The 71,404-nt window shown below is 47.0% G+C and overlaps 2 protein-coding genes, 1 long non-coding RNA gene and 2 pseudogenes across 6 annotated transcripts; 2 read left to right on the top strand and 3 right to left on the bottom strand.

Annotated features, from left to right (window-relative positions):
- LOC117849261 (protein FAR1-RELATED SEQUENCE 5-like) overlaps positions 1–1,064 on the top strand; it is a 4,387-nt pseudogene extending 3,323 nt beyond the window's left edge.
- A 715-nt stretch (positions 1,065–1,779) lies between these two features.
- LOC117848812 (SAGA-associated factor 29 homolog A) lies at positions 1,780–17,040 on the top strand. 3 transcript variants are annotated; one of them, XM_034730362.2, is made up of 9 exons: positions 1,780–2,209; positions 5,383–5,476; positions 6,122–6,198; positions 6,286–6,392; positions 8,219–8,301; positions 14,658–14,717; positions 15,432–15,582; positions 16,014–16,027; positions 16,650–17,040. In XM_034730362.2, the coding sequence occupies exons 1-9, from the start codon at positions 2,062–2,064 to the stop codon at positions 16,750–16,752; spliced, it is 837 nt and encodes a 278-aa protein (XP_034586253.1). In that variant the 5' UTR covers positions 1,780–2,061; the 3' UTR covers positions 16,753–17,040. The 3 variants fall into 3 exon arrangements, with proteins under 3 accessions (XP_034586253.1, XP_034586254.1, XP_034586255.1); XM_034730363.2 differs by having other exon boundaries at positions 1,781–2,209; positions 14,658–14,708; XM_034730364.2 differs by lacking the exon at positions 1,780–2,209 and adding an exon at positions 2,244–4,397.
- Positions 17,041–23,649: 6,609 nt separating this feature from the next.
- On the bottom strand, positions 23,650–24,294 carry LOC117850083 (glu S.griseus protease inhibitor). 2 transcript variants are annotated; one of them, XM_034731869.2, is made up of 2 exons: positions 24,136–24,294; positions 23,650–24,061 (listed from the first exon to the last, which is right to left on the bottom strand). In XM_034731869.2, exons 1-2 carry the CDS (start codon positions 24,250–24,252, stop codon positions 23,828–23,830), a joined length of 351 nt encoding a protein of 116 aa, XP_034587760.1. In that variant the 5' UTR covers positions 24,253–24,294; the 3' UTR covers positions 23,650–23,827. The 2 variants fall into 2 exon arrangements, with proteins under 2 accessions (XP_034587760.1, XP_034587761.1); XM_034731870.2 differs by having other exon boundaries at positions 23,650–24,052; positions 24,136–24,267.
- A 4,368-nt stretch (positions 24,295–28,662) lies between these two features.
- On the bottom strand, positions 28,663–31,382 carry LOC117848026 (methionine aminopeptidase 2B-like; annotated as a pseudogene).
- Positions 31,383–62,070: 30,688 nt separating this feature from the next.
- On the bottom strand, positions 62,071–64,474 carry LOC140222120 (uncharacterized). Its single transcript, XR_011897671.1, has 2 exons — positions 62,562–64,474; positions 62,071–62,446 (listed from the first exon to the last, which is right to left on the bottom strand). It is a non-coding gene; the product is annotated as an uncharacterized lncRNA (long non-coding RNA).
- Between the last annotated feature and the right edge of the window lie 6,930 nt (positions 64,475–71,404).

Raw genomic sequence — 71,404 nt, 5'->3', positions numbered from 1 at the left:
GAATACCAGCTATGAAAACATAAGTTATGCTTTGGATACATTAATGACTGATGTCCTCTAGAGGGATCATTCCATTTCCTGATTTCAATGTAAAGCAGAGGATGTATATGGAAACAGTTCAGAACACAGCAGGAAAAACACAAGTCTTCTGATCCATTAACTGTAAAATCACACCGAAACCGTACGTTTGTCACGATAAAAATGACAACCTGCATTGAGACCACCAGGTGTTTTGCTTTATTTATCCTCAACGTTTGACAGTTCACTGACCAATTTTCAATCACCATTTCAGAATGGAACAATTTGAATCATGTTTACAGAACACCAGGGGTGGAGGAGACCTCACCAGGCAGCAGAGGGCAAGGGGCTGCGGCGCCCTCAGCAAGCCAGCGGAGGGCAAGGGGCGGCGCCGCCCTCAGCAGGCTGGCGGCGGGCAAGGGGCGGCGGAGGTCTCAGGCGGCGGAGCGCAAGGGGCGGCGGAGGTCTCAGGCACCGGAGGGCAAGGGGCGGCGGCGGGCAAGGGGCGGCCGAGCGCAAGGGGTGACGGCGGGCAAGGGGCGGCGGCGGAGCGCAAGGGGCGGCGGAGCGCAAGGCGCGGCGGCGGGCAAGGGGCGGCGGAGGTCTCAGGCGTCGGAGGGCAAGGTGCGGCGGAGGGCTGGGGTGACGGAGGATGCGGCGCAAAATCGCGGAGGGTGGGGGCGACCGGGACGCCGTTAGGGAGTTTTTCTGAAAAAAAATCCGGGAGGTGGGGGGCTTAATCGCAAAATCAGCCCACCTCTCGCCCCATCCGTTGGATTCGCATCGTGTGTCCCTGATTGTTAGTTTCCAAGTTTCCACGGGTTGGTTGGTTTGTACCTGATATGTTGCCTATCTCCAACGCCCATGATATCCAAGATAGGGAAGTAACTTTCAAGGACTATAATACTCTTCAAAAAATAAATACAGAGCTGATGAGGGAAAACATTGCAAAATCGTAATTTCATAAGTCCCTAACTAATATCCTACCCCACTCAGCGACTCCATTGGAAACAAAGGAGAAAGACGAGGAGAAGAAAGGAAAATAAGAAGAAAAAGTAGAAGAATGAATGGAGATGGAAGATGAAGGAAAATTCCTTATGTGTAACTCTGCCTCTACCACTTGCCCACACCTAAAATTACCCTCTTATCCAAGCCTTTCAACCAAACAAAGGAAAAAGCTCTATCACATTTCCCATTTTCCTATATCCAAACACCACCTCAAAGTTTTATGCCCACTTCAACCTTTGCTCTATGTTGCAAGAGATCCTTTTTCTGTCCTACGACACATAGAGTGCGTATAAGCGTGTCCTTTTTATCTCGACGCGTGTTACCACTTATCCTCCATCTCAACACGTGTTACTGTTAGGCACTACGTGGCGTTGTTTGTGTTGTACGTGTCTGATTTGAACTACCTTAAATCCTACAATTTTTTTAGGAATGATTTTAATTGTGCTTTAATATAAATATATAAAACATACCTTATAAAAAATCAACATCACCAGCTAAACATGGTAGAAATGCACATTTACATTTCTCGTGCGCCATCAATTATAATCATTTTCAAATTGTTACCACCTGTTTATACATTGTCGAAAGCAACTTTTCCGAAAATCTACCAAAAAAAAACATAAACTGCGTTTGAAATGGAAGTTCCATCGTTCACCCCCGAGTGTTCATATGGAAGCACCGATTCTTCCCAGCACGTGGCACGAAAACGAATTGCCCAAACGGCTGAAACGCTTCCAACTCCTGCGGACGCTCCCGGACCCATCCCAGAGCAGCTGCGTTTAGACCGTCTGCCGCCCAAGGATGCCGAAACCGGCAACCATCGGCTTCGGCTTCCGCTTCGCGCACCCGCATTAACCACCCCCTGCAGAGACGCACCACCCTCCCCGATTCTCTCCTCCCTCTCCCCTGCGGCCTGCCGCAGCCGGCAGCTGCACGCGTCCGCCGGACCCCCGAGCTGCACGGCGCCCACTCGAATCGATCCCCCACGCTCCCGAGTTGGATCCTTAGCGGGATTGGGCGGAGGCGCGGCCGGGGATGTCGTCGTCGGTCGGGGGAGGCGGGGGCGGCGGCGGGGCGGACATCGCCAGCCTGCTGGAGAAGGCCAAGGAGCTGGACCAGCTGAAGAAGGACCAGGACGAAGTGGTGGCCGAGATCAATAAGATGCACAAGAAGGTCCTCGCAAGTAAGATACTCTCTTCAGCTGCTGCTTCCTACCCACCGCCCCACTTATTGCTTCCTGTTCCACCTCTCGGCGCTGACTTTCTCATTGGTCGATTGGTCCGCTGCTTGGATTCGTAGGCTAATTAGTTGTGAGCGAATGGGTTTGCTCTATTGTCAGTTTAGGGCGGTTGAGAAGGATTTCCGGCTCGTGCTGCATCTGGCTGCTGGAATGTCCACTGGAATGATGGAATGCTTTTTTTTTCCCCGCTGGAATGTATGCATCTATGAGTGCTGGCATGTGTTTAGCTTCTTTACTGCTTGTTGTTTGAAATCGTAGGTTTGTGCATGGCTGTAACGGTGGCTGTCCTCACTGGAGAAAGCTCTAAGTGTGTCTTTTGTCTTTTGGCTTTAGGTGTTAGACATCCAGTTCTTATTTTTGTCCTTTTGTTAATTGAAATGTCATGTGTGATTGGGCTCACGATTCAAGGTGCGAGCCATGTGTCAAAACATAAATGCAAATGGTTCCTATTGCAAAATGAAGGAGATGCTAGTCTTTATCCACGCCTGCCATTGAACTAAATTAATGTGCCATGGAGGTCGGCAGAATGTTTTTTTGGAGGGTGATGAATGGTGGATTAGGAATCATTAGAACATCCCATTTTGTGTTAATTAAATCAGGCAACTATCTTTATTGAGAAAGGAAGGCAGATAAAGACAGAGTTAATAATCCTATGTTGGCAGTTTCTAAGAAATCCCAATATGTAACAGAAGGATTGTTGGTCAATGCATACTATTTTTTTTTTGCGTGTGGGGGTAAGTGGGGGTGTTAATAATTGTTTCCTGTTTTAGCTCAAAATCATTGCTGGTTTGTGAGCTTGAATTCACGCCCATTTTGTGACCTTCAACTTTGGCCTTATCGTAGAAAACACTACAATAACAGGCGATGAACCAAACAAACACTGAGAGATATGCTGCTGAAGCGGGTGTATACTTTCTGTTGTGTGAGAATATAAAATGTGATGCCATATTTTTGAACCTTCCTGTTTTTCTTTATGTTATCTTTTTTCCGTCTACTTTCCTCCAAACCAGGCATTAGGAGCCTGATTATTATGCCACATGACCTGCTAGTTTCACTTCTGAGTACTTGTAGTCGCTCCTTGCAAAAAAGAAAGTGAACTTGTGGTTGCATGTGCGTGGTGACTGAGTAAGGTCAGGTGTTCTATGTGTCGTGATATATGTCAAATGATACTTATGCTGGTTGTGAAGTTATCTTTAAATGTTCAGCATGTCTTCCTGATATGTAGTTCTGTGACTAAATTGATGTAAAATAAGTGCTTTGAACCTTTTCTGAAAACAATAGGTATTCATTTAAGAAAAGAACAAAGTTGTGTGTTTCCAGTTGTTTGTTGGCGCTAGAAGGTCAAGCCTGGGCATAACTTTAATGCTGGCCTCTGATTTACGTTACGTCTTAGGATAGGTTGTGATTGAAGTCTGTAGACTTTTGTGGTGTGGTGTGGTGTGGTGTGGGCGTGTGGCAAAAGCTGCTATGGAAAAGATCTGGGCATTGTTTAGTTTGATCTTACCTGCTTATTAGTGGTGCAGCAGGTGAAGATTTTTAATTGGCAAATACTGATCTATTGTTTTGAGAAAGCTTCTAATTTCATATGATACCTTCGCCTATTGTTAAAAAATTCTAATAATTTTGTTGTAATGGAATATAAATAGTACAGGAAGTCATTGATTCTGTTAGTTTACTTAATCCTCTAGTATCCAAGAACGATTATAATGGTAAGTTGTTAAACTAAAATATTGGTACTGCAAAGCATAATTGATCTTCTATAAATTGATGCGTTGCTCCTATAACCAACAATGGAAACCTGGCCGCACCTGATCCTGCCATCTGGAAACGTACTATTCATTTATTCACATCTAAATAACCTTGTTTAAAGTGTGCACCTAAAAACCACTACCCAGAAAACCAACCACCATCTCCCATAGAGTTCCCAAAGCTGTACCAGTGGATCTGCCCCAGCTTTCCTATTGAGTTCTGGTTAAGTTCTTAGTCAAAGGAGAATAGGAGGAGATGCCGCCGGCAGGGGGAGGGGAACTGGGGGTTCTGCTAGAGAAGTTCAGCGATCTGGATCAGCTGCAGAAAGAGCAGGAGATTGTCATCATGGAGATCAACAACATGCACAGGAAGATTTGTTCCTGTAAGAGAGCTCTGAACCCTACACTTAACCTATCCATGTTTCCGTTCTATTTTGCCAGATGATTAGAATCTGAACTAAATTGGAGCAGAGGGAAAAGCCACCTATTTGGTTTCTTTATTCCTGTAGGTCTGTTTAGCGTATTACGAATTACCTTTTTTACCCGCCAAAAGATTCCCCGAGTTTTTTTGGGTTCACACATGAAGATCATTATCTGTACTAGAGGTTGTTGGATCTTTTTTATTTTGCAGAATCTTGATGAAATGCTTGTATTTGCCTGAGCTTGTTGAGTTCAAAATTTGCTACTTTTATGATGGCTGGATATGTTGATAGTCAGAACACAATGTTGATGTGAAACATTAACCTCATAGTTCAAATGGTCTTTTACTTTGGTTCAATTAATAGTTGTCATGTAAACATTTCGGTTGGGAACACCATTATGTTGGTTGGATTAGTCGTAGAAAGTTCAGAGAAATGACATTTGCATATGGAATAAATTGGAACACCACAGTTCTTGTCTGTCATTAGATCGTTGTATATATTGCATAACAGCAAAGGTAAGTTTTGAAAGAACTTGCATTTGGTTGGAGCTTTGTGTGTGCCGTGCCTTGTGAGGTCTACTCTGTTGGCCTGCAAACCATGATAGAAGTCCTGTTAAACCATACTGATCCAAATACATATGATTCCAGTAAAAGCTGGTATTGTCGGGCCAAAGCTATAACAATGCTTCAAACTGGTTGTCTACAGAACTCGTTTTTAACTGTGCAGCTAAACTAGTGTAATCCAAATATAAGATTTCAGCTGGTTATCAAAACTATAGCAAAGTTATTTGTCATTTGTACAGCAGTGAAACATATTAGTTTCTGTTTTCTTGGCCTATTCCTTTTCATTACTAGTTGATGTGGCTACTGGTTAGTATCACTTACAAGCTGTTATACTATTTGTAAGGACAAACATTAACATTGCTCAACTTTGCTTTGTTTTATAGCTCCAGAGACGGTTGATAAAGCAGTTGATTCATTTTTGCTTAAGCTCCGTGGTTTATATGCACGTGCGAAGGAGCTCTCTGAGAGTGAAATCAGGTAAAATTATGATGGGCTAGCCTCTTGTTGTCTGGATGGACTAATATTATGATAAATCAGCAAGGATTTTTTTGTCTTTCAAACTATTTGGAAGCAAAGGAATAATCAGCAAGGTATTCATAATAGCCACTTGGCACATTTGGAAGCAAAGGAATAATCTCATCTTTGAAGGAAAAAGACAAGCAGTCCAAGACTGGATGTCCAATTTTATAGATGAGGCTAAGCTCACAGAATCAAGGATAACAAAAAACAGACCTTTCTTAACTGGGTCAACAATGTACAGACTTAGCCCTAGCTCTTAGCTTTCTTAGAGGCCTTCCTGATGGCTTTTTCTTTTTGGGCGCTATGGTGCCCTTTGGACTCTTGTCCGTGTACAGTATTTTTCCTTTATTTTTAATATATCTTACCACAGTGGGGGTCTCCCTCGCTGTATAGTTTTATAAAAAAAAAGATTTGACCAAAGTAATTATTTCAACGCAGTAAGTCTAACATTTTGTTTGAATGTCTGGAAGACTCATATAGCTCCACACATTGGACTGTCACTCTCTGTGTTTTTATTTTTGCTATTGCTGCATGCAAATTTTAATTATTCGAAGAATGCGAAGTGCAGCAGTGGAAAAATTTCACAATGATGTCTTCTTGCAGTGCCTCAACTGCTTTGATTGGATTATTAGATGGCTTGTTGCAATCTGGAGCTTCAACTGCACAAAGGAAAAAGATGGGTGAGTATTAGAAGTAAGATTTTGCAAGCTAAGATCATGGTTTTTAGTTCAGAAAATGCAGTACCATATTTTCTTTCTACATTGCAGAAGTTGGTGATCAGAAAAAGAAGAGGATCAAGTCTGATACAGATACTGCACGATTTTCTGCTGTGAGGAACCAACTTGACCAGGCTGCAAACCTGAAAGGAGAGCAGGTCTCAACTTCAGCTGTATTTAGAAACCTCAGTTAGTCCTTGTATTTCATATATTCATCAGTGCATGGTGCATTAATGGCAAAGCTTCTACCTTCCATGTAAGAAAAGACAGGAACTTTCCTGTATCCTGAACTAGTATTATAGGACTTTCTGCACTTTGTTAAAGATACCAATTTTGCAGCTGTCCTCCCTCAAAACATCAGTGATGGCAACCAGGCTGTTCAGGTGTTTGAATTTGGATATTGTTAGAATGGCAGAATTTTGGACTTCTGAAGTGCACAAAACTTATATATTAGCATGGTATTATGTGATTTGTCGTTGGTTTGAAAATGGGAGATCCATCAATCCTTCCAATTGGCTTACACGTAAATGCTTGACTTTCCTTTTCTTTTTAACGAACTGCATAAGTTTTCATTTATTTCTGCTATAACTTGTTTATACTCCCTCCGTCCTAAATTGTAGGTTGTTTTGGCTTTTCTAGATGCATAATGTTTGCTATGCACCTATATATAGTGTATGTCTAGATGCATAATGATATCTATGAACCTAGAAAAGCTAAAACGACCTACAATTTGAAATGAAGGGAGTAGTTCTTATTTGACTCTTATTTTTTTATATGATCCTAAAATTGGACTTGAGTGCTCTTACTTGTTCTGATATCTTTCAAGTATTGTTTCATAAACTTTTTGTTAGTTTTGAAATACAAGGAAAAAGTAACCAGTCTTGCTCCTGGTACCTGGATGGGTTCACTTTTTTTTTAAAAAAAATTCCATTCTTGTAAGTATTTTCTTCTTTTCTAGAAACAGTTTCTTAATCACTGACCTTTACTGGGATCTTCATTGGTAATATAAAACAGATTTTTTATGGCTTTCCTAGAATTATCAAACCCTATGATTCTTAGACTTGGATCAAATTTTAGCAACTCTGTTTGCTAGGCTCAGTTTATCTTACAAAAAAAAGCAATATGTTAAATCTGCTCCGTAAATTTCTGGTTATGAGCAAGTAGTAGATTGATCATACAAATTTGCAAGTGCAATCCATCTTTGCGATCAGATCTTTAATGGATCAAAACCCATGTTTCGATCAATCAAGTTTTGTTGTATTACATCCAATTTTTCAAACAAAAACTTATTATTATTATTATTATTATTATTATTATTATTATATGTTTAGAATGCTGACTTAAATAACTTGGCGGACACAGAATTTGTGTTGTAGGAAACTAAGTCGTTAGTATACTATAAGAAAAATACTTCACTATATAAGGCTTTGTTGTTTTTTTATACAAGTATTCAACTCAACATTAATTCCTTCTAGTGTGGATAATGTTCAGTTCTTATGAATTTTTTTGTGATATTTATGTCATAAAACATGCTAGTGCAAGCATGTTCAGTTTTAGCATGTTTCTTCATGCTTAAAAGCGTGGTAATAGAGTAGATTGATTCTAAAGAAACTAAAAAACTGTCCAATTTCACTTACATAATTATAAATTGTAAACTTGTTAAATAGTAAAGCAAACTTATTGTTAGGTGCATCAATGTCCACAGATATTAAAGTTTGTTATGTATATTATTCTGTTATAAATTCTCCTCATAATTCAATTGACATTTATACAATCAATCAGACTACACATCAGTCATAAAAGTTGAAACTAGTTATAAATACCATAACTTAGGACGATGACCGAGTTTGGTAACTCAGTTTTTGCACTCTATCAATGCCATTGCTTGTGCATAGCTTTGCTCTTCCCCCTTGTTGGGCACATGCATGATTTATGTATGTTCATTTAATTATTTAGTAGTAACATTCATGCTGTGTCATTTCAGGTTGCAGCTAGGGTGAAGTCAGATGATGAAAAAGATGAGTGGTTTGTGGTGAAGGTCATACATTTCGATAAGGAAACAAAAGAGTATGCATCTATTTTATAACTTTCCATTTGTAGTGCAAGCATTTGTTTGTGATATAAAAGTTTAGTCTGGAGGAAAAATTAACCTGTTGAATGGAGGTAGTGTTAATAACAAACTATTGCCTGGACTGTTACTTAAAACTGGAGTTGTGATGTGTTGTGGCCCAGATGGTACTGTGCGCGGGTGCTGGTCACCCGCTTGTACAGTACTATTTATGTAGCGCCAGGTGGGGATGTCGCTGCCGCTTTCCCATCAAGTTAAGTCATTTTTAGGAAGTCCATCTCATGTAAATTAGGAAAGATCATGATTACAATACAAGTACCTTAGCCGTCAAGTTGAGTCTCCTGTATAAATAGACCCTTTGGAAGGCAAGCAGATAGAAGGGATCTCCCTTTACCAACTGGCTGTTGCTCTCTTTGTTAGGAATAGCACTTGTATTCATAACAGGGGCTCTAGGCCCATATATATACAGGTACAAGAAGGGGAAAATATACAGAAAACCCCCTAATAGAAAAGGTAAATCACCAACGGTACATATACATCTAACACCCCCCCTCAAACTCATGGTGGGTCAAGAACACTGAGTTTGGAGAGGAAAAATCTATGCTGAATACGAGTCTGGGCCTTGGTAAAGAAATCAGCCAGCTGCAATTCGGAAGGCACATACTGAAGAGCAATAACCCCATCCTGAACCTGTGAACGTGTATAAGAAACATCCACACCAATATGCTTAGTAAGCTCATGCTTCACTGGATCGCGAGCAATACTGATAGCTCCGGTACTGTCAGACAAAAGAGGAGTCGGCACAGAAACGGAAACACCAAAATCCTCAAGCAACCACCGTAACCAAGTCACCTCTGCCGTCACAAACGCCATAGCACGCAACTCAGCCTCAGCACTCGAACGAGAAACTGCTACCTGCTTCTTAGTCTTCCAAGCAATAAGGGAACCACCAAGAAAAACACAATATGCAGAAAGAGACCGACGATCAGAAGGATCACTAGCCCATGTAGCATCACAATAAGCCGTGAGATGTAAGGAACTAGAGCGTGGAAAGAATAGACGGCGTGAAATGGTCCCACGAAGATAACGTAAGACTCGAAGAAGATGGCTATAATGAAGATGAGAAGGAGCTGAAACAAACTGACTCAGAATATGCACAGCATGAGAGATATCAGGACGAGTAACACCAAGATAAACGAGACTCCCAACAATATGACGATAACGAGTGGGATCCTCAAGGGGCTCACCATCAGTGGCGCGAAGATGAACATTAAGTTCCATGGGAGTCTCAACAGTCCGATGATCAGTAAGAGAAGCCCGATCAAGAAGGTCCTGAATATACTTTTCTTGAGACAGATAGAAGCCTTCGGGCATAGAAGAAACCTCAATCCCAAGAAAGAAACTAAGAGGACGAAGATCAGACATAAGAAACGTCTCACTGAGACGGGCCTTGACAAAGGCAATATACTGAGAATCATCTCCAGTAATGATCATATCAACAACATAAAGAAGGAGAAGAGTCCGACCTCAAGGTGAAGTATGTACAAACAGGGCAGGATCATGCACACTGGCAGAAAACCCAGCAGCAGTGACCACGGAGGCAAAGCGCTGAAACCAAGCACGAGGAGCTTGTTTTAGCCCATAAAGTGAGCGACGAAGACGACAAACCATACCCTCAGGAACAGAATACCCAGGCGGCGGCTGCATATAGACCTCCTCACGCAGCTCACCATTAAGAAAGGCATTCTTGACATCAAGCTGAGAGATGGACCACCCACGAACAGAGGCCACAACAAGAAGGGTGCGAACAGTGGTCATGTGAGCAACTGGAGCAAAAGTCTCATCATAGTCACGACCATGCTCCTGCTGAAAACCACGAGCAACAAGACGAGCTTCATAGCGCTCAAGAGAGCCATCAGAGCGAGTCTTGACCTTATACACCCACTTGCATGTAATAGGGCGCACATTGGCAGGACGAGAAACAAGGTCCCACGTGTGAGTGCGCTCAAGAGCGGCAATCTCCTCAGCCATAGCGTGTTGCCATTCCGGATGAGGAAGAGCATCACGATAAGAGGACGGCTCCGAAAGAATAGTGGTAGCATAAGCAGAGGGAGAATAACAATCAGGACGCCTACGAAGACGATGACTACGACGCAGAAGTGGCTCAGGAGATGAATCCTCTGAAAAAGAAGCCTCAGTAGGAGAAGAAGGCATATCAGACGAAGAGGGCACAATAGAAGATGGCACATCAGAAGAAGATGGCACATCAGAAGTCCGAACTCTACGAGTATAGACATGTGTCACCGGTGGCTTCACAGAAAAATCAGTAGGACATTCCAGAGAAGTAGATTCCGGGGGAAGTACATCAGCACGATGAGTAGGCGAGGAGACTACAGGGGGGACCACCTGAGGACGTGATAAAGGGGTGATAGCAATAGAAGTATCAGGTAATATTACGAAGGAGAGGGGATCGACCAAAGACGCCGGGGAAACATCAGAAGAAGGACGAGGATAGAAAGGACGAGATTCATCAAAAATAACATCCCGAGAAATCCGCATCCTACGCCCAACTGGGTCCCAACAACGATATCCCTTATGCTCAGAACTATAGCCGAGAAAAACACACTCGACAGATTGAGCAGTCAGCTTCGTGCGCTCACGAGGTGCAAGAAGCACATAGCACACACAGCCAAAAAGACGAAGACTAGAGTAGTCAGGCACCTTATTTAGAAGACGCTCAAAAGGAATCTCACCATGAAGCGCAGAAGAAGGTTGAATGTTAGTCAAGTAAGTGGCTGTAGACACAGCCTCAGCCCAAAAGTGAGGCGGAACAGAAGAAGCAAGCAGAAGAGCACGAGCAGTCTCAAGGAGATGACGATGCTTGCGTTCGGCCACACCATTCTGAGCATGGGCGCCAGGACAAGAAAACTGAGCAAGAGTGCCCTGCTCAGAGAGAACCTGACGAAGAGTTACGGAAAGGTACTCGCCAGCAGAGTCAGCACGAAAGACACGGATAGAAGTGTCAAAATGAGTGCGGATCATAGAAGTAAAAGACTTGTAGATGGATAAGGCCTCGGTACGGTGTTTCATAAAATAAATCCATGTATGACGAGAAAAATCATCTATGAATATAATATAGTATCGATGGCCCCCTTTAGAAACAAAGGGAGCAGGACCCCAGACATCCGAATGAACAAGATCAAAAGGACGCTGTGACACAGACTCACTAGAATGATAGGGAAGCTGAATTTGCTTGCCCAACCGACAACCCTGACACTGAGCTAAGGACTCATGACCTGAAACAGAACCTAGAAGACCACGACGAATCAAACTAGATAGACGGGAGCCACATAGATGACCCAAGCGATGATGCCACTGATCAAAAGATGCGGTCGACGAAGCAGCCAAAGCGGAGCCAACTAGACTGACGGGCGCAGTGGAAGGAAGACGAAGCCAGTCAAGCTCCCAAAGATGCTGAGAATCACGACGACGAGGGCCAGTACCAACCAGCTGACCCGTGCGACGATCCTGAACATAACAAAAATCAGGATCAAGAATGACACGACAGTTATGATCAGTGAGCTGGCCAGCGGACATGAGCTGCATGGTCAGATCGGGAACATAAGAAACATTAGGGACATGAAAAGAGTCAGATAGGAGAGTGCCATGTCCGACAACAGGAAGAGAAGAACCATCGGCTGTATGAACAGTAGGAGAACCAGGTGGAGACCGTATGGAAGAAAGGTGCAATCAGGAGTCATATGAAACGAAGCACCAGAATCAAGAATCCATGGACAAATACCTGGAGTAGACGTGGAAGGTGATCCCAAAGCGGAAGACTGCGAAGCAGCAGCAGAACCTATAGGTGCAGAGGGCTGAGTCACAGAACCTGCAGCGCCTGGTGACGTAGAGGTAACAAGGCGACTGAGCAACCTGATGATCTCCTGTGTCTCAGAACCAGCAGAACTCCTCTGAGGACTGCCAGAACCAGAACCACCAGTAGCACTAGCACCCAGCGAAGAACGAGCAGAACCAGCAGGAGCACTAGGACCCTGTGAAGAACGTCCACCACCGCGAGACTGACCCTCACGAGACTGAGCCTTCTTCTTCCTGTAACAAAAGGCCTCCACATGATTATCCTTGCCACACCAATCACATTTAAGACCACCCCCTCGACTCTCGGAAGAAGGCACCGCAGGACGAGTAGAGGAGCTGACAGCCAAAACGGAAGAATATCGCATCAATCCAACAGTAAGAAGGCGAGTCTCCTCATTACGAACAGCAGCAAGAGCCTCCATCAGGGAGACACAGGGATGTCGAGCAAGCAGCTGTGCACGAAGGGGCTCAAACTCATCCCGAAGACGTGTCAAGAAGTCGTAGGTGCGACGAAGCTCAAGAGCCTGCTGCTGACCCAGGCAGGACTGGCAGGTGCTAGGAGACAACGGAGGACTAAGAGTGTCGAGCTGGCGCCAAATAGTAGAAATCTGACCATAGAAATCATCAACGGTACCATCACCCTGTCGAACGAGCTGCTCCTGACGAATGGCTGCAAGAAAAGTAGATTGACCAGTAGGCTCATAACGTGTGCGAAGAAAAGCCCACATCTGATGTGCAAAATCAAGCTCAATAATATCAGCCGAAACCCTGTCATCAATGCTAGCAACGAGAATAGAAGCAGCTCGAGCATCCTCATCAACCCATGTCCGGTATGCAGTAAATTGAGACTCATAGGATGCAAGGCCATCATCATAATCTGCAAGGAGCTTCGCCACATCTGTATCATGAGTAGCAAGCAACCGATCCATCTCTTCAGCCGTAGCCTTCTCTGGAATCACTGGCTTCGCAGGAAGCACCGGGTATGTAGGAGCAGTAGGACGAGGTGGACAAGGCAACTCGCCAGTAAGAAACTCCCAAAGACGAAGACCACGCATATGAATCCGTAGATGAGGAACCCAATCGCGATAGTTGTTGCCATTGAATAGGACCGGGCAACGTAACACTGGGACACCACCAGACGAAGGAGCCGAAGGAGCCATGGCGACGGCGAGAGCGCAAGTAAAACAACGGCGGGCGACGGCGAGAGCGCAGAAGAAAAGCAGCGCAAGTTTTTTTTTTCTTTTTTTTCTCCTAAAACGCACGTGCACAATACAAAGCAGCGGCGCAGAGATTTTTTTTTTTAAGGACCAAACTCCTTCAGGAGTCCTATCCGGTCGCGCACCGCACAGCACAGGCGGCGACGCAAGCAGCGGGACGGCGCGGGCGTCAAATCCGCCGGGCGGCGAGGCCGGCGGGGCGGCGAAAGGCGAGGCCGGCGGGGCGCCGGGGCGGCGCGGGCGGCGGAAACGACGAATCCGCCGGGGCAGCGCAGGCGGCGGGCGGCGGCGGGCGGCGAGGCCGGCGGGGCACCGGGGCGGCGCGGGCGGCAGGCTGCGAGACCGCCGGGGCGGCGCGGGCGGCGAGGCCGGCGGGCGCCGGGGCGGCGCGCGGTGAAGCCGGCGGGGCGCCGGGGCGGCGCGAGCGGAGAAGGCGGGGGAAGAGCAGGCAACGAGGCCGACGAGAACGAGTCCGGCGGGTGGAGAGCCAGACGGGCGGCGGCCGGAGCTGACGAAGAAGAAGAGCACGCAAGTGCAACGTGCGGGGAAAAAAAAAGGAACCCTAAGGCAGATTGGGAAGAAATCTAACCCTAGTTCGGCTCTAATACCATGTTAGAAATAGCACTTGTATTCATAACAGGGGCTCTAGGCCCATATATATACAGGTACAAGAAGGGGAAAATATACAGAAAACCCCCTAATAGAAAAGGTAAATCACCAACAGTACATATACATCTAACACTCTTGACGTGTTCAGTACAAGGCCGCCCCGCCCTTCCTCTTCTCCAACCAATCTAAAGCCCATAACATGATATCATGAACCTTTCTTACAAGATCCCTGGTTAGGTAAGGCATTATTAATGAACAAATATAAAATTTTGAGTTATCCATTGTTTTGCTAAAAAGAGCCCTGCAAAAACGAAGAGAGTTATGGGGATGACATCTCCAGCACTGAATGCAGCACAAAAAAAAAATCCACGTAAATAAAGAAAAAAGAAATCTAACTATTTTTTATCATCTAGAGATGAGACATTTGATTAAAAAAAACATCTAGAGATGAGGTAATGATAATCTCTTATTGGCTTGGCATGTAGAAGTTCAATGAAATTTATATCATGTTTCTGCAAAAGTGCAAATTGCATGTGAAGGCTGCTGCTGGACACATGCAGCATTGTGTTATTAGTGTGCCTGTACCTTATATGTGACCATCAACCTGTACTATGTTACAAAGTATCACTTATTTACTCTTAATGGATGTGCAGGTATGAAGTACTTGACGAGGAGCCAGGTGACGACGAAGAGAGCACCCAAAAGTACGAGAGGTTTAAGTTCCTAACTATCTTTCCTTTTTGCACTTCCTTGTAGCATATGAAATTAATAAAATTATCTCTGGAGTGATCAAGTTTGAACTTGGAGTTGTTATTGATCAATTCCTTGAACTCTGAGTTGTCTCATGGAAGCCTTCAATATCACCTACTATATCAAATTTGTTATTTCTTTATGTTGATGAAAACACCTATTTTATATAAATGGAACCATTGGTTTAGTTAGACATTGGTTTTGCATTGCAATGATATTGAAGCATTAAACTATTTTGTAATATGGTTAATGTCAAACCTGGAGGGTAGACCAATGACATTTTACCAAATCTGGAGGTAAAAGCTTTAGTGCGATGGTTTTCAATGTCAACCAAGCCAGCCCCAACGATTGGATCTCCGGACAGCTGGCATCTTTCCTCTACATCTCACAGAACCGCGACATTGATTTTTACAGGATACAATTTTTTATGCTGGACATCTTTTATAGACACGCATCTGTACATTTTTTAAATTATTTTAAACAAATGTTATTTTGGAATTAAGAAAATTCTGGGTAAAGGTTTGAATAAATCAATAAAATATTGTTGGTGCCCTTTTCAATGTTTATGAAGTTCAGCGTAAATCAAATGGTATTTTGAAATTAACCAAACTTTGGGTATTCATTGACCTTACACGGTTTGACTCAAACTGATGGTGCCCTTTTTCAACGCGTTTCAGGAAGTACAAGTTACCTATGTCTTGCATTATTCCATTTCCAAAGAAGGGGGATCCTTCCAGTGCTCCAGATTTTGGGCATGGTCGACAAGTCTTAGCGGTTTATCCTGGCACAACAGCATTATACAGAGCTACTGTAGCTTCCCATCGTAAGGTAACATTTCAAAATGCACATAAACACCATGGATAATTTGAGTCATAATAATGTTTTCAACATTGCACAATTGCCCCTGGTTTTGGCCTACATATGTATCTAGGTTTTGTCTAGATACATAGCAAAACACATGTATTTAGAAAAGTCAAAACGACCTACATCTTGAAACGGAGGGAGTATTATGCAAGAAATATTGTTCCATGAAACACAGCGGCCATAAATGTTGCTGTATATAAATTGATCTGCTTATATGCATTGTACAGTCATGTTCCGTTAACATGGTTATTGCACAAGTAATTGCTGGGCATTTGTTGATTTAGTTGAATCCATCTCTGGATTCTTAATTTATTTTTTTGTTGGCTTGCTTAGTCATTAATGCTCTTGTCTTTTTGTCATCATGTTGATGTGAAACTGCGCTGCAACAAATCCAGAGGAAGTCTGATGAGTAAGTTGTCTGCCCATTTAAAACCTCGCATCCTAATCCAATGTTTACCATTTGTTCTTGGTTCTGTTTCATATGGTTCTACATCTGTTTGGTTAATGCCTGTACCTTTGGAAATTGCAGTCTGCTCTCAAAATTTTGTGGTCATGGCATTTGATTCAAACAATTCTATATGGAGTAGGGCTAGCTGATTTTTATTGCAGAGTATCACCGGAGTCTGGAGTGGTTAAATTTTGCTGAAATTTCCATCTAGGGTCATAAAAAACTAGTACCAATTTTCCAGTTTATTTTTCTATAAATAATTTCTGCAAAGAACATCATCAGGTCTAGTTACTCCATTCTCAAATATATATTGTTTAGGGATGCATGCAGCCAATCTTTAGAAATTTTCCAGTTTATCCTCTTCTGTCTTGCATACTATCGTTAAGATGTCACTGAACTTCTCTGACAGTATAACATAAACAGCAATACCTAAAACGAAATAAATGAAATATGTGTGCTCATGTAGAGGTTTTAGGTTTGCAACTCAACTTCTGATTTTACCCTTTTGATTAATATTAAATAAGCAACAATAATATCATCTTTGCCTGAAACAATTCTGTGACCATTTCTTTTCTTTTGACAGTTATATTCTGGAGTTTGATGATGATGAGGAGGACGGGTCTCTGCCGCAAAGAGCGGTGCCATTCTATAGGGTGGTTGCCCTCCCGGAGGGCCACCGGCAGTGAAAGATCTCGGGATCTCCGATGCGTCGTCCTGCAGTGTAGTGTAACAGACAGCGCAAGAAAATAGGTGCATCTGAGTGTGACAATACAGTAATCTTATCTCAGTTGCAGCTGGCTGCGTGAGTCGGTGCAGACTATAGCGCCTGTAATTTATGGGGAGTGAAAACTACTTATTTGCGCTTGCCATGTGTCCCGTTGTTAAAATCCCAAACTCACCTGTCCTGTAAATAGAAATGGATCCAGTGTTTCTTTCTAATAAGCATGTGTCTGCCTCCAAACTCTTATACCAAATTGATATTGCTGAAGTGGTTGCGAACAGGTATGTAGAATCATTTTTTTAAAAACCATGAGCAGGGTATCTTATGAGTTGCGACTTTGAACTGCTGAGTTTCCTGGAACGGAATCCAAATAATTCCCTCGGATTCGGATGCCACAGGTGGAGCGAAATGCTGTGAAACAGTAGCCAGAGTCCTTGTAATCTGCTCCTTTTCTTGTATGCAATCTTAAGAATTGGACTGTAACTATCCGTCTAATTAAGTGGTCATAACTGAGTGTGGCATGGAAATGAGTGTATGAGAGTTTTTTCGCTCCATAACGAATCCGTCTGAAAAAAAAAATGCACATGTTCCATGGAAAGATGTGTCTAGGATTCAAGAATCGAGGCTACTTGCATCGAAAGGAACTTTCAAATTCCCTATCAAAGGACATCTTTTCTAATTATATTTTGAGTGAGTTTCACTTCGGGCCCTTAAACTATACCTGATATTTCATTTAGGTCCATCAACCTTTAAAGTAATTATCTAGGTCCATGATGTAATAAAGTGAGATTGTGGACCAGATGATACGTTAGTATAAGAGTTAGCCTAGTGATTCCACCAAAATAGGTATAGATTATATCATTAACGAGCTAGTTGGAGCTAAAAATACGTTTGGAACAGGAGGGGCCTACCCAAGCACTGTCCTAGGGGTTGAATTACTTCTAAAACAAAAAGGCTACGTGAATAATACAAAAATAAACCTATATAAAATTCAAATGTACAAATGAAATAAAATGGAGCGTAACTTGGTTAGCATAGGTTTTTTAAGTTCCTTGTAGTAGAATATGCCCACCCAACTATTTGTAAGGAAAATAAATCTAGCATAGGCCATTAGTAATTTTGGTGATTGTGTGTCAACACTAACTTTTTTTTTAAGTCTAACAACGTTTGCGAGTACATATCGTTTTAGTCGCATGCAAGGTGATGAAATTGGGTGATCAAACACCTCAAACAAGGTCAAGAGGATGTGTACAGACTTAAGACATCACAGAAGGAAAAGTCATGACGAAGACACGCAGAGAAATGAAGTAAACAGTAAAAATTCTTCACCATCATATATCACCGCTATCTTACTACAAGTTATTATTCACACCGAATTGTCCTGCATCAACATTAGCCTTCACCGGATGATTCCATGATGAGTTTTGCCTCCTCTATGTAAGGTGTCAACAGCAAGGTCAAAGTATCATCCTGTGTCAACAGTAAGAGAGCAAAACAACGAAGATTTTTCACCGTCGTATTCAATATTCCTCACCGTCACATATACAGTGTCAACAATAGGATCACCGTATCTGCGTATCATCCTGTGTCTACAGTAAAATAAGATTTTTAAGTAACGGCTATGTAATGACTAGTTCTTCGTATTGGTGCTATAAATACCCTATTAGTCGGCCATTTGAATTGTGTTGAGTTTGGGATCAAATACACACTCCATCTACCAAAGTGCTTATAAAGAGATTAAGACAATTAGCAGATCTTGATTGGTGCTAGTTTAGACTTTTAGTGTATTGTTTTGGTCATTAGTCTAGAGTTAAGTGAGATTTGCACCAGCTACTCAACGTAGGAGCCAAATATTCTTTCGGCATCGACAATGAGACGCATGTCCATATAATCTCAAAGTAGATATAGAAAGCAATTCGCGACCATGTACATACGACAAGCGACAAGCTTGTGACTCTGACAACCGGGATAACCATACGTCGTGTGACAGTTTATATAATTTTGGGCTTTATTTTTTACATAATGGATGAAAATCCGGGCTTTAAACATCCAGGATGCATCAGATCACAATTATTACAAAAGGTAGTCACTACTACAACGCTAGCATACGTAAGAGACATGTAGCTAAACAAAGAAAAGAATCCCTCCAAATTGCAGTTCAAGTAGTCATCCTTCATGGATTGCTTTGTAAAGTCGATTCCTGATGATCCATCTTTAAGATAAGAGTACCATCAGAGCTTGGCTAATTCCGAACAATGAGAGGTACTTATATCAGACTTCTTCATCAGTTCGCTAATTAAGGCTATGACCACGAACCACTGGATTGACAAAACCAATTTCCACGGCTAACACGGAGCAGAGAAGACCCGAGAACTTCGAAAATGACGCGTCCAAAGGAGGGCACGACGCCATCGGCGTCGACGCCGCTCATCCTACACGGATAAGGTTTTTACCAAGAAGAACCCAAGACACGGGGGGAGCAGCCATGACATACGCCTGGCATCGCCATCATCGGTCTGTTGGCTCAACGAACAATGGCTTTTGCCCAGGTGCTGCCCCAAAGTCACCCAAGCATGTTCGATGAACACAAACGGCTATGCCTCCATCGCAGCACAACAACCATTGCAGCCCTCATCGACGAAGTGCGTCCCATACCACACTAACACCACTAGGACCAACGCAAGCCACTGCGCTGCCATAGCAACACACCATCCTTGTCACATCATAACCTTCTGTTGATGAGGAGCGTCCCATACCATGCCTCTACCAACTTAGGCTTGAGCATCTCCGTGCTGCCATCTCTGCACACGCACCACAACACTACCTTCAAAGATGACGATGCACGTCTCATACCATGCACCGCCGCCATCGTAAGACTCGCTAAGGTGCCACCGATGCGACCAAAATTACCAAACTGCCGCGAAGATGAAAGGATATGCTACCTCAGGCTGCCGGCACTTCAGGAGCCGCAGCACACGGCCAAGAGCCAGTGCGCACGGCCACTGTTGCTGCACCCGTAGGCCTCCATTCCATGAATCATTGCCGCCCATTGGCACTCGGGACACCTGCGAAGAGGCCCCCACACCAGAGGAGCACAGCAGCCACAGCCAGGTGAGCACCATCGCTGCGCCCCCACGAGCCACCTAGCGCCAATGTTGTGCATCATCACGACTGCCGTCACCAAGCCCCGGCGATTGCCATCTTGCACGCCGTAGCCACCAAATCCCGAATGCCTATCAGGCCGCCGCCATCATTGCAGCGAACCAGATCATCCTGGGGAGACACCGGAATCAGTGAAGGAGACACCGAATCGGACGAGCCTCGGGCCATCCGGTTGCCAGCAGACTGCCACAAGACGTCGCGGGCTGCACCGGGGGATGACGCGAGCAGGATCCGAGGAGGCTCGCGATTCGCATATAACTGCGATGGGGGAGGCCTCGCCATCATCCTCACGCCCGCGCGGGCTTCACTACAAAAAAAGGGTTTCCAGGGGCAGTTGAAATAGCATTTCAGAGCGGGTGCGCTACCCGCTCCTTTTTTCACAACTACAAATAGTTGTTGGCGGCAGCAGGTAACAAGCCTCCCCCTGCAAACCATTTGCAGGGGCCCATCACCCGCCCCTAGTAATCGATTAAAAAAAAAGTTGCCAGCAGCCCCGTGCGCCCGAGTGGAGCCACGTGCCGCCACCGCGTTCGCTGGAGGCCACCCCATCGTGCCGTGGGCACTGCACCCCTACCGGCTGTCGTGCCCCCGCCGGGGAGCTACGCACCACTGATTAGCCGCGCCCCTGCCGGGGAGCCGCACGCCGCCGGAGCTGCTGGCCGCCGGTCCCGTGCACCGCCTTTGGCCGTGGAGGCCGTCCCCAGCCCCGTGCGCCGCCGGAGCTGCTGGCCACCAGTCCCGTGCACCGCCTCCGGTCGTGGAGGCCGCCCCCACCCCCGTGTGTCGCCTCCGGCCGGGAAGGTTGGGGAGGCCGCCGCCGCTGGAGGCCGCCCCGCCCTGTCATCGGAGGCCACCCTGCGCGCTGTTGGAGGCCGCCCTTGGGAGCTCGGGCCACCGCCAGACGCCGCCCTCGGCCCCATGTGCCGTCTCCTGCCGGGGAGGTCAGGGAGGCTGCCCTTGGGAGGCTGGGCTGCCACTGGACCCCATCCATAGGAATGACTGTCGGAGGCCACCCCTGGGAGGTCCCGCGCGCCGCTGGAGATCATCCTTGATAGGCTGGGCCGCCGCTGCTGTGCCTTGGTTGCAACACGAGAGAGGGAGGGAGGGAGGACGATGGTGGCAATGGGACTGGGATGAGATAAGGTTGAGAGGGAAGGTGTGAGCCAATAGGAATGCTTGGTTTGGAAGTTGTGGATTGATCAGGTGGCAGGAGATGTGTTTCTTTGTAAACTTATAACATATTTTTGGATCACCAAACGGTTTTAAATAAAAAAGTTGTCAACTACAAAGTATAAAATCTCATCGAACTCTATAATTTTGATATAAAGTTTGTATTCATCCGAGATCAAATGCAAAAGTTTGTATTAAAAAAAATACAACCATTAAACTTAATCCTTCTTATCCTTAACATCAAATGAATAACTTGTATGTTTGTGACCACTAAATGATCTCAAATGAAAAACTTGTAAACTTCAAAATTTTACATCTCCTTAAGCACTACCACTTTGATATAGATCTTGTTTGCATCCGAGGTCATTTGAAAAATTTTAAAATTCAAGATTTCAAAATTAGAAATGTTAGAATGACCTTTTGAACTATTAAACGATTTAAAATGAAAAAGTTGTCAACTATAAGGTTTTATGTTTCGTCGAGCTCTACAATTTTAATATAAAGTTTGTATTCATCCAAGATGACATAAAAAAGTTTGTAATCAAAAAATACATCTATCAAACTCATTCACATGAACTCACACATATACTTATACATTAACATATACTCACGCATATACTCATTTATTTATATATACTTATATCCATTTAAACTTTACTGAATGTTACAACTTTCATATAGAGCTCTATAATTTTGATGTAGATTCTTTCTATAGCTGAAATCATTTGAAAATTCAAAAATTTTAGATTTCAAAACTAGAGAACTTATAATGATATTTTGATTATTAAATAATATTAAATTAAAAACTTGTAAACTTCAACATTTAAATCTCATCGAGCTCTACAAGTTTGATGTAGAGGTTATGTATAGCCGAAGTCATTTGAAACTTCAAAAGTTTTAGATTTCAAAGCTAGAGAACTTAGAATAACATTTTGGAGTAATAAACAATCTCAAATAAAAAAAATTTCAACTACAAAGTTTTAGGCCTCGTTCAGCTATACAATTTTGATACAAAGTTTATCTTCATCCGAGGTTGTATGAAAAAGTTATGAATTTATTTTCATAGTACCATTTCTAGGGGCGGGCCATGTCATCAGTTGCCCCTGGAAATCGTTTTCGGGAGCCGGTGATGCCATCACCCGCACCTAGAAATGGTTTCCATTTTCATCGGCGGGTGATAGGGTGATCTGCCCCTAAAAATTGTGATTTCTGAGGGCGGGTCACCCACGGGTCGGTTGCTATAGTAGCCCCGCTCCTTTTGTAGGTGCGGGTGGTAATTTCACCTGCCTCTAGAGAAAAAATAGGGCACTCCTACAAATCATTTTTTAGTAGTGCTTCCAGCGGCGGCGAGGCGAGAAAAGGGGGGAGGGAGGTGCGGTGGGTGGTGGCGCGGGGCTGACTCCCGTGGCTATGATTTATTAGTAACTAACTTTGAATTCACTTGAAACAAAGCTAGCTCATTGGAATCGGCTCAATTTTAAGAGGCTCCCCACGCTGCGCGTAACGGTGCAAGACACAAGTCACGCGATTTTTCGCACAAAATATGCGCGTGTGTGGTGCGTGGGATTCGAACCCACGACCTCAAGCATCACGCATAGCTTCCTTACCATCTCACCTATACAGCACATCTGACTGAGTAGGGGATGCAATCCTTTTGTAGTAACTCGTGGGGGAACTTTAATACCAACCGGGACTAAAGCTCTCGGAGGGATTATCTCCATAGACTACAAAATTTAGACCCGGGATTAAGCTTCTTTAGTCCCAGGTCAAAAACAATCAAGATTTTTATTGGAGATGGAAGGTCCTTTTTCCACCGGTGGCGCTTGCTGCCTCGTTATTACGGCCGAGGAGTGTCGATGTGATCTCTTGCACAGCAAGCCAGCAACATGAGTACTCGACAAGTAGCGAAGCGAATCGTGGGAAATCTCTCCTTGTAATCATCGTGATATTCTATCATGGTGACGACTTTTAGTATGCTGCTGACCAAAAGAGTCAGCAACCATTTTAAATCTACTTTGCCTTGGTCATATCCACAATATCTTTGACCATTGACCAAAGCTAGCATTTCCTTTTAAACTATTTTTCTGTTATACTGTCATCAAATTAAATTGTAGGTTATTTTAACTTTTCTAGATTCGTAGCTTTTGTTATGTATTTAGATATACATTATGTCTAGATAAATAGAAAAATCTATGTATTTATTAAAGTCAAAACGACTTACAATTTAAATTGTAAACGGAAGATGTATGTATCTATCTTATCTCGTTAGGCCACACGAATTCTGCCCTTTAGTGCTATAGAAAGTTTTGGCTCTGCTTGTCCAAGACATAACCAAATTCTAACCTCCAAGAAAAATAGCGGTCACACATGAAGGCATGGCAAAATTTGGCTTCAAACACTAGAGCCTATAACCTAACACACCGTTGTAGACGTGTGATAGGAAGTACACTTTCAGTGTGTGTTTGGTGAGGTGGTCAAAATTAAAACAAATAGCAATCCTCTCAACAAACACAAAACTGTTATCAACATATAATGTTGAAATGAGTCTGGCACAAGGCCACTTCTTTTATTGGATACAAAGAAACATCATTATTTGCTGGTTTATTGTATTACACAACTACACAAACGAGACATATCACAATAAAAACATTATTCGCGGCTAACATATGTGATCGATCACCACAAATGTCGTCCATCATACATTGGCCCTAGCCGATGTTGGGGACCTCCGCAACATAGCCGGCAGTGTTGACGAAGACGCGGACGCGCTTGGTATCGAAATCAGTGGTCACCATGGAGCCAACGGGCACCAGAAACACCTGCACGTCCGGCCGGTCGGCCAGGATCTTCTGCTTCGCCGCGTCGCCCGACAGCCCGACCACCTCCGGCCACGAGCTCTTACCGCTGTCACCGCTCATTTTCGCCGATCTGTCCTGTAAAATCTAAAAAAAATTGGCAGCAGTTTCAGGGTACTATGATGATGATGAAGAGAGAGAGAGAGGGTCTGCGTGCTAACCAGTTCTTGAACTTGAACTTTGTGAGATGTTGTGCCTCCTGTCCTCTGATTCGTGCGTGGAGCTTGGTATTTATAGGCCAGTTGGGGGTAGATGGGAACTTGCAACGGATCAGGCATCTTTGACAAAGAATGCCTTTGCCACGCCTGGCTCAACCTCTGACTTTTGGGACATGCAATCTCTGACCCTTGCCTTATCCTCCATGTGCACGTGTCCGGACGCGGCCGTACATCTTGGACCAGTCGGGTCTACGGAATGCGTGATCTGGCGTACAGATGTGGCCAGTGATTTGTCATTTCGGCGCCGATATAAAAGACGAGTACGTCCAGGAATACGTTTCCAAACAATCGATGAATGCTCGTAGAAGAGGGAACAGTTGTTGTAAGATTGGTAGACATGGTGATTGAAGATAAGATACTAGTAGAAGAGGGAACAGTAGTTGTAATTTGTCCACAGAGGGTACAAAACCGTTCGTAAGCTGACGGTAGAAAATAGTCTATACTCTGTACCGTTATCATCAGGAACCGACTGTACAAATGTATTTTGTATAATAGTAAACAAAACCCGACTATACAAGTATATCTACTCGTTTCCACCCAAACAATACAAATCCTGGCAGCAAATAATTAACATATTATATTCATCAAATTTACAAAATTAATTCACAGATCACATGCAACATTAATATCCACTGCATAGGTACATGATACCAAATTGTAGGTCGTTTTACCTTTTTAGGTTTATAGATGTTATTATACATCTAGACATATAGTGTATGTCTAGGTGCATAATAATATCTATAAAATTTGGAAAGGAGGAAGTAGAAACGACCTACAATTTTGAATGGAGGGAGTAGATAGCAATAATTGATCGACATATGGTCTGTGTCCTACACTAGTTTCTAATTTGTATATACAGGACAGCTGCTCTTAGGCCATGTTTGGACGGAGTAGAACTAAAGTTTAGTTGGACTAAAATTAGCTGATTAAAATTTAATTGACTAAAATTAGTAATGGATGTTTGGAACTTTCTATCCACGTATATACACTAGCTAAAAGCAAGAGCTTATAAGTCGGCTGAAAAGCTGAAATAACTTATTTGTTGTGAGAGGAAAATACTGTTTGGTGGCTGATAAGCCGGCTGAATAAGCTGAAGCGAACAGATCCAAGCTGGGATACGGAGAAAAGACTTTAAGCTCATTCTAGCCTGTTGGGCTGCGGAATGGATAGGGGTGGTCGGAGGCGAGCTGAGGTATTTCAGTAGTTGAATTAGGTGGGTTTTGAAAACTAGTGGAATAATTTTTAGTTGAGGTGTAACTAATTTTTAGTCTACTTTTTATAAATGGGATCTAGTGCCTTAGACCCTGTTTGGATACACCCTCCTAAAGATTAGGAGTTCACTTTTAGGACACTTTTAGGACTTGTGCATCCAAATATGGGTCCTAATAGATCCTATTTCTCCTAAAAGTGGTCCCAAGTCCCCTTTACCCCTATTGCCCTCGCATGCATTAATGACATGAACAGTGCAGGGGTAGTTTAGAGGAGTATTGTGGGGTAAAAATGATATTTTCCCTCTAAGGTCCTAAAGATTAGTAGTCCATCCAAACAGTCCTATACTAAACTTTAGGACTAGCAATTTAAGGGTTCTAAACTTTAGTACACTATTAAACTTTAGGAGGTTGTAAACAGGACCTTAGCCATGTAGAGATGATTTGAGCCAAATAGTTAGACTTATGTGGCATGTTTTCTCCCCTATGACAAGCTGATAAAATGGTCCGAACGTGTACCTTCCAAATCTCGGCACGGAACCGATTTTTCTTTTTCTGATCCCTCTTTGGCTCCCATTTTTCTTTCTTCACCTGTGATCTCCAACATGTAAATACGTGTCGCAGCTGGACATGCTTCCCCGCCGCACGCAATGCCTCCAGTACTATTTATTCACATTTCACAAGCATCATACGTTTTGAATCCTTTGCTTAGTTGACCTGCATGCACATGCTGACTTTTCTACTAATCAACCCAACTAGCAAATTATAATCCGGACAATGAAGATCCTACAACCGAATTAAATGGCATGATTTGGTAATCATTCTCTTAATAATGTGATCATGCTATGGTTCTGTTTGGATCCACCATCTAAAGTTTAGCTGGCTAAATTTAGCAGCTAAGGATCCAGGTAGCTAAAATCTAGCTAAAGACTCCCAGCTAAAATTTAGCACTTTAGCAGGTTTTAACCAGCTAAACCCCGGGAAAGATGTTTAAAGATAGATTTACCTCTCCACAATCTTTGTAAAATCCCCGCGACCACGCGCCTCCCTCGTTCCACCTGCGCGCTCCCTCCCGATTCCCCTTCTTGCCCTCCCGCAATTCCCCCTCTCCTGAAACTAGCGCCGCCTCCAGCCCACCCTGCCGCCGCTGCCAGGCCACCCCGCCGCCGCCAGGCCTCCCCACGCACCGCCCCTCCCCTCCAGCGCCGCCCCGCGCCCCTACCCCTCCGACGATGCTGCAGTCACCCCGACAACCACCCTCCTTCGCGGCAAGCACCCGCCCATCATCCCATCCTCTGTGGGTGGTGCGTGCTGCCCGCGTCACGCCCATCGACGGCAGCGACCCTAGCCCAGCCCCCGGCATCTTGTGGTGCCGGGGACCGACGACCTCCCGCCGGCGCGTGCTACCCGTGTCGCGCCCCTCGGCGGCGGCAGCTCCAGCCCCCGGCATCCTGCGGCGCTGACGACGTCCCGCTGGCGCGTGGCACGCTCGCGTACCGGTGGCTGAAGAGCTCCCACTGGCATGTCATTGAGGCCGCGAAGGTGTGCGCCTCCCATGGCGATGGAGACGACATGCCTCACCTCAAGATCGACACGTGGCGCCAGACCTCCTAATCGGAGTGCATGAGGCTCGATTTGGTGGGAGGGAAGATTAAGCTGGCGACGAGGACCTTCACCTGGATGGAGAATAGCTTGACCTGGCTGGCAGCAGCTCAATCGTGCGGCAACATCTCCATCCGACCATTCCCATGGATGTGAGGTATGAGCGTCACGATAGCCTGAAGGGGGAGCAGGGAAGAGGTGCGAGCATAGGGGAGTCGCAGCCAGGAAGGGAATAGGAGTGGCATGTTGTACGAGAAGGAGCTCGCCAAGTCGCAACCAGAAACTAGAGTGGAAGAGATGCACCATTAATGTGAGAGGAGAAAAGCACCGTGTTGAGAGGAAAGTGACGATGGGAAAAAGGATGATGCATTTTTTTATTTGCAGGGAGAGGAGATAAATGTGCAATTAATGAAGGGTAGCATGGTAATTTATTTTTAACACTCCTTGCTAAGGTTTAGTTGGCTAAAAAATCCTCTAAACTTTAGCCAGTTAAATTTTAGATGGGTGGATTCAAATAGGGCCTACGAAGCCGAGAACTAAACTTAAACCTAACCAATCTGACCAAATAAATTATTCAATCATACTATCAAGCTTGTGGTGCCAATTTCGGTTACCAAACATGACGTCAATAGATTGGTTAGATTTAAAACCTTGGAATATAAACTTCGCGGAGAAGTGAGCAACGCAACATGGCTAACCCTCATGTAGGAGATCGGGCAGCACACATGGTAGGTCCGCCGTACCCTAACATTAATCAATTGTCCCATCTTAAAAAGTCTTTTTCTTTTAGGATAGTCCGACAGGATTATGCAAGGGAATTTCTTTTAGGATAGCCCGACAGTTTCATGCAAGGGAAGGGTTGCTCTACAGTATGTTACTAGTCACCGACTTCACATGTCAGTGATCCAATTGCAGAGGGCAGTAGTGCAGAGGAACCACTTCTGCAAAGGGAAGAGTCCCCTAACGTAAAGTCAGAGGGACACGTGGCGCAACCAGTGGCCATGCGAGCACCTACCCTTTCACTGTTAAGAAAACAAGACCAACCTGGTTCGTGGTTTTTCATTTCGGAAGATAGGGATAGCAAAATTCAACGAAGAGAACTCAAACCATGTGATGCTGTATACAGATTCAACGAAGAGAACTGAACCTACTGGAGAAGATGTGTATTATTGTTATTTGGTGTGAAACATATCTAGCGCAAATCATGACTTGGACACCTGTAGTCTAAACTTAGGTTCAACAGCCATATAAAAGATTGTGAATAATCAATGCAGTTAAGTAGTCATAATGCATATGTCTATTGTTTTACGTTAATTGCTGTCGATGCATACAGTAATTGATACGTGTTGTTGCTATCAAAGACCGCTTAACATGGAGCCATGCACTCGTATTTGCTCAGCAATGAACTCGTCTTTGAGCAAATGCTGAGTTCATGGTTCCAAGCTAACTGTGAAACTCAGTTCTCCAAGGTGTAACATCTATAGCTGAGCAACACATACAAAAAAGAAAAAGAAAAGCGAGAGAAACAAAAAGAAACATGGACAGTGCATCCGTTTCTGACATGTCATGATCCTGGATGCCACCCATACACCTAAACAAGGCAAAATCGGTGCATATTGGTCGCGTAGACAATCTCTAGCAGAGGTGTTCTAAGTGGCAATCAGTAGTCCTCGCCTCTGGATATGACTTCCTTACATGTTGGACGGAGTAAGATGGTATGCTCATATTGTGAGACATAGCTCCCCTTTACGTCGCACAATGGAGGATAAGGTTGCAAACAGAAATTAATTGTGTCTGAACGTAATTACAATCGAAGCACTGGATAGAAATTGGAACTTTTGCATACCTGAACAATACCAGCCTCGCATAGGTTCTTTAGTGCCAAGAGATACTTGGTCTCACCAAGACGGTCCAAGTACCGTCTACAAAAGGCAAGAGTTCCAAAGTTGTTGTTGATTGTCCCAAGAAGTTGCTTTGCTTTTGCTAATCTCAAAGGCCAACATCAAAGTTCTTCATATAATGACTACATTCCAAGTCCTCATTCACAACTCCCCTGCCTGTAAACAGTCAGACACATGAAATGTATTAATGCAAAACTATACAGAAACTTGAATATATGCCTTGCTGAAATAAATTTCTGTTCAGAAAAAACCCAAGCCAGATAGACTCCATGTTTGGATCAAAGAATGTCGCTCAAGAAATTTTAGGATCCAGTAAAATTTTTACTGAAGCCTAAGGAATGTGTCTCTACTCATTTGTGTTATTCAAAAACTTTGTGCAAATATGAAAAAATTATAAGTCAGCTAAAAGTACCTTTAATGAAAAAACAAATCATCAAAAAAAAAAGATACATAGTTTTTATTTCCGAATAAGACGAATGGTCAAATGAAGTGTCCAAAGGTCAACGGCATCAAACATTTAGTAAAAGGAATATCTGGTTGTTATAAGTAAATACAATATTAATCAGATACCTGTGGATCCAAAAGTTTCAATGGCATAAAATTCCCCCTCCATTTTTGTTTGTTCTCCACCTTTCACAATCGGGACTGACTTCCCAGCACGGATTTGGTATGGCTCAATGCTGTGCCCGTTGAGGTTTCGCACACTTTATACTGCAATAGGAGTCAGATAACAAATTGTTTTGTAGATTAACCACTATCAAGGGAAAATCTGCACTGCACATAATACCTTGGAAAACTTTCCCACTGATTTCAACCTCATATGACTCCATGACTTCTTGTATCGCAGCACCAACATCACACAGGCGTGCATCAATTCCAGCTTCCTGCAATAATCAAGAAAAAGACCAGAACACTGTTGAAAACTGAAAAGCAAGGACTGGATGATATTACATTAGACTGATGACAAATACCATTTATGAAAAAAGAATTAGCAAGTAGCAGAAAGGAAAATGAAAAACAGGACCAGCTATATAACCAGACAGAAGCAGCCAGGCTGTAGTGGAAATGTAGCATAGACCGTAATTGACTAAATGAAAACAGACATCAGCAAACATAATCGGAGAAAATGCCTCATTTGTTCACCAAGCCGAGACGCTATCAGCTAATGCTAAAAAACCTTTATTTCAATCGCTTTGTTGCAATACCTGAGTGATTAAGGACCTGTTTGTTTGAGCTTCCCGGTAGCTTCTTAGCGTGAAAAGCTAAGCTGGAAGCTCAAACAAACAGCGAACTTTTCGTGCAGCTTCCAGAAGCCTAGAAAAGCTGAGTTTTATATGGAAAGCTGAAAAGCAGCTGAAAAGTTCAGAAAGCTAAACACATCTTCTAAAAGCTACTGTTGTAGAACCAAAAAGCCAGCAGCTGCTTTTTATAAAGGTCCAAAAGCTACAGCTCAAACATGCCCTAAATCCAGTTACTTATTATAGTAACAACTTCACGCAATGCACAAAAGTGTGAAGAAGATTACCTTAATTCCAGGATTCATGGCTTCTTTGGATGCTTGAAGCAATGGGTCAAACATGGGGCTGAATGCAATAGTAAATGCGCAATCAACTATGCACCCTGGAACGAATCACAATACTATGTTACTGTTTGCAATTAGAGATTCCAATAAGTAGAATTTAGTACAAGGAACACCCGTAGAATAAGAATAGAACAAAGCAAATAATTGATGCCCCATCTATATGTGTCCCAAAATCCAGCTTCACAATGTCAGCGAATTGCAATACAGTTTTATCACCAGAATTTGGTGTCCAGTGAGCTGCAACCCTGCAAATGTTCCACTTTCCATCAGTGCGCCAAGCAGGGATGGAGGGCGAGTAGGGCTAGGCCCCCTCATGCACTAAGGGCCTTTGTTTGAGATGCAACTTTTGGAGCAAAACTGCTGCAATAGCTTTTAGAAAATATTTTTAGCTTTCTAAGCTCAAAAGCTACAAATTTTTGACTTTTCATATAAACTCAGCTTTTCAGAGCTTATAACTTTTCGGAAGCTGCACAAGAAGTTCACTGTTTGTTTGAGATTTTGGCTTTGGCTTTTCATGGAAGCACTGTAGAATACCATACCAATTCAAGGAGCATCCTGTTGGAAAGGCAATGCCAGCTTGAAGTCCATTCTCCTTGATAAGTTTACGAACCATGTTTTCCAAGGTTTCGCATAAGTCTATCATTAACATTCCTGGCTTCACAATGCTCCTCATATAATTCCTCACCTAGCAAACAAGAACATAACATAGTAGAGCTCTAAAAAACAATAGAGAAGATGCACATGAAACTTCCAGAGAAATGACAGAAGAGGCTACCATAATAAAACCTGTCTATGAACTTCAGCTGCTCAACGAACACTATTGTACATTGGCTTCGGTAGCCACTCCAGTTCCCTCTTTTCCTCACTAGTTGTTCTCCACAAATTGCTGAAGAGCATTGAATTGATCAGTTCATGTGGTAAACATGTAAACACCAATTACATCTTCCTATTTGTTGCTGTATAAAAATTCCTTCGTAAGTCATTTTCAGAGGTGACACAATTTGCTGCAGGAATCAATATAGGAGGTTCCTGGAAGAGTTAATTGCATCGTAGGTCCCTAATCTTGTACTGGCAGTTCAAGTAGATTGTCTAGAAACTTGAAACCAGACATTCTCAGATCCCCTAAACTAATACAAGTAGTCCAAGTATCTAAAGGTGGTTTTACATAGCTAAAACATCCATGTGGCACTAGATGCATATGTAAATTCGTCGAGCATACATAAAAATCAATGCTTTTGTATTCAGCCGGTGAAACATCCTGGTAATAATGGGCAAGGCTACTTGGCAAGAGGAGGTTAGTGGTTAGGGTAGGGGAAGAAAACAGTTTGGGGTAAAAGAGAAATATTAATGAGAACGGTGTGGCAGCAGTAAGACGGGATGCGGCAGTGATGACTCGGTGGGAGATGAAAGTACCAGCGAGCAGGCCACTGAGATTAGCATATGTCGGACAAATCATAGAAAGAGAGGACACAAAGCAGAGAGACATAGGGGACGAGGGCAAGAAAGATACAGGAGGTGCTATGTCAGCAAGGAGTTGATAAATGGATGCCACATCAGCTAAGTAAAACCACTTTCCTTTTTGAAGGTCTAGGTAAACTACACCTACTTTAAGCACTTGCACAAATCTGACCACTTCCATATTTGACATACTTGAATCATGTAACTTTACCTATGAAGCGACTTGCTCTCTTGAAGAAAAAAAAAATGGATCTGTTCTGCTATTATGGGTGGCTTAGATTAACTACTTATGAAGGGAAAATCTCGTCAACATGGATCGATGGAGGATCTGTCTGCTTTATTGGGCCCTTCTTCTTTCTACAGGAGATACACAGCATGTTCCGTAAGACATAATAAATCAAACAAGAACAGAAATATCCAATTGTACAACAGGACCCACTTTGATTTATTCTTTTTCTTTTTCTTCTTTGCCGATTCTGCAGGATAACCATTGCAAAGAAAATAGTGAGACCAATATCAGGCCTGTTCGCTGCAGCTTATTCAGCCGGCTTATCAGCCACCAAATAGTGTTTTTCTCTCCCAATAATCAGCCGTTTCAGCTTTTCAGCCGGCTTATAAGCTGAAGCGAACAGACCCATCATCCCCAATGCTAAAAAAAAAGGCAAATTGCATATTTGCCACTGCTTTGATCTCAGAATCCGAATTTGCCACAGCAACACGAACTGCAAGAATGCCACTGAAAGTCATCATATTCAATTTCATTTGCCACTGGATCAGCTGCCATCGTCTTTTATGGTTAAAAAAATAGCAAAATGAAGTTGCAAAAATCCAAGGTACTAATGGCAATATTGCCCTCACTTTCCTCATATTCATCTTTTTCCTCTATCGATTATTCTTCTCTGAGTTCTAATCAATCTGTCTATTGATCTCCCTCAGTGCTCAGTGTTGGATATATAAGCACTTTTAGTTTTAATTTAATCCAGAAATAAATCATGAATACGATGAACAGATAGCAGATTAAACTAGACATGTCTACGCAAGATCTAGACAAGTCTATCATTGCAAATAGAATCACACATTCTACCATACTATCCAGTGCTATCAGACTGCAACAGATCATAATAGCTAGTATGGAAGACATAATTTGAGATAAGAGATCGTACATTTTTTTTTGATGAAGACCGGCTCCTAAATGACTACCGGGTACAGCAGGCGACGACGATCAGCAGCCTGACGTTGTTCGCGACGGCGAGTGACGCCCGAGTGACGAAGAGGTAGACGAGCCGTGGTGAAGGAGTCGAAGAAGAACTTGACGAAGCGGAGGAAGCGATCGAGTAGTCGCGCAGAGCGCTTCCCAAAAACCTTATTCGCCCTCTCCCGGTGCAGGATCGCTGAAGACGACGGTTCCGGAGACCTGCTCTCCCAATCGCCGGTGCACGCCGACAATCGGGACGGAGTAGACTACAGTGGCGGCGCAGCAGCAAGAGGAGGCAAAAACCCTAGCTCAAATAGATCTATTTTTGGTAGAGGCCGGTTGGTCGCATATATAGGAGAGCCCACGATTCTCATGTCGCGATCGTGATCTAAACCGGTTAGGATTCCATATATCTCGCTGACTTAAAGACCAAGTAACAAAAAATAAAACGGCAAAAGGAAGCCACGCCCCCGCAAGGCGAGGGGCCGGATTTCGGCGGATCATTCACGCAGGTGCCACGCGCCCGCGCCCTTCGCCCTGTCCCGCTCGGCCCGACGAGGCGAGGCGTGACGTGGCGAGCGAGCACGCGCATATGGAGCTCTCCTTCTCTCCCCACACACATAGCTTGGAGGAGTGGAGACAACTTCCATATTTAAGTTGGTCATCCCTCCCCTCCACTAGCAATGTGGGACTAAAGACTTGCACCACTCCACCTCTTGCCCACATGGGCCTTTGAGATTTATTTGAAATTCTGAAATTACTATGGGCTAGGCCCATTATTTCAACAATCCCCCACCAGATCTCAAATGCCCATCAGAGATTTTGCCTGTTTCTCACTGCTGTTTATATACTAGTGTTTCAGCGAGGACTGTTAAGTTGAACTCTCGTCTAGAGCTTCAAGCTACATTCATCCACAACTTGAACAATGGACTAAGCCTTGAATTGCAAGTTTTGTGCGGACAAGTTTCACTCAAAGTCGGGACTAGTACCTGGCTGCCTGTAGCCTACCCCGCGGGTGGGGCATATAGGTCGTACCCCCTGGTCTCTTCATGAGCTTAATAGAGATCACCCAAGTCTCACAGACTGCGACCTTACAACAGTTGGGCTCATATAGGTATATTTTTTCAAGATGTTCTGCAGGGCAACATCTTTGCTAATTAAAGCCAACAAAATATATTAAGGCAGTAGCCAGCCTGCCATGCAGTGGTTTGAGAGTGTTGCATCATTTCTCGAGTGGGTTAGTAGGATACTCTCATGCTATCCAATGGCTTGTTCTTCCTAGATCCTACTTCACGGGATCTCCGATCACATAGGTTGGGTTACCACCATGGTGTAGCTCATATGGGTCTCATACCCATCTCCTTTGATGCACTGTCTATCACATTACATGACAACCCCTTAGTGAACTGATCTGCCAAGTTCTTATCAGTTGACATGTAATCCACTGATATTACTCCGGAGTTTCTCATTTTCCTAATAGATTTCAGACGTCTCTTAACGTGTCTTGATAACTTCATATTGTCCTTAGAATTGTTCACTTTGACTATCACCGTTTGATTGTCACAATTCATAAGTATTGCTGGCATAGGTTTCTCGACAATAGGCAAGTCCATCAAGAGTTCACGTAGCCAATCAGCCTCAACTGTGGCTGTATCTAATGCTGCAAGTTCTGCTTCCATGGTAGACCTCGTGAAGATAGTCTGTTTGGATGACCTCCATGAAACAACACCACCACCAAGAGTGAAGACGTATCCACTTGTGACATACAGTTAATCAGCATCAGATATCCAATTTGAATCACTATAGCCTTCCAGTACCGCAGGATACCTGGAGTAGTGAATTCTGTAATCCATAGTACCAACTAAATAGCACATGACTCGCTCAAGCGCACGCCAATGATCATCTCCCAGATTAGAGGTAAACTGGCTCAGTTTGCAAACAACATATGAGATGTCAGGCCTAGTAGCACTGGCTAAATACATAAGTGATCCAATAATCTGAGAGTATCTTAATTGGTCTCTACCAATTCTCTTGTTTTTCCGAAGTATCAAGCTCAGATCATAAGGTGTGGGAGAAGGCTTACTGTCCTTGAAGCCAAATCTGCTCAAGACCTTTTCCACATAATGAGATTGCGTGAGAGTAATCGCATTCTCTCCTTTGATCAACTTGATATTCAGAATTACATCAGCCTCTCCCAGATCTTTCATGTCGAAATTTTGGCACAGAAATGACTTGACCTCTTTAATCACGTCAAAATTTGTACCAAAGATCAGTATGTCATCGACATACAAGCACAATATAACTCCCTCACCCCCACCATGGCGGTAGTACACACATCTATCAGACTCATTGATAGAAAAGCTTGCTGATATGAGTGTAGTATCAAATTTATCATGCCACTGCTTAGGTGCTTGTTTCAGACCATACAAAGATTTTAGCAATTTACACACCTTGTTCTCTTGACCCTTTATTACAAACCCATCAGGCTGATTCATATAAATTTCCTCATCCAACTCTCCATTAAGGAAAGCCGTCTTAACATCCATCTAATGGACGAGAAGACCATGTGAGGCAACAAGGGAAAGTAATACTCGAATACTGGTCAATCTCGCAACAGGTGAGTAAGTGTCGAAGAAATCTTCGCCTTCTTTCTGGGTATAACCCTTAGCTACAAGTCGAGCCTTGTACTTATCAATAGTACCATCAGGCCTAAGCTTCTTTTTGAACACCCACTTGCAACCCACAGGTTTACAACCATACGGTCGATCAACTACCTCCCAAGTTCCATTAGAAAGAATAGAGTCCATCTCACTATGGATAGCTTCTTTCCAATCATCTGCATTTGGAGATGCAAATGCCTCTGAAATAGTCTTAGGAGTATCGTCTACGATATAGATAGTGAAATCATCACCAAAGGACTTTGCAGTTCTTTGTCTCTTGCTCCTCTTAGGAGCTTCACTGTTAACCTCCTCATGAACTGGCTCAACTGTTTGTTCAGTATGATCAGGAAGCACAATAGGTTCAGGAGTTGTCTCAGCAATCATATCAGAAGATAGTCTAGACATACTATGCAATTGTTTCATAGGAAATATATTCTCAAAGAAAGTAACATCACAAGACTCCATCAAGGTATTAACATGAACATCAGGCACCTCTGATTTAACCACTAAAAATCTATAGGCTATGCTGTGATGAGCATATCCCAAAAAGACACAATCCACAGTTTTAGGTCCCAACTTACGTTTCTTGTTGATTGGCACACTAACTTTGGCCAAGCAACCCAAAGTGCGTAAGTATAAAAGTGATGGTTTTCTTCCAATCCATTCTTCACAGGGAGTTTCTCCTTATTCTTCATGGATACTTTATTCAGGACATGACATGAAGTCAATACAGCCTCCCCCCACCATGCCTGTAACATCCGCAAAATCACCAACCTAAAATCACCTGTTAAAAATCGCTTTCAAAATCTTTTTACCGTTGAGCTCCCGGAAATCCAAACTCTTCCCAACGATTTCGCCGTCCCGGCACCCAAGCCGACAGCCATCATTTTATCCGTGCCCATAATTTTCGTCGCGTGCCATCGTCAGACCACTGCGCGCGTGCTCCGACCGCGTGCCGCAATCACCGCCGGTCTACCCTTTTCTTTTTTCTTTTTCCCTCTCCCTTTTTCTTTTTCTTTTTCCTTCCTTTCCCCTTCTTCTTTCTTCTTCCTCCTTCCTCCTTCTCTCTCCTCTTCCTTTCTTCTTCCTGGTTCCTAGCGCCACTCCTCCGGCCGGACCCTCAGCTGGCCCCTCCTTTTGGGCGGCGCACCAACCGGCCCCCCCGGCATTAACTCCCTCCGGCCCGGCCGCCTAGGCCGCCCCCGCTCTGGCGCCTGGCCACCTCGGGCCCCTGCCGCGCCGCACCCGGCGCCGGCGCTGCCGCCGGCGCGGCCTACCGAGCCCCGGCGCCCGATCCCCACCCCGGCCCCGCCGGTGCGCCTGCCGCCCGCACCGCCCATGCCAGCCCCCAACCCGCGCCTGCCGGCCCCCTCCTGCGCTGCGCCGGGGAGCCGAGCGCCAGCCACCGCTGGCCCATCTCAACACCGGCAGCCCCCCCTCGCTGGCCTATAAAAGGCCCCAACGCCAAGCTCCCTTCCGCCACCTCCCATCACCAGTGCCCCAACACCCGTCGCCCGCGCCCACCGTCGCCGCCCGTGCGCCGCTTCCCCCGTGCCGCCGCCACCACCCGAAGCCCACCACCGGCTGCCCCTTCCCATCTCCAAAGCTCCAAGGTAATGGGCAAAACGGAGGCCCCACGACCTCCTCTACCCTCTCCCGCTGCCTCCTCTCGCCGCCGGCGAGCCTAGGCCGCTGCCCCTCCCCTCCATCTCCTCTGTCTCGGTACAAAGAGAAAGGAACAAGAAGCCCCTCCTTTCCGATCTAACCCCCAACTTTCGCCAAATTACAAATTAGTCCTTCCACCGCTCTCATAACCCTTTTTGCAGATAAGCCCCTCCACCTGCAGAAATATTTACAAATAGGTCCCTGGTTTATCGCAAATCAGTCCTAAACCTCTTTTTTAAGCCCCTAATCCATGTTTAACTCGTCATTTCATGCGCCAAACTTCCTCCAATTAATCCCAATTCGACCACGTCATCCTCCAGTATACTATCGCCGATCCATATCCAAATTTCCCAAAAATATTCTTTCTACCTATTTTCCGTTTGTGTTTTCTGTTCGGAGCTCAACGAGTAAAAACCAATTTTCTTTTATTTATTTGTGTGCCCGTTTGTGTGTGCCGTAGACCCCCAGAAGGCTTTGAAGACGGCAAGTCCAATCTCACCCTTTGATGCATACTTAATACCTAGTTTTTCAAACACAACCTATTGGCCTGTTTTATAAAATGCATATTGTTTTATTGCAAGACATGGTTGGATAGCCACCGCTTGATTGTTATGAACATTCCTTGTTGTCCTATGTTTATCTCTCAATATGACTTGCTCTGTTTAGAAGATAACCATTGCTAGAACGCTTAGGAAATTGCTACTCAACTACAATCATTATTACAATGGTTTATTTGGAGAATAAATGTGTGTGTGTGTTCAAATGGGAAAATGGTTTTCCGGGATCAAAGGAAAGGAATGCGTAGATGAGATGGATGGGTGTTTCTTGTGTGAAATGCCAGGATGTTGTGCTTGTACCTTAGTGGTTGAGCAAGTGTGGCGGATCCACATCGGATCTACCAGGTTAGACATGTTTTAGCCGCCTGATATGCGATGCTCATGCCTAAGCCGAGTAAACACGAAGTGCCATCGGATTTTCCTCCGATTTAACCACTTGAACAGGACCGATTTAGCAGACTCACACGAAGGTGAGCGGTTCCAGAGAGTACAACAAGTCCACCCATGTTAATAAATTAACCACTGGATTTAGTTGCGAAAGAACATTAGAGTTTTACAAGCTTTCGGAATACAACAGAAGGTAAAACACTAGCGGAAGCAATCGTCGGGGTCGGATGTCCTGGTGAGGCCGGCCGGGACATCACTGATCCCTCTCCTCGCCGTCCGAGGAGGGATCCCACTCGACCGTCCAGCCCGGCGGGAGCTGGGGCGGCCAAGCGCCAGCAAGAGAGGGGTCGGGGGCGGCAACTTCACCTGAAAAACAGGAGCCACAACAAGGCTGAGCTACTAAGCTCAACAAGACTTAACCGATAGGAGTAAAACTACTCCACACTTCTAGACATGCAGGGCTTTCTGGCTGAGGGTTTTGCTTGCCAAAAGCACTAAGTAAAACCCTATTCTCAAGTTTTAGTTCCGATTCTAAGTTCTTTAACCAGTCTAGGTTTTTTTTTCAACCTATTCTAAGCAATCATAGAGCCAAACAAGGTATGTATATCAACAAAACCATGTCATTATCAGATTCCTCTTTTACTCAGGGTGACATAGCGATCAAGCAATCTCAAACTGTGAGAGGCAGACGAATCGACTCGAATTCTTAAACCATGCATGGTGAACCTAGCCTCACGACATCCACGTACCCGGACGTCGCTTCCTGTGTCGGCCTTCCCCATCAATCCCCTAACCCGTGTCGGGCCCATTTCCTTTGGTGCAAGGTTCCACAGACCCAGCCTCTGCCGTTCTGTGACCACGCAGGCCACCACGTGCGACATCCAGCAGGGGAAACTCCGTTCCAAGAACAATGGGGCGACCGCTCACGTCTAGGTTCAATCTGGTACTAGGCTTCCTCAGCCCATACTAAGTATGAGGCTAGTACTTTCAAACACTTGATCACGAATACCACCACTATCGGGCCTTAGCAAGTTTTCATAGACAGACGGGGCAACCATTCGTCCACCAAAGAGTTACCAAACCCTGCCCCGTCCATCGTCCTTATAGTTATAACAGAAAGGTAGACATGCAACTCCTACAACTCGCGAGTGACAGGAAATCACTCGGCTTTTACCGCCTTCTAGTTAAGCAAGGCAACTACTCGGTCCAACAGCTAGTGCTCAGATCATGGGGATAACTAAGTCATGCATCTAGGGTTTCAAAAAACTCCTATACGTAAATGCACAAATATATTGCAGAAGGCATGCGCAAGTTTGGAAAACAACGCAGGGTTTTCATGCAACCGGGGCTTGCCTTCGAGCAAAGAGGAAGAGAACTGCTCGACTTCGGGGGCGACTTCGGCTTCAGCGGCCAGGAGCTCAGCTACAGCATCGTCTTCTGGCGCCGGGTGTAGCTCGTAGAAGCCGTCGGCGAGGCGTAGCTCTACACGAATGCAATGCAAGAGTTAGCATAGACGGTTATTTCAACAGCAACACTTGCTCGCCTGAGCCCAGAAACTCACGACAAGGAGCAGGAGGGTGGGGAGGTTCAAGAGAGCTGGTGAAGATTAAGAGGCAAGGGTCGGAAAGGAACTTATGATCTGATCCTTGAACTAGAGGATGTGGTATACTAGGGATCCTCCGACGCGAGCGCTGAAGGGTTCCTAAGTTTTACACATACACCCTCGGTTTGAAGAAAAGATCATAGCTGGGCCCTCGGGCGAGGCGGATAAGGGTCGGCGGAACAGATAGGGTCGGGCGAGGCGGAACCGGGGTCGGGCGGATAAGAGGGGTCGGGCGAAGCGGACTGGGGTTGGCAGCTTACCTTCTTTCTACAAGGAAGGCTTGGGGTCGGGAAGAAGTAGACTTAGGCGGAGGGACTAAGGCTTTGAACAACGGCTAAGACCGGCAGTGCTCCGGCGACGGTGCTTCTTGTGGGTCACAAGTGAGCTTTTACACAGCACGGAGGAGCAAGCGGCTGGGTGGCTTGGAAAAAACGGAGGGGAGCTGAGAGGAGAGTTCCTCAAGAACTTTAGGGTGAGGTGCTAGGAGCTTGAGTAGGGGCAAGAGAAAGGCTGAAGGCAACAATGGCGGAGGGAACTCCGGCGGGCTTGCGCATTCCTTTATATAGCTGCTGGAACGGGGAAGGGAAGCGGTGCGGGAGAGAGAAGGGGAGCGGCGCGAAGGCCGGGGAGAAGCAATGGAGTGCTCTGTCGGGGCGGCGATTGAGCGAAGAGGGCGGTGGTGCAGGACTCGGGAATGACGCCAGCGGTCATTGGGTTCTGGCATCAGGGCGGCGCAGGAGCGGGTATGCCGGTGGTTGAGATTTGGCGGAGGCGGGCGTCGTCGTGCAGAAGATTTGATAGAAGCGACCGGTTTAACGGCGCTAGAATCAAGGGCGCACAGGTGAAAAGACATGCAGCCACAAGCGCGTGGGCGAGCACGGAGCAACAGATTGTCGGGCGGCTTCTGGCAGGGCGGGGGAAAAGGAGCTGTCGCTGCCGTGGCCAGGGTTGGCGATAGAGGAATCATCGTGTAGCGGAGACCAGGCGGCGCGACTGAGCTCGAAGTGACAGAAAAGACGGGCGACATCGGGCTCTGCGGCCGGGATGTGGCGGTGTGATGATGGGCGCGGGAGGTGAGGCGCTGCAGAAAGGTTGCAGAGGGGCTTCCGCCGCCATTGGGGAAGGGGGCGCGAGGATCCATTCGGTCGCGAGCTAGAGACAAAACTGAGCGGCGGGCGTCGGAGAAGATGAGCCACGCGGCGGGGAAACTCTGAAGCGGGCATGCAACTCGAGTGCACCTGTCGCGAAAGATCTAGGGGAAAAAGATCTCGCGGGTCCACCGGGCGGATAGAATGGACGTTTGAGGAAGACTTAGAAGGATCCGACGGTGAGCGGGGTTTGCCGGGGTCGGGATTGGAGCGAAGCGGGGAGGGGTCGGGTCTCAGGGGTCGGAACCGGGCGGAAGGCTGAGCACTCAGGCGCGGCAAAACAAGTTAGAAGATCAGGGCTAGGATTAAGGTTAACCCGGAAGATTAGGGTCCGGTCGTCACAGCCTACCCCTCTTAAAAAGAATCTCGTCCCGAGATTCAGGCATCAAAAGTGGGGGTGCCGTTCTTACCTCCTTGACGAGATAGAAAACCTGGGAAGCGCTTGTTCAGATACTCGTCCGTTTCTCATGTTGCTTCATCTTCGGTGTGGTTTCTCCAGAGGATCTTATACATCTTTACCACTTGGCGCCGGGTATGCCTTTCCTTCTGGTCAAGAACTCGGTCTGGGTACTCGGCGTAGGTCAGGTCGGGCTCTACCTGAAGCTGTTCTTGCTCTAAGATCTCTGCTGGAACTTGTACACATTTCTTCAGTTGAGACACATGGAAAACATCGTGTATGGCCGACAGCTATTCTGGGAGTTGGATCCTGTAAGCGACGGGTCCACATATCTCCACAATCTCATAAGGGCCAATGTAACGGGGAGCCAACTTGCCTTTTACTCCAAACCGTTGTACTCCTTTGGTCGGGGAGACTCGAAGATACACATGATCACCAAGGTCGAACTGCAGGGGTCTCCTCCGCCGGTCGGAATAACTCCTTTGTTGAGATTGGGCAGCCTTGAGATTGGCTTGAATTACCCTCACTTGCTCTTCGGCTTCTGTCACTAAGTCAGGGCCATAAACCTGTCGTTCTCCTGCTTGGGACCAGTTCAAGGGCGTCCTACATCTCCGGCCATACAGGGCTTCAAACGGTGCCATCTTCAAACTAGCCTGGTAGCTGTTATTGTAGGAGAATTCTGCCAAGGGCAAGCACTTGTCCCAATTCTTGGCATAGTGGATGACACAAGCTCTTAACATGTCTTCGAGGATCTGATTGACTCTCTCGGTTTGGCCATCGGTTTGAGGATGATATGTTGAGCTACGGATGAGCTTGGTGCCCATGGATGCTTGTAGCTGTTCCCAAAAGCGTGCCACAAACTGAACTCCTCGATCAGAGATGATGGTCTTGGGTACACCGTGTAAGGAAACTATGCGGTCGAGGTACAACTCTGCATACTACTTGACTGTGTGGGTGGTACGGATAGGAAGGAAGTGGGCGGTCTTGGTCAAACGGTCCACTATAACCCAGATGGAATCATATCGCTGTGATGTAAGGGGCAATCCAACTATGAAGTCCATGCTGATGTCTTCCCATTTCCAAGAGGGAATAGGTAGTGGCTGAAGGGTACCTGCTACCTTTAGATGGCTGGCCTTGACACGTTGACAGGTGTCACATTCTGAAACATACCGGGCGATTTCCGGTTTCATTCCACTCCACCAAAAGGTTTGACGGAGATCATGGTACATCTTATTGCTGCCAGGATGGATTGAGAACTTGGAGAGATGAGCTTCGTCTAGGATTTGCTTCCTCAGCTTGGGGTCGGCTGGTACAATTAGTCAGTTTTCATAATGCACACCTCCAGTTTCGTCCTGCCGGAATTGCTTATATCCTTCATCCTTTACTGAGATCTTCCGGATGATCCGCCTTATTTCCTCATCCTTTACTTGTGCTGACCGGATTTGGTCTTCCAAAACTGAGTCAAGGGTGATGTGGCTGAGGGTTCCATGGGGAATAATCTCCAAACTGAGTTTTCCCATCTCGTGACATAGAGTCTTGGTGAAAGCTGTTACCAACAAGCAGTGGCAACGGTGCTTGCGACTAAGGGCATCGGCCACCACATTGGCTTTGCCGGGATGATAGTGAACTTCCAAATCATAGTCCTTTATCAACTCCAACCATCTTCTCTGGCGCATATTGAGGTCGGCTTGAGTAAAGATGTACTTGAGGCTCTTGTGGTCGGTATAGATGTGGCAATGGGTTCCCATCAGATAGTGTCTCCATATCTTCAAGGCATGTATCACTGCTGCTAGCTCAAGGTCATGGGTTGGGTAGCTCAGCTCATGAGGTCGTAATGCTCGTGAGGCGTAGGCAATGACTCGGTTGTCTTGCATAAGAACACACCCAAGTCCAGTGCCGGAGGCGTCACAGTACACATCAAACAGCCTAGAAGGGTTGGGCTGAGCCAAAACTGGGGTGGTGGTCAGCAGGTGCTTCAGGGTCTTGAAGGCTTCTTCACACTTGTCGTCCCACACGAATTTGACCTCCTTTTTTAACAACTCTGTCATCGGCTTAGCTATCTTAGAGAAATCCGGTATGAAGCGCCGATAGTAGCCTGCCAGTCCCAGGAAACTTCTGATCTGGTGCACTGAGGCAGGAGGCTTCCATTCTATGACTTCCTGCACCTTACTGGGGTCGACGGCTATACCATCCTTGGAGATAGTGTGTCCCAAAAACTTGACACTATCTAACCAAAACTCACACTTGGAGAACTTGGCATAGAGTTGGTGATCTCTCAGCCGTTGGAGAACTACATGAAGATGAGCGGCATGTTCTTCTTCACTCTTCGAGTACACTAGGATATCATCAATGAACACCACTACAAACTTGTCCAGCTTGGGCATGAACACCGAGTTCATGAGGTACATGAAATAGGCGGGTGCATTGGTGAGTCCAAAGGACATGACCAGGTACTCGTATAGCCCATACCTCGTGGAGAAGGCTGTCTTGGGTATGTCGCAGGGTCGGATCTTGATTTGGTGATAACCAGAACGAAGATCGATCTTGGAGAACACTTTTGCTCCGGCTAACTGATCAAACAAGACATCAATGCGTGGCAGTGGGTACTTGTTCTTGACGGTCACAGCATTGAGGGGTCGGTAATCCACACACATATGTAGATTGCCATCCTTCTTCTTCACAAACAGGGTAGGGCAACCCCAAGATGATGTGCTAGGTCGGATGAAGCCTTTTTCCAACAGATCATGCAACTGGGTCTTCAATTCGACTAGCTCAGCGGGTGGCATCCGATAGGGTCTTTTAGATATTGGTGCGGTGCCAGGGATCAACTCTATGGAAAACTCCACTTCTCTATCAGGGGGCATACCAGGCAAGTCTTCCGGAAACACGTCAGGGTACTCACAGATAACATGGAGGCCTTCTAGACGGGCTCCCGATAGAGGGTATGCACAAGGAAGTGCAAACTCAGGATGTGTTAAGGATATGATAGAACTGCCATGGAAGGGTGAGCTGATGTAGCGAGATCGGGCTGCTGTATCTAGAACCACATGATGTCGAGCCATCCAATCCATACCAAGGATGACATCTATGCCTTCTAGATCAAGGATGATAAGGTTTTCCTTGAAGAGGGTCGGGCCTAGCTGGAGAGGTACAAGAGTAACAATCTGATCCGATGTTATCTTCCCTCCAGGAGTGGCGATCACATAAGGTTCCTTAGTGTGACCGACATCCAGCTCACATCTTTCCCTAGCCTTACACCCGATAAAGCTATGAGAGGCTCCCGAATCAAACAACACAACAACAGCTTGATTTAAAACAAGGAAAGTACCCGTCATTACTGGCGCACCTTCGGGGAGCTCGGTCAAGCTGGTGTAGTTGAGTCGGCCTTGTCGGACTTGCACCTTGGGTCTTCTTCCTCTGTTTGCCAGGGGGTTCTGACTTTGCTGTGGATGCTTGTTCCTGGGGCAGTCGTTTGCAAAATGCCCTTCATTGCCGCAGGTAAAACAGCGGCTACTAGTTGCAGGGCGGGGTGGTGCTGGTGGGGTCAGCCGGGGCACCTGCGGTTGGAAGCCTGGAAAACGGGGCGCTGCTGCTGGTGGGGGTCGGGCAATCCACCTTCCTGACTGCTGGGGTCGGCCGGGGGCTTGTGGAGGAACCATCCGGAACCTTCGGGTGGGCTGACTCGGAAAGGCCACGGAGGCTTTCCTCTTCTGGTCGGCTTTGAGAGCTTGCATGCAATCCTCTTGAGAGATGGCCAGATTGACCAACTCATTGTAGGTGTCCACCTTGATGGGGTTCAACCTTTCCCTGAGCTCCAAGCTCAGTCCCCGGCGGAATCGGTCCCACTTCTTTTCATCCGTGTCCGCATGGTAGCCGGCATAACGGCACAGGTCGTTGAAAGCTTGAGCGTAGTGCAGCACATCTTGGGTTCCTTGGGTAAGGGCCAGGAACTCGTTGAGCTTGCGCTCTAAGAGACCTTCCGGAATGTGATGCGCTTTGAACGCTGTCTTGAACTCATTCCAGCTGACCACATGGCCAGCCGGCAGCATGGCATGGTAGTGATCCCACCAAAGCCGTGCGGAGCCACGCAGCTGTTGAGCTGCAAACCGAGCCTTGCTGTTGTCAGGGCATGGGGCGGTGAGAAGCTCAAACTTGGATTCAATCGTACGAACCCAGGCGTCAGCGTCGAGTGGTTCTTGTGTCTTTTGGAACAAAGGGGGCTGTGTCCCCAAAAAGTCTTCATAGCGAGCCACATGCGGCTGCTGCTGAGCCGTTCCACCATGGGGCTGCTGCTGTTGTCCTTGTACCAGATGCCTTAGCAGCTCAGTTTGAGGTGCTAGGATTGCCTCCAGTGGAGATGAGGGCGGGGGTGGGGGAAGATCCTGTCGCTGCTCGCTACTGCCGGGCACAGAACCAGACCTGGTGCGATGCGCCATCTACAAGAGTTAGTGTTCCATTAAATTCATAACCTTAGAAGCGCTCCAACAGATGGAACGTACAAGTTAAATTCTCCAATGCAACTCTTGCCGAGAATGCAACACACGTCTTCATAAGGGAAATACACCTTTCTCATCCTCTTATTAGATAACGGTTATCTTAACTTTGTACTCAACTTCGGGTGAATCATGTCCTACCCAGACTCCTCTAATCCAACTCAAGCCAAGGGGTCGGGCTAGGCGATCTTCCCGAGAAAAAGGGTCGGCAACGATCCACACTTAAAAAGGTCGGACGAGGCGGAAACTGCCTCGAAGGGTCGGCGCACCCGATCTCATGAACCGGGGTCGGCCAACTGAACAGACTCCCAGGAAACAGCGTGTGGTCGCGGCGTAACTCACTTAGCTTAGCATTTCAACACCTTGCAAGGGTTAAAGGCCAGGCACCAGAATTAACTTTATATACAGCGGTGTTCCAACACAGGGAGTACTCGACTCAAGGCTAACCTATTACAATCTTTCCAAAATTTAGGCTGCCGAGGAGTACAACAAAAGAATGATTCCCTGAGAACTCTCAATCTACAAATGGACACTATGAGTAGGAGAAGGGGCGCCATCTTCTTCGATATCCATGCTGGACGCTCCTTCGTCCTCCTCAGGGTCCTCTTGAGCTTCAAGTTGCATGTTGAGGGCATGCATATCGTCGAGCTCAGCTTGATGCTCCTCCAAATGAGCATTGGCAACCGCCAGCTCCATTTCTATCTCCATCTTCTCCTCCGACAACTCTATCATGCCGTCCACTAGGTCGGCGACTTCTCCCTCGAGCTCGGAGATCCGGTATTGCATGTCGTGGATCTGGATACCCCGTTGGATAAGCTGGTAGGTTTGGCCTACCATATCTCTTCTAGCTGACTGGAGGTACCCGTGAGCATCCGCTGCGGTCCGGGCGAAGAGGGTCATAGCTCTCCCTTGAAGCTCGATCAGCCGGTAAAGGGCTGCCATGCACCTGACATTGGTGGAGATGGTGACCATGGCGTACGTGGTGGCTAGCACCTCAATATTCCCGACGCGGTCGAGCCATGCCGGGTCCAGCCGGTTCCTGGCGGGGAATAGGCCGATCGGGTCAAGCGTGATCTCCAGGGGATGCAACTGGCAGAACTGGGTGAGAAGCTGGAGGGCGGCAGACTCCCAAGTGTCCTCCGGAGCAAGGCCATAGGCTGATATGCCGAAAGAGGGCCAGTCGGGCCGCACAGGGGGAGGAGGTACCACCGCCTGCACCTGGCACGTCTGGATGCCCTGTTCCAGATATAGCCGTCCGGCGTACAAGGGTGGGGACTGGTACCCAAACCACTTCAACGTGTCCCACAGAATCGCGGGAAAACCCTCGAAATGCAGACATGTCGACTGGAAAGTACCATCCGCTCCAAATAGAACATGCCCGGGGACAGCCATCTGGAACCAAGAAACCAAAACCACGTGAGATAGACTCCAAGGGTCAGGGGTCGGACAGAGAAGCATTCGGCTTTAACCGAGAGCAACTGGAAGAAACTAGAAATCCTTAGAACCGAAAAGAACTCCTCCGAACAAGGTTGCTTTTGAGAAGGAAACCTTACAACTTTCTGGTTATGACGCATGCATGGCCTACCTTACTCTTAACCAAAAACAACTGCCCAAAACTTGGGTCTTACGCAGTTAGTGCTGGTGACAAGGCAACAATTACGTCTCTCCCTATAGTAGCTAGTCGGGTTTTACAACGTCTCCTAAACCAACGCGGTTAGTGTACCTGCAGAAAACACCAACACATGAACCTTTCGTGCCAGCACCCACGAAAGCGTTCTCAAACATTACCGCTCACTATAGGAGCGGCACCCATGCGTTTAAGGCTGCATGGACAGCACTCAACCGTGGAAATAGGTTCCCTTTGAATAGAACCATACAACCCTTTGCATACTCGCGATGCGGAATCAGCACACGTATAATAGACGTGGCGAGTCAACCGTGCTGATAGGTTCGTTGGAATCGAACCGTACCAACCTTCGTATGGAGTACATATGGAACCTGCGCACGTGTGATAGACGTGGGCGAGAACAACCATGATGATAGGGTCCTTTGAATAGAACTCCCTACCAACCTTCGCATGCTCGTGATGCGGAACTCGGCACACGTATGATAGACGTGGCGAAGTGCTGGAAGGGTTAGCAAGATAACCAAGTAAAATATTAGTCACCTAAAACAACCCCAAAATCCCCTAGGGCCTCTCGTACTAAAGCCATCCTTAACGATTGTACGAGATTTTTCAAAAAGTTTCTTGCAACTTTTATCTATTCAAAGAAGTGTTAGGGCTTGTTGTGTTCCCTGTACTGCTAAACCTGCTCTGATACCAGCTGTGGCGGATCCAGTTCGGATCTACCGGGTTAGACATGTTTTAGCCGCCTGATATGCGACGCTCATGCCTAAGCTGAGTAAACACGAAGTGCCGTCGGATTTTCCTCCGATTTAACCACTTGAACAGGACCGATTTAGCAGACTCACACGAAGGTGAGCGGTTCCAGAGAGTACAACAAGTCCACCCATGTTAACAAATTAACCACTGGATTTAGTTGCGAAAGAACATCAGAGTTTTACAAGCTTTCGGAATACAACAGAAGGTAAAACACTGGCGGAAGCAATCGTCGGGGTCGGATGTCCTGGTGAGGCCGGCCGGGACATCACTGATCCCTCTCCTCGCCGTCCGAGGAGGGATCCCACTCGACCGTCCAGCCCCGCGGGAGCTGGGGCGGCCAAGAGCCAGCAAGAGAGGGGTCGGGGGCAGCAACTTCACCTGAAAAACAGGAGCCACAACAAGGCTGAGCTACTAAGCTCAACAAGACTTAACCGATAGGAGTAAAACTACTCCACACTTCTAGACATGCAGGGCTTTCTGGCTGAGGGTTTTGCTTGCCAAAAGCACTAAGTAAAACCCTGTTCTCAAGTTTTAGTTCCGATTCTAAGTTCTTTAACCAGTCTAGGTTTTTTTTTCAACCTATTCTAAGCAATCATAGAGCCAAACAAGGTATGTATATCAACAAAACCATGTCATTATCAGATTCCTCTTTTACTCAGGGTGACATAGCGATCAAGCAATCTCAAACTGTGAGAGGCAGACGAATTGACTCGAATTCTTAAACCATGCATGGTGAACCTAGCCTCACGACATCCACGTACCCGGAGGTCGCTTCCTGTGTCGGCCTTCCCCATCAATCCCCTAACCCGTGTCAGGCCCATTTCCTTTGGTGCAAGGTTCCACAGACCCAGCCTCTGCCGTTCTGTGACCACGCAGGCCACCACGTGCGACATCCAGCAGGGGAAACTCCGTTCCAAGAACAATGGGGCGACCGCTCACGTCTAGGTTCAATCTGGTACTAGGCTTCCTCAGCCCATACTAAGTATGAGGCTAGTACTTTCAAACACTTGATCACGAATACCACCACTGTCGGGCCTTAGCAAGTTTTCATAGATAGACGGGGCAACCATCCGTCCACCAAAGAGTTACCAAACCCTGCCCCGTCCATCGTCCTTATAGTTATAACAGAAAGGTAGACATGCAACTCCTACAACTCGTGAGTGACAGGAAATCACTCGGCTTTTACCGCCTTCTAGTTAAGCAAGGCAACTACTCGGTCCAACAGCTAGTGCTCAGATCATGGGGATAACTAAGTCATGCATCTAGGGTTTCAAACAACTCCTATACGTAAATGCACAAACATATTGCATAAGGCATGCGCAAGTATGGAAAACAACGCAGGGTTTTCATGCAACCGGGGCTTGCCTTCGAGCAAAGAGGAAGAGAACTGCTCGACTTCGGGGGCGACTTCAGCTTCAGCGGCCAGGAGCTCAGCTACAGTGTCGTCTTCTGGCGCCGGGTGTAGCTCGTAGAAGCCATCGGCGAGGCGTAGCTCTACACGAATGCAATGCAAGAGTTAGCATAGACGGTTATTTCAACAGCAACACTTGCTCGCCTAAGCCCAGAAACTCGCGACAAGGAGCAGGAGGGTGGGGAGGTTCAAGAGAGCTGGTGAAGATTAAGAGGCAAGGGTCGGAAAGGACCTTATGATCTGATCCTTGAACTAGAGGATGTGGTATACTAGGGATCCTCCGACGCGAGCGCTGAAGGTTCCTAAGTTTTACACATACACCCTCAGGTTGAAGAAAAGATCACAGCCGGGCCCTCGGGCGAGGCGGATAAGGGTCGGCGGAATAGATAGGGTCGGGCGAGACGGAACCGGGGTCGGGCGGATAAGAGGGGTCGGGCGAAGCGGACTGGGGTCGGCAGCTTACCTTCTTTCTACAAGGAAGGCTTGGGGTCGGGAAGAAGCAAACTTGGGCGGAGGGACTAAGGCTTTGAACAACGGCTAAGACCGGCAGTGCTCTGGCGGCGGTGCTTCTTGTGGGTCACAAGTGAGCTTTTACACAGCACGGAGGAGCAAGCGGCTGGGTGGCTTGGAGAAAACGGAGGGGAGCTGAGAGGAGAGTTCCTCAAGAACTTTAGGGTGAGGTGCTAGGAGCTTGAGCAGGGGCAAGAGAAAGGCTGAAGGCAACAATGGCGGAGGGAACTCCGGCGGGCTTGCACATTCCTTTATATAGCTGCTGGAACAGGGAAGGGAAGCAGCGCGGGAGAGAGAAGGGGAGCGGCGCGAAGGCCGGGGAGAAGCAATGGAGTGCTCTGCCGGGGCGGCGATTGAGCGAAGAGGGCGGTGGTGCAGGACTCGGGGATGACGCCAGCGGTCATTGGGTTCTGGCGTCAGGGCGGCGCAGGAGCGGGTATGCCGGTGGTTGAGATTTGGCGGAGGCGGGCGTCGTTGTGCGGAAGATTTGATAGAAGTGACCGGTTTAACGACGCTAGAATCGAGGGCGCACAGGTGAAAAGACATGCAGCCGCGGGCGCGTGGGCGAGCGCAGAGCAACAGATTGTCGGGCGGCTTCTGGTAGGGCGGGGGAAAAGGAGCTATCGCTGCCGTGGCCAGGGTTGGCGATGGAGGAATCGTCGTGTAGCGGAGACCAGGCGGCGCGACTGAGCTCAAAGTGACGGAAAAGACGGGCGACGTCGGGCTCTGCGGCCGGGATCTGGCGGTGTGATGATGGGCGCAGGAGGCGAGGCGCTACAGAAAGGTTGCAGAGGGGCTTCCGCCACCATTGGGGAAGGGGGCGCGAGGATCCATTCGGTCGCGAGCCAGAGACAAAACTGAGCGGCGGGCATCGGAGAAGATGAGCCATGCGGCGGGGAAACTCTGAAGCGGGCATGCAACTCGAGTGCGCCTGTCGCGGAAGATCTGGGGGAAAAAGATCTCACGGGTCCACCGAGCAGATAGAACGGACGTTTGAGGAAGACTTAGAAGGATCCGACGGTGAGCAGGGTTTGCCGGGGTCGGGATTGGAGCGAAGCGGGGAGGGGTCGGGTCTCAGGGGTCGGAACCGGGCGGAAGGCTGAGCACTCAGGCGCGGCAAAACAAGGCAGAAGATCAGGGCTCGGATTAAGGTTAACCCGGAAGATTAGGGTCCGGTCGTCACAGCAAGGTTGGGAGATATCCATCTTGTCATGGTTAAGGACCGAGTTGATGTGTCATCTTGCCTAGTTCAACCATCGTGCAACCACTCAACCGTTGTATGGGCAACGGCTTAGCATAAATTCGACTAGCTGAACTGTTAGTCTTTAGGTGGGCTGGTGAGCAATGGGAGCCCATGGAAAAGGAGTAAGATCTTGGTGACTTAGGTCCCGGTTATGGTCTCGTGGATGAGCCGTGAACCCCTCAGGTACTTCCGTGTGGACTAGCCAGTCCTAGCTAAGGTGCGTAATGGCTTTGTTAGGATCCGCACCGGCACTAAGGTGATCGTGCTGCGGTACCCTACTTGTGGGAAAAGTGTACAACCTCTGCAGAGTAAAAACCTATCCGGGTAGCTGTGTCCACGGCATTGGACGAGTTACGGCTTGGTCACATAACTAGCACTTGGGGATGGATGCTTACAGGTGTGTGTGTGTGTCTATGTTGGATTTTGAAAGTGTCCAGCAGTTGTGCCGTGAGCTATGGCGGACGGGGAGTCCGATAGCGATAAAATTTGGATCATTTGTGTAGGATCAACCCCACTCAAGGTTTCGGTTACTAAAGAAAAGTTCTACAAAAACTCCTTTGAAAACAAGCCCATGCATGTGTTGAAAATCTAGCTTTTATTGCAATTGAACCTTAGCCTCTCCTTGTTATATCCTGTGCATATACTTGTTTGTATCCCCCTCCATGGATGGGGTTGGACTTGTTGAGTACATTTGTACTCACCCTTGCTTCGTTGCTATAGAGGAAGACCCGAACTTCGTCGCCGAGGACTTTGAGTAGAAGTTGTGTCCGCACCCAACGCTGCCTATCGTGTTGGCCTTTCCAAGATGCTTCTGGTGCCGTGTAGTCCCGAGTGCTGTCTTTTGGCAGTCGTTTGGTTAGCCGCTGTTGTTTATTTGCTTCTTATCGCTGCGTGGCTTTCACGCCCACTCCCTCGGGAGTTGTACGGTAACTGAATTATCTGTCGAATAAATGTGTTATCAGCCTCCTGGGACTGATATTTGTATCAAATTTAGTCTCTACTTATGTGGGGATGCTTTAGGTGGTATCAGAGCCGTCGTTGGCTGTAGGACGCGACCTTAGGACGGACTGGCCCTTTTTGACCAAAATAAATGACTTACAAAATCTCTTCCTACCTATGCTCTATTGCAAAACTAATTTACACCCTGGTTCTTTTCCAGATAGACGAGGGATCGTGGACCCACAGTTGTTGCACGGAAGAGCTCAGTTTTCCCAAGTTGTTGCTTGTTTGCCTGAAGCGCCTTGGCATCCGCGAGCCCCCGGAGTATTCCAGCAGAGAATACGAGCGCTACGGTATCCCTCAGTGTGAAGTAATCATTCACATTGGGAGGAGTGCTCGCTACCCCAATGTCGAGCCGCTCCAAGTATCAGCTATGGGTTTCCGACACCGAGATACTTACCCAGTAGTGGCTCAAAAGGCTCTTGGTTACTTATGCCAGATGTACGAGATGCACCTCGAGCCAACATCTATGAGATACTTCCCGTCTGCCGAAAAGGACCATCCGGGTTGGAGAGCCCGGATGAGAGCTTTGGATGAGCATGGACGGTGTGAAGAGGACACCACCGTATACCACATGGCCGCTTATCTTGTCAGCTTGGATAGACTCTATGATCAGCAGGCCGCAAAGCTGAAGCAACAAGTTCGTAACGTTGAGAGGGCAGAAGTTCACATAAGGATGCTCCAAGCAATGCTAAGGGAAGCTAGAGCACAAGTTGCAGCCGCCCGAAGTGCAGAGCGTGCGGCTATGGAAGCCCTTAAGCAAGCTCAGAACCGACATCTCCAAGAGCTCAAGGAGGTGCATCTCAGAGGGATTGCCATAAGATGGATGGTCGCCTCAGAAGTCGAGGGGCCTCCTTGCTCTGAAGGGAACCCTCTCGCCCTCGAGTACTACAAATGTCACGGCCTCAAAATTCCACCAGTTGCCCCCTTCCTCGATGCTTCCAGAAGAGGCATTGAGATCACGGTGGGAGAAGCCGCAGAGCCCCCTTCCATGCGCGGAGCATGGAACAAGGAAGATGAGTCATCCCTCCTCATCCCGTTAGAAGACCACTCAGTCCAGGGAGAAGACTCGCCCCGCGAGTAGTATGCCCAGCCCAGAGTTGCTCAAGGGAATGAAGCCATCACGGTCCGCAGTCTAGAGTTGTACCCCTTCAGTTGTGTTGTTGTAACCGGTCGTGTAGTACGTGTCTTGGACTTGCCCCCAGAAGTGTTGTACCCCCCTGTGGCAAAATAAATAAAATCGCTTGTGCTTGTTGTTTGTTAGTCTGTGTGCTTGTCGACAGGAGGTGGATTCTGCCTCTTCGAAAATACGAAATAATTACCTTAAAGATCACTAAAACCCAAATTCCACTCTCATAAAGTCTCACTCAATCTGCTGATGCCGCCCAAGCGTGCCACCAGGACCTCCCCGAGTCAGGCCCATGCCACCCCCAGTGCTGAGAGGTAGCCAGAAAGGCAAGAACCGCCTCCGGCAGTGCTTCTTGAGGAGCAGAAGTAAGTCAGCCCGAAGGCAGGGGAGAAAGTCAAGTGGGAGCACAGCAGCCACCGCCCCCACTAGTTATTGATTTGGTTCAAGTGATGAACAACCATACCCTTCTGCTTGAAGCTTTGGCCAATGCTGTTACCCGCCAGAGGCCCCGCGGGCAGAACATGAATGAGAAGTTGACAGACTTCCTCCGGACCAAGCCACCCAATTTTGGCGGGTCCGTCAACCCTCTGGACGCAGATGACTGGCTGCACGTCATCCAAAGGAAGCTGGAACCATTTGGTTGCGAGGGTAGGGACAAAGTTCTCTTGGCTGCCTACCAGCTCACTGGGACTGCCCTAGCTTGGTGGGAAAACTACTGCTCTGCCGCCCAGGATGCCTCCACTATCACCTGGGGTGAGTTCGTGATGGAATTCCGTCGCTACCACATCCCCGCAGCTACCATGAAGCGCAAGGTGGATGAGTTCCGTGAGCTCTACCAAGGCAACAGATCTGTGGAGAAGTACACCTTCCAGTTCATGGAGCTGGCCCGTTATGCTCCAGAGGAGGTGGACAAGGATGAGAAGAAGCAGGACATGTTCAAGAAGGGATTGAACGCAGAACTAAGGACCTTGCTCACCCCCCAAATCTACCCTGACTTTAACACCCTGATGAACATGGCCATCTTGACTGAGAGGGCCAAGGCAGAAGAGCGGAGGGACAACAAGCGCCGGTTCCTGGAAAGCAAGGCGCACTAACAGGACCGATTCCAGAAGCCGAGAAGCTTCGGTCACCCCTTGCCCAGATCCCAAGCTCCCATGCATTACCGGACCCAGTCCCAAGCACCCGGTTCACACCAGACTGCTGCCCCATTCAGGAGCCAGAACCCTACCAAGGCCCCACAGAGCAGCGCCAGCCAAGTCACTGGCAACAGCAGGGCATGTTTCAACTGTAGGGAGCCAGGGCATTTCATCGCCAACTGCCCCTATGCCAACAAGCCAGCAGCATCAGCCTTCTCCAACTCAGTAGCTGGGCCCAGGGCAAAATTGTTGTGAGCCAACCGTGTGCCAGTTCGCAGCAACAACAACCCCAGCAACAACAACAGCCAGCAGATGAGGCCGCCCCAGCAATCATTCGGACGAGCCCGCGTTAACCACATCAGCGCGCAAGAGGCTCGCGAAGCTCAGGGCATGGTACTCAGTGAGTTTCTAGTCAGCTCAGTCTTGGCAACAATACTTTTTGATTCTGGAGCATCACATTCCTTCATATCCTCAAGTTTTGTGGAAGAGCACAATATACCCACAGTACTACTAAAGTTACCCCTATTAACATGGACCCCTGGAGCTAACATTCGGTGTCAACTAGGTTGTTCCCGGGTCAGGATCAATTTAAGTGGGGTAGAATTTTTAGCAGATCTAGTAGTACTTAAGTCTAAGGGGATAGATGTGATCCTTGGAATGGATTGGTTGAGCCTGCATGATGGTCATATAGGGTGTGCTGATAAGGTAGTACACTTAACCAATCGGGATGGTGTACAAGTGGCCTGCCACACTTGAGGAAGTGGCCCAGACCCCATGGTGTTTAGCATGGAGACAAAGACCATAGAGGAAGTCTCGGTAGTGAGTAAATACCCAGATGTGTTTCCTGAAGAACTACATGGAATGCCCCCAGATAGGGATATAGAGTTCGTAATTGACCTTGTCCCCAAAACCTCTCCTATAGCCAAGAGACCCTATAGGATGGCAGCCTCAGAGTTGGCCGAACTGAAGAAACAGTTGGGAGAATTGCAGTAGAGTGGTTTTATCAGGCCTAGCTCATCCCCGTGGGGAGCCCCAGTGCTCTTTGTCAAGAAGAAAGATGGGAGCATGAGGATGTGCGTGGATTATCGCGCCCTAAATGAGGTCACCATTAAGAATAAGTATCCACTCCCTAGAATAGATGACCTGTTCGACCAGCTGAAGGGAGCCAAGTATTTCTCCAAGATAGATCTGAGGTCAGGGTACCATCAGCTCAAGATCATGGAGAGCGACATCCCGAAGACGGCCTTTGTCACCTGTTATGGTCAATTTGAGTTCACTGTGATGTCCTTTGGATTGACCAATGCACTTGCTTATTTCATGAATCTCATGAACAAGGTGTTTATGGACAAGTTAGATAAGTTTGTCGTAGTCTTTATTGACGACATACTTATTTACTCCAAGAGTGTTCAAGAGCATGAGCAACATATACGGGCGGTGTTAGAGAAATGGAGAGCCCACCGACTCTATGCTAAATTCAGCAAGTGTGAATTTTGGCTTGAGAAAGTGGCATTCCTTGGTCATATCCTGACCACGGAGGGAGTCGCAGTTGACCCGGAGAAAGTTGAAGCCATCTCCAACTGGCAACAACCCACCAATGTTAGTGAGATGAGAAGCTTTCGGGGTTTAGCTGGATATTACAGGAGATTTATTGAGGGATTTTCCAAGATAGCTCGGCCCATGATAGAATTGCTCAGGAAGGATAAGAAGTTCACATGGGCAGAGTCATGTGAAAGGAGCTTCCAAGAGCTGAAGAAGAGGCTGACGACAGCCCCAGTATTGACCTTGCCAGATATCCAGCGAGACTTCGTCATCTACTGTGATGCATCCCGACAAGGATTAGGATGTGTCCTCATGCAAGATGGGAAGGTTGTGGCATATGCTTCCCGCCAACTCAAGCCTCATGAGCAGAACAACCCAACCCATGACTTAGAATTTGCAGCCGTAGTGCATGCCCTCAAGATTTGGAGGCACTATTTGATTGGGAATAAGTGTGAGATCTACACCGACCATAAGAGCTTAAAGTACATCTTCACCCAAACCGATCTGAATTTAAGGCAAAGGAGGTGGTTAGAACTGGTAAAGGACTACAACCTAGAAATCCACTACCACCCCGGCAAAGCTAATGTTGTGGTTGATGCCTTAAGCCGGAAATCCTATGGACAGCCCGGATCCGAGAATGCCCACCTACAAGAAGAAATAGCCTGGTTGAATGTGCACATAGTTCCCCAGAATACTAGCCGCAAGCTAAGTGTCCAGCCCACTTTGGAGGATAAAATCCGAGAAGCCCAGGGTTCAGATCAGTACCTAGTAAAAATCCGCAAGCAAACCGGAGGAAATAAAGCCCCGGATTTCAGAGTGGATGACAAAGGAACCTTGTGGTACAAGAACAGAATTTGTGTCCCCAAGGATGGAGAGTTCCGTCAGACCATCATGGATGAAGCCCATAACTCAGCGTACTCCATTCACCCTGGGTCCACCAAGATGTATATGGACTTAAAACAAAAATACTGGTGGAATGGAATGAAGGCGGACATAGCTCAGTTTGTCGCCCGTTGTGATATTTGCCAAAGGGTCAAGGCCGAGCACCAGAAGCCAGCCGGCTTGCTGCAACCATTGCCTATCCCGGTTTGGAAGTGGGATGAGATCGGCATGGATTTTGTAGTAGGCTTGCCCAGAACTCAGAAAGGAAATGACTCCATATGGGTAATAGTGGACCGACTCACTAAAGTTGCTCACTATCTACCCGTACGGACCACTTATGGTGGAGAAAGACTAGCCCGACTCTACGTCGACAACATAGTGAAGCTGCATGGTGTACCTAGCAGGATCGTCTCGGATAGAGGGACCCAATTCACCTCTAGGTTTTGGAGAAGTTTGCATAAAGCCATGGGCACTAAATTGGACTTCAGTTCAGCCTATCACCCCCAGACTGATGGCCAAACAGAGTGGGTGAATCAAATCATGGAGGATATGTTGAGAGCATGTGTACTCACCTATGGCAAAGATTGGGAACAAAGTTTACCCTATGCAGAGTTCTCATACAACAATAGCTACCAAGCCAGTCTAGGCATGTCACCGTTTGGGGCCCTTTATGGTAGAAAGTGCAGGACCCCTTTGATGAGGTCAGAAGTAGGAGAACGCTCCCTAGTCGGGCCTGCTTTCATCAAAGAAGTAGAAGACCGTGTGGCAGAAATCCGAGAGAAGCTGAAGGCCGCACAGTCCAGACAGGAGAGATACTTGGATAAGAGGAGACGGGAATTGTGCTTCAATGAAGGAGATTTTGTCTACCTCAAGGTTTCCCCGGTTCGGGGTACTCGAAGGTTTCAAGTGCAAGGAAAACTAGCCCTCAGTATATTGGATCATACCAGGTGTTAAAGAGAGTTGGAGCTGTAGCATACCGTATCCAACTACCCGAAGAGATGTCAGATATACACCTAGTATTTCATGTCTCCCAGCTGAGAAAATGTTTGAGAGTACTGGAGGAACAAGTACCGGTGGAGACAATAGATTTGCAAAAGGACCTTCGGTATCAAGTAGTGCCCGTCAAGATTCTGGACACCGTCACCAGAAGGACAAGAAATACAGCAGTCCAGATTTGCAGAGTGTAGAGTGCAGTGGAGACAGCATGGCAAAGAAGAAGCCACGTGGGAACACGATGACACGTTAAAGAAGGAATTTCCCCATCTTTTCAGGACTCAGCCGAATCTCGAGGACGAGATTCAATTTAAGTGGGGTAGGTTTGTAACATCCGCAAAATCACCAACCTAAAATCACCCGTTAAAAATCACTTTAAAAATCTTTTTACCGTTGAGCTCCCGGAAATCCAAACTCTTCCCGGCGATTTCGCCGTCCCGGCACCCAAGCCAACAACCATCATTTTATCCATGCCTGTAATTTTCACCACGTGCCGTCGTCAGAACGCCGCGCGCGTGCTCCGACCGCGTGCCGCAATCGCCACCGGTCTCCCCTTTTCTTTTTTCATTTTCCCTCTCCCTTTTTCCTTTTCTTTTTCCTTCCTTTCCCCTTCTTATTTCTTCTTCCTCCTTCCTCCTTCTCTCTCCTCTTCCTTTCTTCTTCTTGGTTCCTGGTGCCACTCCTCCGGCCGGACCCTCAGCTGGCCCCTCCCTTTGGGTGGCGTCCCAACCGGTCCCCCCCAGCATTAACTCCCTCCGGCCCGGCCGCCTGGGCCGCCCCCGCTCCGGCGCCTGGCCGCCCCGGGCCCGTGCCGCGCTGCACCCGGTGCTGGCGCTGCCACCGGCGCGGCCTACTGAGCCCCGGCGCCCGGCCCCCGCCCCGGCCCCACCGGTGCGCCTGCCGCCCGCACCGCCCCCGCCGGCCCCCAGCCCGCGCCTGCCAACCCCCTCCTGTACCGCGCCGGGGAGCCGAGCGCCGGTCACCGCCGGCCCCACCTCAACATCGGTAGTCCCCCCTCGCCAGCCTATTAAAGGCCCCAATGCCAAGCTCCCCTCCGCCACCTCCCATCACCAACGCCCCAACAACCGTCGCCCGCGCCCACCGCTGCCGCCCGTGCGCCGCTTCCCCCGTGCAGCCGCCGCCACCCGAAGCCCACCACCGGCTGCCCCTTCCCCTCTCCAAAGCTCCAAGGTAACGGGCAAAACGGAGCCCCCACGACCTCCTCTACCCTCTCCCGCCGCCTCCCCTCACCACCGGCGAGCCTAGGCCACCGCCGCTGGGCCGGCCGCCCCTCCCCTCCATCTCCTCTGTCTCGGTACAGAGAGAAAGGAAGAAGAAGCCCCTCCTTTCCGATCTAACCCCCAACTTTCGCCAAATTACAAATTAGTCCTTCCACCACTCTCATAACCCTTTTCGCTGATAAGCCCCTCCACCTGCAGAAATATTTACAAATAGGTCCCTAGTTTATTGCAAATCAGTCCTAAACCTCCTTTTTAAGCCCCTAATCCATGTTTAACTCGTCATTTCATGCGCCAAACTTCCTCCAATTAATCCCAAATTCGACCACATCATCCTCCAATATACTACCGCCGATCCATATCCAAATTTCCCAAAAATATTCTTTCTACCTATTTTCCGTTCGCGTTTTCTGTTCGGAGCTGAACAGGTAAAAACCAATTTTCTTTTATTTATTTGTGTGCTCGTTTGTGTGTGCCGTAGATCACGGAGTACCCGAGGAGGAGCCCGAGGATGAGTTTAACCGCGAGCCCGAGCCCGAGGACCAACAGCACGAGCCGGAACCCCCAGAAGGCTTTGAAGACGGCAAGTCCAATCTCACCCTTTGATGCATACTTAATACCTAGTTTTTCAAACACAACCTATTGGCCTATTTTATAAAATGCATATTGTTTTATTGCAATACATGGTTGGATAGCCACCACTTGATTGTTATGAACATTCCTTGTTGTCCTATGTTTATCTCTAAATATAACTTGCTCTGTTTAGAAAATTACCACTGCTAGAATGCTTGGAAAATTGCTACTCAACTTCAATCATTATTACAATGGTTTATTTGGAGAATAAATGTGTGTGTGTGTTCAAATGGGAAAAATTTTTTTCGGGTTCAAAGGAAAGGAATGTGTAGATGAGATGGATGGGTGTTTCTTGTGTGAAATGTCAGGATCTTATGCTCGTACGTTAGTGGTTGAGCAGGGTTGGGAGATATCCATCTTGTCATGGTTAAGGACCGAGTTGATGTTTCATCTTGACTAATTCAACCATCGTGCAACCACTCAACTATTGTATGGGCAACGGCTTAGCATAAATCCGACTAGCTGAACTGTTAGTCTTCAGGTGGGATGGTGAGCAACGGGAGCCCATGGAAAAGGAGTAAGATCTTGGTGACTTAGGTCCCGGTTAGGGTCTCGTGGATGAGCCGTGAACCCCTTGGGTGCTTCCGTGTGGACTAGCCAGTCCTAGCTAAGGTGGGTAATGGCTTTGTTAGGATCCGCACCGGCACTAAGGTGATCGTGCTGCGGTACCCTACTTGTGGGAAAAGTGTACAACCTCTGCAGAGTTAAAACCTATCCGGGTAGTCATGTCCACGGCATTGGACGAGTAACGGCTTGGTCACATAACTAGCACTTGGGGATGGATGGTTACAGGGGTGTGTGTGTGTATGTTGGATTTTGGAAGTGTCCGGTAGTTGTGCCGTGAGCTATGGCGGACGGCGAGTCTGATAGCGATAAAATTTGGATCCTTTGTATAGGATCAACCCCACTCAATGTTTCGGTTACTAAAGAAAAGTTCTACAAAAACTCCTTTGAAAAAAGCCCATGCATGTGTTGAAAATCTAGCTTTATTGCAATTGAACCTTAGCATGTCCTTGTTATATCCTGTGCATATACTTGTTTTTATCCCCCTCCGTGGATGGTGTTGGACTTGTTGAGTACGTTTGTACTCACCCTTGCTTCGTTGCTACAGAGGAAGACCCGGACTTCGTCGCCGAGGACTTTGAGTAGAAGTTGTGTCCGCACCCAACGCTGCCTGTGGTGTTGGCCTTTCCAAGATTCTTCTGCTGTCGTGTAGTCCCGAGTGCTGTCTTTTGACAGTCGCTTGGTTAGACGCTGTTGTTTATTTGCTTCTTATCGCTGCGTGGCTTTCACGCCCACTCCCTCGAGAGTTGTACGGTAACTGAATTATTCGTCGAATAAATGTGTTATCAGCCTCCTGGGACTGATATTTGTATCACATTTAGTCTCTACTTATGTGAGGACGCTTCAATGCCTTAGATAATCCACTGGTGTCTAACATGGCGTTCACCATGTTAGTCAAAGTGCGATTCTTTCTTTCGGCAACCCCGTTTGATTGGGGCGAATAGGGAGGCGTCCTCTCATGTATAATATCATGTTCTTCACAGAACAAGTTAAAATCATTAGAGAAATACTCGCCACCACGATCAGACCTAATTCTCTTGATCTTTTTCTCAAGTTGATTCTCAACTTCAGCCTTATAGATTTTAAAGTAGTTAAGAGCCTCATCTTTCGTTTTCAATAAATATACATAGCAATATCTAGATGCATCATCTATCAAAGTCATGAAATATCTTTTTTCACCTTTGGTCAACACACCATTCATCTCGCATATATCAGAATGAATTAGTTCAAGTGGTGCCAAGTGTCTCTCCTCAGCTACCTTGTGAGGTTTTCGAGGTTGCTTAGATTGCACACAACTATAGCACTTAGAACCTCTGACAATGGAAACATTCGGAATTAAACACAGGCTGGAAAGTCGAGACATAGAACCAAAATTCAGATGACATAAACGTGAATGCCAAACACTAGCATCACTCTCATTAATACCATCACAAATATAGTTCACAGACTTATTGCAATAATCTGAAAGGGAAAAGCGGAACAAGCCTCCGCACTCATAGCCTTTACCAATAAATTGTCCACTCTTAGACTCGACAATTTTATTAGACTCAAGCACTACCTTAAAACTATCCCTACACAAAAGGGAGCCACTAACTAGATTCTTCCTGATAGAAGGGACATGCTGCACGTTCTTTAGTTGCACGATCTTTCCCGAAGTAAACTTCAGATCTACCGTACTAACACCATGAACATAAGCATGTGACCCATTCCCCATTAGGATGGAGGAATCCCGAGCGACCTGGTAAGATGAAAACAAGGAGGCATCAACACACACATGAACATTAGCACCAGTATCAAGCCACCAAGTATTAGTAGACTGAAACACTGAAAAAACAGAAGGTAAATTATCATACCCACTATTTCCGTCTCCAACGCTGGTCACCATGCTCACAGACTTCTGCTGTGGAGGTTTTTCTTCCTTTGCGGTTTGGGCACTTCTTTGCCCAATGGTCAATAGAACCGCACACGAAGCATCCCTCGTTCTCCTTGTTCTTCTTCTTCTTGAAGGTAGTGGACTGCTTAGGCTTATTGTTCTTGCCCTTGCCCTTGCCACCATTGCCATTATGATGTGATTGGTACGCCATATTGGCACTGGTCTGACCCTCAATAGCTTTAGATCGTCCATCTTTAGCCCAAGCTTTCTCCTCAACATCAAGAGACGCAATCAAGTCTGAAACAGAAATTTCTGTCCTCTTGTGTTTGAGAGAAGTGGCGAAATCCCTCCAGGATGGAGGTAACTTGGCAATAATGCCCCCAGCCACAAACTTGTCGGACACGGCAATCTTTAGCAGATCGAGTTCCTTCACCATGCACTATAATTCATGAGCCTGAGCGACTACAGATTTTCCGTGAACCATCTTGTAGTCATGATACTGCTCAATGATGTACAGTTCAGTGCCAGTATCTGAGCCACCATAGTTAGCAGTCAGATCGTTCCACAACTCCTTTGCGACCGTGTGATGAAGGTACACATCCTGCATATGTTCTGCAAGTGCACCAATCACAACGCCCAAGAAGATTGTGTTGGCTTCCGAATATTCTTTCTCCTTTTTAGGAGAGAGAATCCCTTTCGGCTTGCCATTGGACACCCAGAACACCTTCATGGTAGTAAGCTATAGCGTGGCTTTCACCTGCCACCTCTTGAAGTGCACGCTAGCAAACGGTGCTGGCCTCAGTGCATCAAGAAATCCAACCATAAAACTAAAGTGCCTACAATAAGATTTTTGGATTGTTGGATATATAAGCACTTTTAGTTTTAATTTAATCCAGAAATAAATCATGAATACGATGAATTAAATCTAAAAGTGCTTATACATCGAACACTCAGAGCCCTTTCTCCCATGGCGGCAGCTGTTTGTTGACCTCCAGATCCAGCAACAAATGCAAGTGCTCCTACTCAGTCCTCACAATATGCAGGGACAGTGAGCTCCTATGCACACGCGGTGAGGGAGCCAAGCGAAAAGAGAGCAGAGAGCGCGTGACGACAGGGTAGGAGATGAGTGGAGCGAGAAAGGCGAGGTGGCTTTTTTTTTTGGGTAACGAAAGGCGAGGTGGCTTGTGCGGCCCAGGTTGCAGAGACGGACTGTACCCTTCCTATCCTCCATCTGTGGTTCCTGTGCATGAGCTCAGTGCCGCATGAGCAAGCAGTGGGATTCCTGTCTGAGTTCCAGGTGGCGGCAAAGGAGCTGCTTGGCAGGAGGCTGTGAGCCTGTGACCGGGAAGGGCAGCAGCAAAGGATGGGTGGAGATGAGGAGGGTGGTGATATGAGCATGTGGTGAGACAGCCAAGCAAGCAGCAAGCAGCACCGGACCTCAGCACAGGAGAGGAACGAGGGGCGTTTGCACAAGATAAACAGCTTTTGTGAGATCTGTTAGTCCAATGGCAAGTTTGTTCGGTTACACGCTATTTCGGTAGCAAATTTGCAGTTGCCTCTTTTTCAGTGGCAAATTCACGATAACGATTCAAAGCAATGGCAATAATGCAATTGGCCCAAAAAAGAAGATAGCAGAAGCTTCACATTTGGGTAAGAAACACAGCAATGAGAAAATATAAGGTAGAACTGTCACCTGGCACTCCATCTTGAGATGTCCCATCCACTTGTGCTTCATCATCATCCTCTGGTGGTGTGCACTGAAATGAAATGCAGGTGCCCCACCATTTATTCACACTCATACAGAGAAACAAGATATGGGTACTTACTACAGAAAAGGATTTATAGCAATGCAAGGGAAGGATGCTTGGAGAGGATAAACTTCCTCCACAATTAGTTTGCAGTAGCACAGCAAAGGAAATGCCACGTCACTTACTTGGGTCTCTTGAATTTGTCCAATATGCAACACCCCCGTCTCCTTGGCTGCTGCATCAGCAGAATTTCCAGCCATATTGTATATATTTCTTATGTGTAGCAATTTCAAGACTGAATGACAATGAAGGTAAAAGCAAAAGCACCAAAGTATTAAAGATAAGTTAAATTTCAAAATACATATCCTATAACTGCTTAAAAACAACAACAACAACAATATAACCTTTCAGTCCCAAGCAATTTGGGGTAGGATAGAGTTGAAACCCAACAAGAACCACAAATAAGGGTTCGGGCACATGAATAGCTGTTTTCCAAGCACTCTTATCCAGGACTAAATCTTTGGGTATATTCCATCCCTTCAAATCTCCTTTTATTACCTCTTCCCATGTCAATTTTGATCTTTCTCTGCCTCTCTTCACATTACTGTCACACCTTATGGTTCCACTACGCACCGGTGCCTTTGGAGGCCTTCGTTGGACATGTCCAAACCATCTCAACCGGTGTTGGATAAGTTTTTCTTCAATTAGTGCTACCCCTAACCTATCACGTATATCCTCATTCTGGACTCGTTCCTATCCTGTATGACTACAAATCCAACGCAACATATGCATTTACACAACACTTGTCTGCTGGACATGTTGTCTTTTTGTAGGCCAACATTCTGCACCATACAGCATTGCAGGTCTAATCGCCGTCCTAAAAAACTTGCCTTTTAGCTTCAATGGTATCCTCTTGTCATATAAAATTTCTGATGCTTAGCGCCACTTCATCCACCCCGCTTTGATTCTATGACTAACATCCTCATCAATATCCCCATTTCGTTATAGCATTGATCCCAAATATCGAAATGTATCCTTCCTGAGCACTACTTGGCTTTCCAAATTGACATCTCCCTCTTCATGTGTAGTAGTGCCAAAGTCACATCTCATATATTCAGTTTTAGTTTTGCTGAGTCTAAAACCTTTTGACTCTAGGATCTCCCGCCACAACTCCAATTTTCTATTTACTCCTGCTCGACTTTCATCAACTAGCACTACATCATCCGTGAAGAGCATACACCAAGGGATATCCCCTTGAACGTCCCTTATTACCTCATCCATCACCAAGGCAAATAGATAAGGGCTCAAAGCAGACCCTTGATGTAGTCCTATTCTAATCGGAAAGTCATCTATGTCTCCATCACTTGTTCGGACTCTAGTTACAACATTGTCGTACATGTCCTTAATAAGTCCAACGTACTTCATTGGGACTTTATATTTGTTTATAGCCCACCACATAACATTCCTTGGTATTTTGTCATATGCCTTCTCCAAGTCAATGAAAATCATGTGTAGGTCCTTCTTCTTCTCCCTATACCAGTCCATAACTTATCTTATTAAGAAAATAACTTCCATGGTTGACCTTCCAGGCATAAAATCAAATTGGTTCATAAAGACCCGTGTTATCCTTCTCAAACGATGCTCGATAACTCTCTCCCATAGCTTCATAGCATAGCTCATCAACTTAATTCCTCGGTAATTAGTACAACTTCGAATATCTCCCTTATTCTTGTATATTTTTTTATTTTTAAATGCATTGAGAAGTCCGGGATTGCAATACCCATGGACTAATACATGAAAATATTGTACCCGAACAGATTGAAAATAGGAATACTTGAACATGCTTCACTTGTGATCAGCAATTTTGTCTGAACAATTTCATCACCATGCTTGTTCCTTTTAAGAAAACATACCTTAAGCTAATGCTACTGCTTTCTAAAGGGATGAAAGAAATCACAAAAATTTGAACTAGAACATGTTTCTGCGATGTGGTATTCAAATTTACATAATGCTTAACTTTCACAAATTTCACAAAAAAAAAATCTCATGAAACTTAACATCACAATAACTTTGCATTAAGTAAATCCTGAAGCCTTAGCTTCATGCTTGCTAATCTGAAAAAAAGAGAGTAAAATTGTGACCTGAACAATGCTACATTGGTAAGTTCAGTTCAAAAATCCATCACAATCTGTTGAATTAAAAAAAAATCGACTCCCAAAATTACCAGTAAGGTGGGCAAGCACTTACTCGGACCCTGACAGAGGATGCGGTTAGAGGAGGAAGGCGCGAGGTTTCAGCGGCCGGAGAGGGGAGGGAGGAGATGGCGGTGGTGGGCCAGGTGGGGTCACGTATGAAAGGCGAAGGGCAGTGCGAGTGCGATTACGCGGAGCGGCGGCGGTGGCAGTGGCTTGATGAGATGGTGGATGAAGCAGTTGGCTGGGCAGCGGCGGCGGTTCCAGCCGGAGGCGGATGCAGCGAGGCCGAGGAGACAACAGGCGGCGGTGGAGGCGGCACTCGAGGATTTTGAGTAACAGACGATACTTTTTTTCTCTTTTTATAACAAAATCTGAAATGAAATTAAATGATTATTTTATATCTTAAATTAAAAAACAGGTCCCGAAAAACTAAAAAACAGGTACTGTGAAATCATATTGCTCACGTCACGTCTCGATTGGCAGACGTAAAAAGGACCAGAGTGGATACAAAATTTGAGCTGCATGTCGTGGTATTTCAATCTTTATTGTTGCGCGCGTTGCTTTGGTTTTAGCAATTCTCGTGAAACATAAATTTTTACTATGGTTATACTATCTTATCACAAATATAAACCAATGTACTAGTTTAGACTTAGACTCATACTCTTTTAGTTGTAATCCCTCCCCCTCGTAAAGATTCTAAAAATAGTAGTAGTGCTAAAAGTCCAAAGTACCTATAACAACTCTTCTTAATTGGATGGATTACTAAGTAGAATTAATTATGCATGCACGCTTGCAGTAATTGTCGGATATATAAGTCACCCGTATTTAGCGAGTCTGGTTTGGATATCAATGGTGGAAATAAATGATCGATTCGTTAACTGGGCAACAAAGGTATTATGAAAGTATTTGTTGGAGGGTGTGAATGTTATATAAACAATCTTTGTGGGATAAGTTTTGGAGGGCTAGCTTTTTTTTGGGCGGAGGGAGTAGTCAACTAATTAAAAGAGTTTGAGTCTAGTTGAGCTTTGCATTTGGGATCTCAATTCTCAAGTAGAATTGGAGACTATAACTTTGTTGCACAAGAATATAATGTGTCAATTTAAGTCGAGTTTGGAAGAATTTCAATTATAGTTGTACTAATCGTTACTCGTTCCTTGTTTCCTAGGAACGGAAGAATATATAAAAAGAGAGCGAATATATGGTGGTTGACGTTTGAAAATTAGGATATATTATTAATTTAGTCTTCATTTCTAGCAAAAACGAACACGCATTAAATAGCTGAATCGAAATAAATAAGATAAAAAAACAAAGCAAGCTACAATTCGAGCTTGATGTAGCTCTTCAAGACAATGTACGCAAAGGGCGGCTGGATAGGACTAAAGGTTCAATGGACTTTTCTGACTATTTGTAAAATGATTAATTGCAGTAGCGAGGCTGTGCATGATAGGATGGGGAAGGATGGTGTGTTTGGTTGGGCTGTGAGCTGTGAAAAAGATGCTATGGGATGTGGGCTGTGAAAAAGTTGCTGTGAACTATAAGCTTTGAAAAAGCTAAAAGTCGTTTGGTTGAAAACAGCTGTGAAACTGTGAAAGCTCTTTCACCGACACGTTTTTATTTTTTCACTCTTCTTTTCCTCTCTCTTCCCTCTCGCATTTCACAACGTGGTGGGCGGCGGCGTGGCCAGCTGGAGTGGAGGGTGGCGACGTGGTTGGCCGGTGGCGCGGTTGGCCAGCGGCGTGGTGGACGGCGGCGGTGCGGCCGGCCGGCATGGAGGGGCGACGATGTGGTTGGGTGGCGATGTGGTCTTCTTCTTCCTTCCCCATTCTTCTCTACTTGCGCCTGCTTGAGCTGAGCAAGCTACGGCCAAATAGTCTGGCCATACACCACCATCATCAAATGTCCCACAGGCACCACCTCGACGCCACCCAAGTTTTCCCCGCCGCTATTGCCCCACCGCCTGGAGCTCCTCTACCGGCCAAATTCCCTTGGCTCCGACCACCAAAACCTAATCGCCGCTACCTAAAGCTACGTCACCACCTAAGCTCCGCTCCCAACCCCTCCTTCGACAACTTCGGCCACCGACGGGCCCAGGATTTAAGCTCCCCGAGCTGCCACTTGATTCGGCCAGGAGCTGCACCGCTGCCGAGTAGGTGGAGCACCAGCGGGGTAGGGCGGTTGCGCCCATATGTTGTCACGGGTGGATGGGGGGCGGGCGCCGACGTTGGGGAGGGGCACTGGCAGAGTTGGGGAGGAGCACCGGTGTTGGGAGGGGCACCGGCAAAGGTGGGGACGGGTGTCAGCGGAGTTGCGGAGGAGCACCGGTGTTGGGGAGGGGTGCCGCCGATAGAGGTGGGGACAGACACCGCTGGCAGATGTGGGGACGGGCGCCGGCGGAGCTACAGAGGAGCGACAAAGGAGAGGGAGGAGTCAATGATGAAAGGAAAAGAAACAAAACGGTACGCCCATAACCAAGCAAGTGGGTAATTTCGAGGAACTCTACCCTCCATAGCCACTTAAAGCAAGGGGGAACCTGCTGTGGGAATTGAACAAGTGAAAAATCAGCTTTTACAGATAGCAGCTGATAGGGGCTACACCCTTTGGTTGGCTTTTGGTTTTTTTTATCCAAAGCACTTTTAAGCCCACCCAAAGGGACCCTAAATCTATAAGGCTAATCCAATGCAAGTTTTATAGAGATTTTATGCATATTAAATACAGTGACACATCAACATATGTGATGACATGGCAAGATAATAATGAAGTGGGAGAGGAAAAGAGTTTCATCAAGATAAAACTGTGTATGCACTGTTTCCAAGATTACAAAGTATGTTAGAACTTGCATTGGGGGCTATACTGTCTTCCACCTTTGCAGAGGATAACAACCCCTCCTTCCTCTTTTGCTTACAGGTGGGACCCACCTTTATCCTGTCCTATGCTTCCCAAACCGCAGGCTCCTTGCTCCACCTATTGCCTTCCTCCTACTACTGCTTTCTTCGACACCATGGGGTTTTGGGATTTTGGTTGGCGTAGAGGAGGTCTGTCACCATTGGGCCTAAAGGAATCACTGGAGGAAGGCCAGCCGGCGGTGGCCATTGGTTGGTTGGATAGGGGAGGGCAACGTGGTGGAGTGCCACCGGGGTGGTCATAGGCAGTCCGACCATGCCAAGTTTGTGGAGGGTGGGTGGAGGCAGTAATATTCCAAAAAATTAGAAATATTAAATTGATTGAAATTTTAAAGGAATTAAAACTTTTTATTTGAATTGTGTGCTCATTTAAAAATGGAAGTCAAATTCTCCTCTTATCTAGAAATTCCCTAATAAATAAATCTCAAATCAATTTCAAACATGTGTGCTAGTTTGTTTTGGCTCTTTTTGATTTTATTTGGTTTCAAATGTGAGTGTGTTTAAATTTTGAATCCAATACAAATTTCAAACTAAATATAAATAAAAACAAAACCTAACCTAACCTAACTAACCTACCCAGGTTGGCCTGAAGCCAAACTGGCCTGCTCTAACCTTCCCTCACCCATGTGCAGCCCAGCAGGCCGCTCTGGCCAAGTCCGCCAGCCGACCCGCCAGGCCACTGCACTCCCTCACCTCTCCTTCCCTCACCGCCAGGCGGGACCTGCGCATCAGCCCCTACTGTGCCCCAGTCTTCTTCCTCCTACCATACGCCTCACGCGCCACGCATGCGCGCTCGCGATGGGACGGGCTTGCTAGCCGTGTTCGCGTCGGCGCGCGCTACCGTGCTCGTGCGTGCTGCCGCGCTCGTGCGTGCTTCCACGCTAGTGTGCACACCCGTGACCCTTCCCCTGTGCCTTAGCTTTCACGCTGGTAGCCTCAGATGGCTGCCACGCCGCCCCGCCGCATCCTGGCTGCTCGCTCGCCAGCGCCGCACCCCCGAAAACCCTACCCTAGCTGCGTCGCGCGGCTATAAAAGGGAGGACAACCCCAGCCTCTCCTCGCATCCCAGGGGCTTCACCCTAGCCACTGCCATGCTAGCCCAAGAGAAGAAGAGGGGGAGTAGAAGGAAGAAGAGGGAGAGGAGAAGAAGGAAGGGGAGGAGTGGAGGCCGTTGTTGTTGTCGTCGCGCTACGCCTGTAGGAGGAGGCTGTCGTCACGCTGCGCCCGAAGGGGGAGGCCGTCACTGCGCCGTGTCACTGGAACCGGTGTCACCACCGCCACCTCACTGTGAGCCACCTTCTCTCCCCCTTCCTCCGCGTTTTGGTGCCTCTATCCCAGCCTTCGCCGCCGACTCCCTCGTGCACGAACACGACCAGCCGCCGCTGCGTGCTTGGCCTCTCCATGGCCCGGTCATGCTGCGGGACCACGCGCCGTGGATGTCACGGCTCTTCCACGTCTGGCCACACCACCGGCATGGCCCCGAGGTGAACCCCGCCAGGTCGCGCATGCCAGCACGATGCGTCGCCGCGCCACATGCTGCCTCCCCACGCTCGCAGCCGCGCCACACCCGCCGTGACCCTGCATCGTGTCGCCGCCTTGCCGTGCCGCAGGCGCCTTGCCACGACGCACCTAGGAGCGCCCTGTCGCACCACGGCGTGTTGCCCCACCTTCGGCCAAGTCGCACAACGTCGCGATGTACTGCGATGTCGTGGGCACAGTCACCGCACGCTAGCCCCACGACGCCGCGCCACACCACCGCGCGCCTGCCACGTGTGCGCCACGTGGGCATCGTGTGGTAGCGCCACGTAGACTAGGATGGCCACGTGGCACTGATGTGCCAAAGGGCTGGGCCAACTTGTGGGTCCCACTAACTGACTAATGGGGTCCACTGACCAGTGGGGTGCACCAGCTGACCGGTGGGGCACAATTGACCGCTGACCGGTCAACGTTGATCCAAGTCAACGTTGACTGTTGACCGGG

The sequence above is a fragment of the Setaria viridis genome, chromosome 3 (genome assembly GCF_005286985.2).
Source record: "Setaria viridis chromosome 3, Setaria_viridis_v4.0, whole genome shotgun sequence".
Taxonomy (NCBI): Eukaryota; Viridiplantae; Streptophyta; class Magnoliopsida; order Poales; family Poaceae; genus Setaria; species Setaria viridis.
This window is presented reverse-complemented; position numbering and strand designations above follow the sequence as displayed.

Excerpts from the sequence above, each read along its gene's own strand:
- LOC117848812 (XM_034730362.2), top strand. The coding sequence starts at position 2,062 with ATGTCGTCGTCGGTCGGGGGAGGCGGGGGCGGCGGCGGGGCGGACATC. Across the intron at positions 6,393-8,218 it reads CAAACCTGAAAGGAGAGCAG|GTTGCAGCTAGGGTGAAGTC; the intron begins GTCTCAACTTCA and ends GTGTCATTTCAG. Across the intron at positions 14,718-15,431 it reads AGCACCCAAAAGTACGAGAG|GAAGTACAAGTTACCTATGT; the intron begins GTTTAAGTTCCT and ends AACGCGTTTCAG.
- LOC117850083 (XM_034731869.2), bottom strand. The coding sequence starts at position 24,252 with ATGCCTGATCCGTTGCAAGTTCCCATCTACCCCCAACTGGCCTATAAA. Across the intron at positions 24,062-24,135 it reads AAGTTCAAGTTCAAGAACTG|ATTTTACAGGACAGATCGGC; the intron begins GTTAGCACGCAG and ends AATTTTTTTTAG.